Source organism: Haliotis cracherodii, unplaced genomic scaffold (genome assembly GCF_022045235.1).
Source record: "Haliotis cracherodii isolate W230 unplaced genomic scaffold, xgHalCrac1.p SCAF_16, whole genome shotgun sequence".
Classification (NCBI taxonomy): Eukaryota; Metazoa; Mollusca; class Gastropoda; order Lepetellida; family Haliotidae; genus Haliotis; species Haliotis cracherodii.
Window position 1 is genome coordinate 17,849,590 of NW_027266271.1, and position 60,364 is coordinate 17,909,953.

General features: G+C 40.5%; 3 protein-coding genes across 3 annotated transcripts; all 3 read left to right on the forward strand.

The window, feature by feature from the left end:
- The first annotated feature begins 5,020 nt into the window (after window positions 1-5,020).
- On the forward strand, window positions 5,021-19,964 carry LOC139463445 (sperm-associated antigen 16 protein-like). Its single transcript, XM_071244712.1, has 17 exons — window positions 5,021-5,101; window positions 5,984-6,061; window positions 6,693-6,760; window positions 6,995-7,119; window positions 7,856-7,993; window positions 8,547-8,654; window positions 9,510-9,697; window positions 10,714-10,856; window positions 11,435-11,568; window positions 12,154-12,297; window positions 13,460-13,560; window positions 14,036-14,120; window positions 14,866-14,992; window positions 15,343-15,408; window positions 16,702-16,828; window positions 17,859-17,923; window positions 19,229-19,964. The coding sequence occupies exons 1-17, from the start codon at window positions 5,065-5,067 to the stop codon at window positions 19,337-19,339; spliced, it is 1,845 nt and encodes a 614-aa protein (XP_071100813.1). The 5' UTR covers window positions 5,021-5,064; the 3' UTR covers window positions 19,340-19,964.
- A 1,299-nt stretch (window positions 19,965-21,263) lies between these two features.
- On the forward strand, window positions 21,264-35,900 carry LOC139463446 (CDK5 regulatory subunit-associated protein 3-like). Its single transcript, XM_071244713.1, has 15 exons — window positions 21,264-21,343; window positions 22,626-22,740; window positions 23,411-23,542; window positions 24,241-24,341; window positions 24,651-24,699; window positions 25,852-25,940; window positions 26,938-27,027; window positions 27,709-27,845; window positions 29,236-29,401; window positions 29,869-29,973; window positions 30,362-30,437; window positions 31,142-31,227; window positions 31,995-32,197; window positions 33,186-33,357; window positions 35,172-35,900. Exons 2-15 carry the CDS (start codon window positions 22,683-22,685, stop codon window positions 35,241-35,243), a joined length of 1,536 nt encoding a protein of 511 aa, XP_071100814.1. The 5' UTR covers window positions 21,264-21,343; window positions 22,626-22,682; the 3' UTR covers window positions 35,244-35,900.
- A 1,160-nt stretch (window positions 35,901-37,060) lies between these two features.
- LOC139463447 (beta-mannosidase-like) lies at window positions 37,061-58,195 on the forward strand. Its single transcript, XM_071244714.1, has 17 exons — window positions 37,061-37,166; window positions 38,445-38,591; window positions 39,159-39,307; window positions 39,563-39,762; window positions 40,906-40,973; window positions 45,066-45,235; window positions 45,758-45,917; window positions 48,179-48,345; window positions 49,390-49,527; window positions 50,087-50,166; window positions 50,700-50,890; window positions 52,147-52,326; window positions 53,186-53,286; window positions 54,340-54,487; window positions 55,570-55,889; window positions 56,166-56,351; window positions 57,833-58,195. The coding sequence occupies exons 1-17, from the start codon at window positions 37,061-37,063 to the stop codon at window positions 58,064-58,066; spliced, it is 2,745 nt and encodes a 914-aa protein (XP_071100815.1). The 3' UTR covers window positions 58,067-58,195.
- Window positions 58,196-60,364: the final 2,169 nt, after the last annotated feature.

Consider the following 60,364-nt stretch of genomic DNA (forward strand, 5'->3'; position numbering starts at 1 on the left):
CTGAGATACCATGCCGCAGTTTAACACGAATACCCCACTCAGACACAGTATACTGACTCCGAGCCGACCAGTCCTTGTTTTAGCCCCTTAATGCCGAACGCCAGACAGGGTAACAAAAAATTTTAAGTACCATCTTTTAACGTCTTTTGGTATGACGCAGCCGGGGACCGAACCCCGGACCTATCGCTGCCAGGGCTGACGCTCTACCACTAGACAACGGGGGCGGTCAGATATTTATCGAAGCAAATACTCCCTTATAGCAGTAGCCGCTATGGTGTTCCACATACAAAGCTTCATGTCCAAGGCTGGCTTTGTAAAACACGTTGACAATATGTCTCTGAAGCTGTTTCTTTATTGCTTAACGCCGCACTCAGCAATATTCCAGCTATATAGCAGCGGTCTGTAAATAATCGAGTCTGGGCCAGGCAATCTAATGATTGAGATCATGAGCGGCGATCTGTAAATAATCGAGTCTGGACAAGACAATACAGTGATTGAGATCATGAGCATCGATCAATTGTAACACGGTAACATACATACAAAATGTTATATAAGTGTTAGCCTAATGTGGCAGGTCTCAGACGTTTACCAAATGGTGAAAACCACAAGCACGGGTATGGTGCTGTCAAACTTAGAAACATAATCGGGGCTAACCAATCATAGGTTTCTTGCGTGCCTAAGGGACGCAACTCTGTACAGCAAATTGTAGTCTGTCATACAGACCCTGATACAAATATATCCAATACAGCCAATGCAAGTCTATAATGTTCGGCAAGTCTAGATTACTTCAGTATCAGGGAAAGAGTCTCTGGGCTCATTTTTATTATATATTTATTAAGATAATTTAGCAACATTTCTATATTTCAAGTTTTATCAAGCCCAACAAACAATAGTATTGATAGTCTGTCATACAGACCCTGATACAAATAAATCAGATACAGCCCATGCAAGTCTTTAATGTTTTGCAAGTCTAGATTACTGCAGTATCAGCATGATCATGTATCTAAAAATGAAGAGGGTCCCTGGGCTCCTTTTTATTAAAATTATTTTAAGATAATTTAACAACCGTTTTTTTCTGTAAGATAGGTTCATTTCAGAGACTAGATGTTAGTCAAAGCAAATTGCGGCGCCTTAGACGACTAGACCATCCGTGTTTACTTAAACAACGATATGATTTGGAGTGACAACGGAATTCTGATAGATGCTCTAAACCTACACAAATCAAATACATGTACATATTAAATAAATTAGTTTCTCGAAAACGTAAAACGTACATTGTTAAAAAAGATATGTGACGTGTATTAAGGTTTTTTAAATCCTTTGATACTGATGATGAAATAGCGTCATACCTTCATTAATTAGACTTGGGCGGTGGGTTAGCCTAGTGGTTAAAGCGTTTTCTCGTCACGCCGAAAACCCGGGTTCGATTCCCCACATGGGTACAGACTGTTATAACAACCCCCCCCCCCCCCCCCCCTCTCTCTCTCTCTCTCTCTCTTTTCTCTCTCTCTTTTCTCTCTCTCTCTCTCTCTCTCTCTCTCTCTCTCAAACACACTTATTAATTACATTCAGATTATAGAATACATAAAAATCATTACTGAGACACTATAACGTTTAAGACAAAAGAAATAATGCTGTTTTCGAAGAATGAAAACAACACGCGAGAGGATTGCAATTTCTAACGACGCATTTGCTAGAATACCGACTGGAACGGAGAATGTATTTACGCTTGAATATGATATCTGATCCCTATAAATCAGTTTTGATTGCAACGAGAAATATTTTGGAGCGTGGCGACGTCCGAGCCTGTGCGTGAATGGTGGAGGTGGGTCGTGTACACGAGGCGATAACAACACCATGGTATGCTGAGCATCTCAATGTCGATCGGCGGTTACACACTTAATCAGCCGAAGAATGCAACATGTGTTAGTGGTTAGCTGGACGAAGGACATACTACGTACGGGCTCCCACATCCAGCAATATATCCAGCGCGTCTCATGCCCTAGTCTGTCATACAGACACTGAAACAAATATATCCAATACAGCCAATGCAAGTCTATAATGTTTGGCAAGTCTGGATTACTGCAGTATCTGAATATGAAGAGAGTCTCTGGGCTCCTTTTATTATGTGTTATAACTATAATTTAACTACTTTTTTTTTCTGTGAAATATGTTCATTTCAGAGACTAGATGTTAGTCTGCTCATGCCCCTGAGGGGATGGTTTCGTGAGGATGTGTCACTGCACACTGCACATTGCACGAACCACCCACCCCCACCCCCTCACCCCACCCCACCCCAACCCACTCTCCCACCCCCTTTGCGCAATTATCAATACTACTTAAACGACTGTTTTAATATAAAATGGTTAAATAGGAACATAAGTGTGCAATCTCTGTCAGTCCTATTAAAATCAGGGCCCACGTTCACAAAGCGATCTGAGTGCTAAGAGAATCTTAACTCCAGTGTTTTAACATTGAAAAGGTATAGGGTTAGATGAAGTGTCTAATCGGCCAATAAGCGTCGAGGCTTCTAATTATGAGTGAGTGAAGCATTCGGACCAGCATATCTGACTTCTGTATCTCGGAAAAACGTCGCGTCAAAGATTATTCCACTAATATGCCACGTGGCAGACAGGGAAACAAGTAGCTTCTTTTAACGTCTTTTGGTATAACGCGTCCGGGGATCGAACACTGGACCTTTCGCTCTACCACTAGGCCACGGAGGCGGTCGGTTTGCCAAGGATATTCTTACGTTCATGATGTCTTGATATATGTGATCTTGGATGACACGAGGGTGAGATTCTATGTATCATCCAAAACAATTCGTCCGCCTTTTTCTGTTTGATAACAGTGATAACCAGTGTTTTTGAACATAGAAAGTACAGCTAACCTTCACTCTACCATGAATTTGGAATTTACTCGATTCTGATTGGTCAATCAGGGCCTATTAAATCACAATAAACCCCCTCTGATTGAAACAGCTGGTTTGACGGCCGCATCACCGCGGAGGCTAATATTCATATATAGAATAGTACTATTTTCAGTCATTGTCGGTAGGCATATTTACAAAATTATATCTACAATTACAGGTTACAAATTGTACAGATGCGGTTACTACAATATTCAAAGGATGTGTGGCAATACATTACGTTCAGAAAAACACGACAGAAATCAACAAAGGGAATGTATGTTCGTTTTGGGACAACAGAGAGCTTGGAATTTTGGCGCTTTTCTATATACGACTGTGATGTCATATTTTTTGCGTCACAATGAGCGATATGACGTCATAATGGTGACGCGCGATGTAGAGCTTGCTTTGTTTTCTTTAGGGATGCCCACCTCATGCAAGTTTACCAAGTTGCCGTGCTTATATACTTTCAATGCCTGTCATATGTTCGAGTGAAGTATTACGGTGTAAAAAAACTGCTCGAGTATATACAGCACCATATTTTGTTCGGTGATTCCGTAATTCAGATCGATAACCCACTCAGAACACTGGACTCAACCCACGCCGCTTCACTCAGTTTATTTGCTAACACCAAAGATTTCGCGTTTTATTTAGTCATGGTAGAATGGAGATAAAAATACTGTGTTTTCAATGCAGAGCTAGGTTACCTGTAGAAATAACCGCGCTAAATGTAACATTTGAAACCTCACGCTGCGCGTTCGATTCCAAATTCAATTTAGCGGGGTTAAATCTACAGGTAACCTAGCTCTACATTGAAAACACAGTATGTTTATCTCCTAAATGACAGAGATAGTAGTGATGTCATTTAATTGTGACCTCATGGTAACTGATGACGTCACAATGGTCTGCAAAGCATTGTGATGCTATTTCATTATTGTTATATCTCCAAGGAGATGTCGCTTGAGCTCAACCAGTTTTGTTTTTATGTTTTGTAGATAAATTAGGCCCCTTTTTTATAATTATTGTCGTGGATATTTATACAACTGTCGCTTCTGAGCGCCATGTCATCTATCTACACATACATATATGTGTATAATAATAATATCAGTTATGGTCTGATGAGACTCATACGTGGTACATCGAAAGCGCTAGCCAATTAAAACTTACTCCACTTATTTAATTATAGTAGAAGTGGTAAAGAAATGAGCCCGAATTGTTTTAATAGAGCTGACATCTGATTGGCTCAAAAATCACACTCATCCTGAAGCGGTCAAAGGTCGCTCAGGGTTCATCTGTAGGACGCGACAGATAGTGTCCTCAAATCTTCACGCAAAGAGGTGTCGTATCGGAGTAAAAAATCTTATTTTAATAAGATTGCAACATTGTTGATCACAAGATTTTTGGAAAAAAAATCCATTATTAAAGCACCATTTTATTTTGGATGATCCTATTCATTCATTCATTTGTTATCAAGATGATCAAAAAAATATGAATGACATAAAGAGGAAAGTCGACCGATCAAGGAAAGACAATTATTGTTATACGTACAGCTGATGTAAAGAATTCAAATTTGTAATATATCAAAATGTAATTTTTAACATAATTAACTTTCAAGTATTTATTGATATAATTAATTTAATTTGTAGATATCTTAAAATAATTGATTGAATTCTTATTTTATTACTCTGCCGAGGGGGAGATTATTGTATAATTGCTTATTAGTCTAAAATTAATTGTAAATTTGTTTCATAAAAAAGGTAATTCCGGATAGCCTAAGTACTTTTTGATCATGTCAATTATTGTATTTGCGACAGTATTTCCACGAATGTTTTCGTGTGTATTATTCAAATCCATTAATGGTTAATTTCTACATAATATATTTCAGGAACATAAAGTATAACTATAAACAAACGAAGAAACCATTAGCAATTTTATGATTTTTTTAAATTTCAGGAACATAAAAAACTATAAGTGCTACAAACAGTTAGCAAGTTTATGGGTGAATTCTTTTTGTTGAAAACTTACAATGCACAAAATACTAAATCGCGTATCAAATGTGCATTTAAGGCATATGCTTATCTCCCCTTACAGACTCTCCTATGCGGGTGTAACATATATACTGCTGTCGTCAGTAGCAACGCTCATTGTAAACGAAGATGGCGGCGAATGAAACAGACAAGTACTACTTGGAGAGTATCCTTGATTGTTTTTATGCATTATATTTTTTTTTCAGAGTGACACTTCTCGGTATGTGAGCGTCTGATATTCAAAAACATGTTGTGGTAATTTGCAACAGAAATACATGTATATGTATTGTTATATTTGTTAAAGTCTCTGTGTTTATTGACAGACGATGTAACAAAATCGCCTCAAGTTTCGAGTAGAGACAACTTGACTAACAGGGCTGTTATTTAGATTTTAGAAAAGAATCGCAATATTGTTGGGCTTTATATTAATTAATATGGATATGGGGATGCCTATTACCCAAACTATCTCTCGAATTAGTAAATACGGTATCTCCAGATATATAGAATCCTATGCACAAACTAGGGCATGTGTAGTCCTAATTCCACAAACGTATATGGGATATATTAGGATAATTACTATTGCTTTGGATACCTTAAGATAGGTAATATGTAGTGATTATCTTTGTATTATCCATTCAAGTAGTTGGGGTGCTATATTTTGTTTACATGAAGGTATGCTTCAAAGTGATACTGAAACTACAGTATTCATAATGTATTTCTGTTTTGAGAGATTATACAAATGTTTATTACTAATCTAGGCCTATCTCATAGCATTTGATTTGCATGATCGAGTTGTGTGATATGTAAATATTATGACAAAACTAAACTTCTATAACTCCTACCATTATGAAAGTATGAAGAAGTCTAGGCTTTATATCATCAAAATGTCTTGAATGTTGTTTTAAAAACTGCAGTAGAGAGATCCAGCTTTTTAATGTTTGGAGGCTATTCTTACAGACTGCAATAACTTTTCAGTGGATTACATGAGACCTGACAACTTTTATTAACATGATATTATGATAAATATTTCCTTAACCCTTGACCTTAGAGGTGCAGCTGTTGGTGGACTCTGACGATGAGTTCCAGTATGAGGAAGTGCCCATTGATGAAGATTTCATCACCTCAGGTAAGACAAGTGATGTCATTGTACTATATCATGATGTTGATGTGTTGGTAAATTTTAATGTTGATGATGTATCAATACAAATTTATGAATATTGATACCATATTTATTAATTCACCTACACATTTATATTTATTAAGATGGGCAATGAGAATGCAGATAATTCAGTTTTTAACATCTAGTGGGTCAGTCTAGTTCATATGTAGCAATAAATTCATTAATTGAAGGGTTATGGTTTGAGATATGGTGTCCATCAATAAATTATTGAAGGAACAAAGTAGGATAATGGCCCTTTTTGGCCACAGGGTCTACATTATTTAAGAATTGAGCCAAACTTGCAGAAATTGTTATGAAATTTGTCAGATGTATTCATATGAATGACAACTAGATGCTGTTCATTTCAAAATTGCATTTTGGGGACTTATGACAACACAAAATGCAAAGACTGAGGCTGATTTTAGAGGTTTTCAGGAAGTGCTTTTTAATAGTTGAACATGAGGAAGTCTTTGAGCCAAGCTGATTTTCATAGGAGATGTAGATAAGACAATACCAACAGATGATAAAAAAACACCATTTTGAGTCATAGTAATGAAATAGACATGAATGCTCATATTTATTAAAATTGTGTTTCCAGAGATTGAAGAGGATCTGGATCGTGCTGTGAGAACCATTAAAGAGGCATCGGAAGATAATGAAACCCTGGTACAGTGACATAAAAAGACATTTACTGTAAAAAATGAAGACCCTTCCATTACAAACCTAGCTATCTATTTGTATATACATGTATCATATGATGTTACTATAATCCAGAATTCTATATGTATTTGTATCATTTCTATTAATCACACCAGCCTCTTAACATTTGATGCTTTGGAAAGTCAATACATAAGACAACGTTAATATTGTTCATTCTTGTTGATATAACCATGTTTCCAGACCCGGAGAGACAGCACTGTGAAGGCCTCCGTGATACAGAGGCCAGAGGTTGTGGATGACTTTGTCAGGAATTTCCTTGTGAGGATGGGAATGAACAGATCATTGGATTGCTTTCAAACAGAATGGTAAGCTTTGCACAGATGGACTGGGATGTGATATGTATCCTAGATTCTGTGTTAATTGCTCTGCTCCTATAAATGTTTCCACATGTTTTAAAATATATGTTCTTTTTTAAAATAATATATTGATGTCCTTTCTGACTGCAGTAATGTTTTTTTCTATTTATAACAGTCTACATTAAAAAACTTATAAAAAAACTCTTATAATAGTTTTCAGTCGTTTATTGTTTAGTGTTAATTTTAGTGTTATTGTATGGACTATTATTAGCTGAGCTTACTGGACTGAACAAAACTTGGGGGGGGGCACGGGTGGCCCAGTCGTCTAAGGCGCTGCAGAGTTGCATCCCTTGGACAGGCCAGAAACCTATGATTGTGGGTTTGAATCCCGGTTCGCCCCGATTATGTTTCTAGGTTTGTCAGCACCATAGCCGTGCTCGTGGGTTTCACAAAAATGGTAAACATCTTAGACCTGCATCACTTCGGGCTTTCCTCCCACTTTAAGCTGACACGCGGTGATATAACTGGAATACTGTTAAAAGCGGTGTGAAATCCAACTCACTCACTCACTTATAAGACTTGGTCTTCAGATTAGTGACACAGTCTGATATAACTGTGTTGCAAAATACATATTGGTAGTCCAGGGTTCCCACTTTCCAAAGGATGAAATTTTGACCTAATCGTGTGTAAGTTTGTTCCGATGCCAAGGTTTGTTTAATTACGTATTTTCTGTGTGATGTGGCAGGTACGAACTCCAACAGCGTGGACTGCTGCATGTGGAGGATGTGGGTGTTGTTCCTGACATCTTCTCCCGGAATCAGGACCTCGATAATGAGGTCAAATTTCTCAAAAAGGAGGTTGAAAAATTCAAGAATGCTGCCATGTGAGTTTTAACATTGTCTGATTGCTATTATTCCCATAAAATAAGATCTGTTCTATTTTATTCAATCATTTGTGTTAGAGATTTGATCCTGCTGAACAGACAGAATGAACTTATTGTATATCATTTTGTTCAGATTAGGATTGTGGTGCACTTCTGCATCATATATAATCTTTATCCAAATTTCAGGGGGCAAGGGTGGCCCAGTCGTCTAAGGCGCCGTGATTCTCTGTGCAGAGTTGCGTCCCTTGCGCACGCCAGAAACCTATGATTGTGGGTTCGAATCCCGGTTCACCCCGATTATGTTTCTAGATTTGTCAGCACCTTACCCGTGCTCGTGGGTTTCACTGAAGTTGTAAACGTCTGAGACCTGCATCACTTCGGGCTTTCCTCCCACATTAAGCTGACTCGCGGTGATATGACTGGAATACTGATAAAAGCAGCATTAAGCCCAACTCACTCACTCCAAATTTCAGCTTATTGAATTCTGTCATTATTCTTATCAAGTAGTGGAATATCATTAATTTATTATCATTGTCATTGAAATTGTTACCAGGAAAGCCAAAGAGACGTATGTAAAGCTGAGGAAGGAGCGGGACTACCACCGCATGCATCACAAGAGAGTTGTTCAGGAGAAAAACAAACTTATTGATGATATCAAGAGGTGAATAATTTAATTTTGTATGTTAAGACTAATTTAAATGTAAAAATTAAAATTGAAGTGTAAATTAACAGTTTCCTTCACATATTCATAGTTCTTATTGCCATTGTAGCCCAGTAAAGGGGAGTGTCAAATTATTCGGATATGTTTGTGGGAATATAACAAAATACAATCATCTTCAGGAGATTCCCCAAAATATGAAAACTGATCTGTGTGTGAGCTTATAACTAGTAAAGAAGCAGAAAAAACAGTCTGAAAGTATGGTTCAATGATCTATGCTCCTGGGGTATGATGACATGCAATCCAATTTAATTCAAATCAGATCTTAGATCTGGCTACTGCTAAACAAAGATCTGAAGACATCGTGCATCATGTAGAACCCTGGTACAGGTACACATTACAAGTGTGCACTACTGGTGTGCATTACTAATACACATAATAACATTAAGGTGCATAATCCAAAATGTCATCAAGCAAGTCACAGTCGTACAGTTATACTTTTTTAAATAAAAGAATTATAGATTTGAATATTTTTTTTAGGGGCAGGTCAACTACTAAAGGGGGTGGGTGGGGTGTGTCTTAAAAAAATGTTACATGTATTTGAGGGGAGGGAGTGTGTGTGAAAAAATGTGACATAAAACTGGGTGGGGGTTCAAAATATGATACAGTCCAAAGACCATTCCCACCGGCTCCCCACCCCTATAATGAATAACCATTCCCTAATGCATGCATGCAAAATTGTTCACATCTTATTTCAGATGTTTCAAATATTCGTATCTAGCCATCTTCATTGGTTTGACCCTGGTACTGAATGTTTCCTATTGACTTCTACATGTTGGTTTGTCGTGTCTTCCTCAGACTGAAGCGTCACTATGTCCAGTACGAGCCAACTCTACAGCAGCTCAAGTCCAAGTATGAGGTGGCGATGAAGGAAAAGATGCTGGCCAAGCTGGAGCGCGACCGGGCAGTGGGTCAGGTCACGGGGCTTCAGAGCACTCTCAAGAGCATGGAGTCCTTCAAGGGAACATCCAACAGTAACCTCCAAGGTACATCATCGCAACTTAAAAAAGATTGGGTTCTTGTCATGTTGGAATCACTGAAATGTGCACTAAATCTTGGATATATCAGTGTTGAGAAAAGATGAAAGTAGGTTGTACCATAACAGTCTGTGCCAACAACTTTCACATCTGCATGCCTGAATATGTATTTGGGTTTTGTCTTAGAACTGTATCCTGTTCAACTTTTTTCAACCCGTGAAGAGATGGGGTAGAATAGGTCTTCAGCAACCCATTCTTGGCGTAAAAGGCGACTATGCGTGTTGTACGAGGCGACTAACGGGATCGGGTGTCAGGTTCGCTGACTTGGTTGATGCATGTTATGGTGTTCCAAGTGTCTGGATCAATGCAAATGATGTCAATCACTGGATTGTCTGTTCCAGACTCGATTAATTACAGGCTGCCATCATATAGCTGGAATATTGCTGAGTGCAGCGTTAAACAACAAAGAAACAAACAAACAAACATATCTTTGTAAATGACATCCCCATGCCCCTCCCTACCATAAATGTCCAGTCCTGCATAATGTACAAATATATAAAGAACAATAATATATAATATATGTAACTGTCATTATTTCATGGCCCCCTACCATTTAATTATGATGTCTTTTGGCGAACAACACACTCCCCATCCCCGTACCAACCTCCCCCCACCCTTCTTTCACTGTGTGATGACAATACTCCCAAACACCCCCACCCCCCTCGCCACACCCACACCCACACCACAAACCAACCCACCCACCCCTATTATAAATGACCTGAGCAGGTGCTTTTAGATTTTACATAAATCTTAAACGATACTTTTTTTATCCATCTTACATTGACGATGGTGTCTTTCAGTTGTTTTACACTAAACAGTATACCCCGACCAGAACCCTCTTATGGGAGCATGGCTAACTGATTGTTAGTAACCCTATGGTTTCTTGTTCTGATCAACTGATCTATATTGTAAATTTTGGAAGCAGGTTCAATCGTTTTGAGGAATGTATGCTTATAATTCCTTAGACTCTTCTGCTTCCCTGCGCCGAAGTGTTCCTGAGGACAAGTACGGACGTGGACCGACCCAACAACGACTCTCAAAGGAAAGAGAGATCTACAGCGGCAAGGACGTCCGTGATCTGGGAGCAGACTACAAGAGACATGCAAACGTAAAGAGAATTCTCGTACAAGTCACCTTGGGCCATTTGCACAAAGCAAGGAGTTAAACATTGTCCTGGGGTTGACGTGCTGTGCAATTTCAACGATCATGATCAGGCTGATGCAAAGTCTTCCTGCGTCTGTCTCAGATTTTTTAATACATTACTTCTTTTTTTTTCTGTCTGCTCATCTATTTGATTACCGTGTCCAAAACTTATGTAACCTTGGTAACAACTTCTGTTGTTTACTCAGGGAATTAATCCCTGACAGGCGTTTATTGTGTGGCATAGCTGGTGTTTTATTACCCAAACAGGATGTTAGTAATAAAACACTAGTTACCGATTGTTAATTGCTATTTTAATTATTCACAATGTCAAGATCACGTGTTGTTTCACACATTTTACAATGTATGCAATGTTGCTATTTTTGTAGGATTAACAGGTTTGCTGAAACAGTACGTGTACAAGGATGAGACTCACTCACTCACTCACTCACTCGAACACCCACCCACCCAATCACTCACTCACTCAAATACCCACCCACTCAATCACCCACTCACTCACTCACTCACTCTATGGCCTGTTTTCAGGATACTGAATTCCCCGTGGACACGGGCGTCAACCCATACCTGTCCCAGGTAAAAGCCCCTCCTGGTCACCTGACACGCACAGGAGGATTCCGACTGTCAAACACTTTCCAAGCTCACTCCCACCCTGTCAGTGGGTAAGTATCAGTAGAGTTCTGGGTAAAAAACAAAAAATATTGCCTGAATAGTAACTGTTCAGAATACAGTACATATGATGTGAGATATTACCAGTATTTGTTTCTTTAACATATAATGCAGAGCTGTAGATAGGTTGCGTATTTGCGTAAAATATGCACCAAATAAACTGAAATATGCAGAAAAATCACATTCCTAGCGTATCAAATATGCAATTGAAATAACACTTATGCGTGAAGTACATCTGTTAGATAAAAAGATTGGGTATCAGCAAATCACGAAATTCATTTACCGACAGTTACATTAGGTAAAACATGTGTATGCTACTATTCATTTTGTTTTAAATGATTCACAGGGATTGTTACGAAAGTTTAAATACCAAATGTAAAGAAACATGTGGGTAAAAACATTCTCCCTAAAAATTGTGGATACCAAATAACAATGAAACCTATGGGTAAAATACTCAATTAACCAAAATCTTATCAAGAGCTCTTTTAGTATGTATATATTATTATTTTGTTTTCTCTTTTTACAACATTTTATTTTTCATGATTTATAAGCTTTAAGGAAAATTGTTACATTTTCAGTTTATCACTGCATCCGCGTAAACAGATTCTGGCAACAAGCAGTGATGACCATACATGGAAGATGTGGTCAGTGCCAAGTGGCGATATCATCATGACAGGTGAAGGTCACACAGATTGGGTCTCAAGCTGCGATTTCCATCCATCGTACGTATAATATTATTCTTTGATATCTGTATAACTGGTAAGATGTTATTATTTGATATCTGTATTACTTGTAAGATTTTATTTTTTGATATCTGGTAAGATGTTATTATTTGATATCTGTATTACTGGTAAGATGTTACTATTTGATATCTGTATTACTGGTAAGGTGTTACGATTTGATATCTATATTACTGGTAAGATGTTATTATTTGATATCTGTATTACTGGTAAGATGTTACTATTTGATATCTGTATTACTGGTAAGATGTTACTATTTGATATCTGTATTACTGGTAAGATGCTATTATTTGATATCTGTATTACTGGTAAGATGTTATTATTTGATATCTGTATTACTGGTAAGATGTTTCCATTTGATATCTGTATTACTGGTGAGATGTTATTATTTGATATCTGTATTACTGGTAAGATGTTATTATTTGATATCTGTATTACTGGTAAGATGTTATCATTTGATATCTGTATTACTGGTAAGATGCTATTATTTGATAGCTGTATTACTGGTAAGATGCTATTATTTGATATCTGTATTACTGGTAAGATGTTATTATTTGATATCTGTATTACTGGTGAGATGTTGTTGAATTGATATCTGTATTACTGGTAAGATGTTACTATTTGATATCTGTAGTACTGGTAAGATGTTGGTAATTGATACCCCGTATTACTGGTAAGATGTTATTATTTGATATCTGTATTACTGGTAAGATGTTACCATTTGATATCTGTATTACTGGTGAGATGTTATTATTTGATATCTGTATTACTGGTAAGATGTTATTATTTGATATCTGTATTACTGGTAAGATGCTATTATTTGATAGCTGTATTACTGGTAAGATGCTATTATTTGATATCTGTATTACTGGTAAGATGTTATTATTTAATAACAGTATAACTGGTAAGGTGCTATTATTTGATAGCTGTATAACTGGAAAGATGTTATTATTAGTTTGCAAACATTGGCTTGAAACTTAAAGGTTATGAGAAAGTTAGTAATCATAGAAATGAAGACAGGTGCTTATTGATTAAAATATGTAAAGTAGGAAACTTAGGAACAACATTGTAAATTATCTTAAAACTTCAATGTAATTTTGGTTTTCCAGATTTAATAGTGTCCACTGTTGTTTTGTTATTGCAGTGGCGCCAAGCTGGCGACAACAAGTGGTGACAGTACAGTGAAGATCTGGGACTTCAGTAAGGCGGAGTGTGTGCACACATTCACAGACCACACCATGGCAGGTCAGTCGAGGAGACATAGCATCAATCATGGTTTTTGCCAATATATGTATGGGAAGACAAAAATAATTTTTCATTGTTAGGAATGCTGTCTTTAGATTTCTATCCTTCCTGGAAGGCCAAACATTTGTTTGTGTTCAATTATATATATATTGTTTATTTAATTTTGTTTTGAAGTTATTAAAACTAAATCGTTTCGGTGTCTAACATAGATACCCCGTTTACAGCTGTATTTACTGTAAAACAATAAGTGCGTTATACTCAAATTAAGTAACAGTAAAAGTTGAAAGTAATACATATGGGAAGGGAGGTAACCCTTTCATGTATCATTTTCCTAGTTTCACCTTTACTTTTTCGATAATCATTTTTTCGATAATTTTTTTTTCATTTCAATTTAGACAAATGACATTAAAATTTCATAAAATAGATCCTACAAGTAATATTGAGGGGTTGAGCTAGAGTGTGATTATTTGTCCAGTATGGAGCTGTTCGTGGCACTCTTGTGGAGATTTCCTGGCCTCCTGCTCCATGGACAACACCTCCAAGATCTGGGACCTCAACAGGTAGGTGATGGGGGAGGAGTCATTAGGCTTCAAAAAATAAAAGAATTGGTACTCAGGCAATGACTTTTGAAAATATAGTGTGGGCAGACAGTGTTGTTCAAACTAGTATGTAAACAAATAAACAGTTGTTTAACATCAACTTTGGAAAAGGCATCCCTACATATACAAGCATACAAACTCCTATTTCCGCCATGACCATTACGTAAGATGCACAGTAAAGCGGTATGCATGTAAAGGGAAGTAACTGCGTGCTATACTGGATCACATTGTTTTTAAGTATTATGTTTTTTGTTGTTTTTTTATTATAGAAACGAAAAGTGTGGCAGATTGTATTATGTTGCGGCCAGTGCCTGAGTACCAAGACTTATTTTTTTAGCCTTATAAACAATAGAGAAGTTGTTATCCATATGTTTCATGTCTTCATCAAACATCTCATAATAAATTATTTATATCATGTATTCAGTATATTTGTGACCCACTGAATTATGTTTTATTGCCATTCTAAAAGTTGATTAGTAAATATGAAGACGTACAACTTCTGGTTTATTGCATATTGCAAAGTTCAGACAGAGATTCTTACACTGTTATCAAGCTGTCGCCATAAAGCTGTGAATTTTCTTGTCAACTTTATTTTATTCTAGTGGAGTTGTCTTGCATCATTCATGCTTGTAAATATTTTTGTAGTTTTGTAATATTTTGAAACCTTTGATACCTTTTAAACCAATAGCTCTTCCATACATTCCAGCTTACGATGTCGCTTCACGTTACGAGGTCACGCTGACTCTGTCAACAGCATTGAGTTCCTCCCCTTCTCCAACACAGTGCTCACAGCATCTGCTGATAAAACACTGTCTCTCTGGGATGCCAGGACGGTGAGTTTCAGAGGTGCCGCCGTACATCTCTGTCTATAAAGCGACCCTGCCTACAAGGCGACCCCCTTGTACAAGTCTAAAAAATCTATGCTAATTAAAAAACCCGTCTATAAAGCAAATTGGAATGACGCACATCACCAGTGCAATAAAAACGTGTTTGTCTTTCACTTGTGTTCACTTGTCATGCCGAAGACCTGGGTTCGATTCCCAACATGGGTACAATGTGTGAAGCCCATTCTTGTATCCCCTTTGATATTGCTGAAATACTGCTAAAATAACCATACTCACTCACTCACTGTATGAGAGACTTCATCTTGGGCTAAACTAACTCCTTTTGCTTTATCTTCCAGGGTCTCTGTGCACAGACATTCTATGGACACATGCATTCAGTCAATAGTGCCACCTTCAACATGAGAGTAAGTATATGACACTGTATTCCATCCTACATAGGGAAAGGGACAATTCAGATGCTTCATTGTATAAGACTACACACATGATCTGCGAGTAGAAAAGCAGCTGACAATGCAGCTCGCGCTCGATCATTCATATGGAAAATGCTCTCTTCTGTTATTATCTGGGCCCTGAACCACAAAACAATTTTAGTGCGATGACTATCATAAGCCTGTGTTAAAGTATGGGTGTTAAGGCAGTTGAGATCAGTTTGTGGGACAGGACCCTGACGCTTGAAATCAATAGTAACTTAATCGGCTGTGGCCTCCTGGACTATAAGTTCTCCCTGGGTTTGTCTCCTGGTTGTCCTTGCCTACTTAGCTCATCTCACCAGTTTGTGTTTGGGTTGATGGCTGCTCTTCTCTTGGTAGGCATCGTGGAAAGTTGAGTTGACGAGGACGGTAATCCTTAAGTGGTTAATGTCCCTGGTGTGAACTTTGGGATTGGAGCAAAATGAGCCGATACAATGAGCAATGAAACTGATGGTATTTAAAGTGTAAAATCGCAAATACGAAAGCAATTGTGAACAAAGCAAAACAAGCAAAGCGAAAGCAATTCCATAGCAACACGTGTGTACTTGAAGAGAACTGGTGTGTGAATGACCGACTAGAGAAGTGGGAACTAGAGGGATGATGCTTTTGGATGATGCTTTTGGCCCCTCAGTGTGGGAACTAGTGCCCCGGGCATGGTGCAGGGTGCTGACCCGGGGATGATTTAGTTACAGGGGTGATGGTACAGCAGTTATCCGATAAAGGTTGTAGGTTTGTTGTTTGAAACTAATGGTATAGTTAAACCAAGGTTCCGTCTGTCCGTCTGAAAACTTTGTCCGCACGATTTCTCTTAAACTATTAAGTGGATTCATCTCAAACTTAGTACATATAATCTGTGTCATATGGAGGGGTGCATCAAAAGAAAAAAATAATGTTTTTATGAATTTTCCATTTTTTATGAATTTTTCAAACCCTAACCCAATCCATTATTTAATTTGAAACTGCTGACACACTTGGCGGGTCAGGGGTATTAGTGAGCCACGCTCACTTTTGCCCTTGTTATTATGAAAAAAGAAGCCTCCTACTACACTGTTTAAAATTAGGTGTGATTGGAACATTTACATTCAGTGTGTTCTCCTGCTGGGAAATTGTGTTATATACCAGCTATGCTTTTGAGGAATTACTGCTTTTGTTTCCCTCTGTTAGTAGTGTACTAGGGAAGTAGGTGTTTCACGTGTTTCACTAACTTGAATCATTTGCACCATGAAGGGCGACACAGTGGCATCGTGTGACTCTTATGGTGTCGTCAAGCTGTGGGACATCAGGAATGTGGCGCCAATGACCAGCCTCGATATCGGCCCTCACCCTGCAAACAACGTTGCCTTTGACCCATCAGGTAAACCACATGTATAATTATAGATATATACACCAAAATATTACATTAACCTTGTCTTATGTAAGTTGCTTTGTTTCAAATATTTGCAGGATCATGACATTTGTTTATTACAAAGCTAGTGAACTTTGTATCTGTTTGTTGATTATTAAGACTTAATGACATCACAGTGGTCTGGCCCAAGTGATATCTCGTGTTGAAGTGAGGTGAAATGGGATTTAATGTCGTGTCCAAGATTATAGCACTTATGTAGTGATGTGCATGTACGTATGTGTGTTTGTGTGGCTGCTTGTACTAGTCCGGCGTGATGCCGATTTATAGTGCTAGCTCACTGAGATACCATGCCGCAGTTTAACATGATTACCCCGCTCAGACACATTATACTGACTCCGAGCCAACCAGTACTTGTTTTAGCCCCTTAATGCCAAGCACCAGACAGGGTAACAACAAGTACCATCTTTTAACATCTTTTGGTATGACGCGGCCGGGGATCGAACCCCGTACCTTCCGCTCTCTGGTCGGACCCTCTACTACTAGACCATGGAGACAGTCGTCTCGTATTGAAGCCAGTTTGGGATGATAAATAGCTTTTCATGCAAAGTGACTTGTAAATATTAGACCCCTGTGAAGGTCCGCTTTAGAATTGATCTTCAGAAATCCATGCTTGTCGTAAGAGGCGACTAACGGGATCGGGTGATCAGACTGGCCGACTTGGTTGATGCATGTCATTGTATACCGATGAAGTAGATTGATGCTCATGATGTCTGGTCCAGTGTTGATTATTTACTGACCACGACCACAATCATATCGCTGGTAAATTGGTGAGCGCGGTAGCAAACGACAAACACACAAGAGTGTAAATAATCTAATAAATAGTCTTGACCAGACAAACCATTAGCATCAATCCACCTTGTTGATTGTAAAGGATATCGGGATGGAGAGAATGCGTGTTAAGTAGAGAAGATTTTAATGGTTCTTTGACATATTTAAAAAATATTGACTGTTTTCATCGAGTTTGATGTTATTTCCACAGGTGTTGTAGTGGCTGTGGCAAGTAATGACAGCGCTGTCAAAATGTATGAGGTGGGCTCTGGCCAGGTGAGTATTTTTCAATGCCAAAAAATAGTAATATTATAAGGATTTTACGAGCTGAATGGTCTTGTGAACCGCAAGATTGTTCAGCTTTTAAAATTCAATTCATCCCACTAGAGACACGTTTAACAAATTTATCATTACTCGTTACAAAGACTTACTGTATTTGACGTAATAAGCGCCAAATAAGCACGCTAATATATTGGCTAGTGAACAATCCCAATTAGCACCCCTTCCGATTGATCAATGAACACAAGACTTATTTATTCTTGTATAATACGTGTGTTATATGCATCCTTAATTATGGGAAATTAAATTCTGGAAAAATGTATCTGTCATATATAAACATTTCAACCTGTCAGCATAAACCAAAATATTTACGATCTTTCAATTCTGTTCTTTTTCACCAAAGTAGTGTTCTGATAAGAGCCCCCTATTTCTAATTTTGAGAGCGCCCTGATCGCTTATTATGTCAAATACAGTATGTGCAAACAGGTTCAGTTGTGAAGTGACAAGCAAGTGATGTCACATCAAACAGTAGATTGAATTAATGATTCATTAATGATTTGGTAAGAAAGATTTCATACTCAGATTTCCTATATATTTTGTATAATTTCCTGTAACAAATGTGCGGAGTCTGTAGAAACAAAAGAGAGGGATGTTTTGAGAGGAAAATAATCCCAGTATTTTCATAATTTCTTCTTTGCATTTAATATAGCAGTTTGCTTCCATTAGAGACACTGATTATGATGTCATAAATAAATTGCAAGCGCTTCATGGTATTTGATTGGCTAACCAAGCAATATTTTTGGCGTTTCTGTTTCCATAAACCAAATTTTTTTTAGGCCCCTCCTACTTAGAAACTACTGTATCCTGATTGGCTGATAACAGAATGGGCGGGTCTTGTGTTGCATTAATATGCTGAACTATGACTTTGTTCTGTGTGTTAATCATTTAATAAGCAGTCTGTGAAGTAATTATTGTTGACCATATTTATTTATAAGAATTGAAATCAATTGCGTTTATGGAGATATATATGTAAAAACCACTGCGCACACTTTGCGAAAATCCTTACAGTTTGCACACCTTTTTTTCACGTTTGTATCACCATAATCGCAAAAAATATTGAAGTCAATTCTTAAAAATATGCTGTGGATGTTTCAAACTCAGAACTTACCTTTTAAATCAGTCTGTTGCTGAATATCCAGCAAACAATGTCATAAATCAAAATTGCTGTGATGACAACTGAGAAAGATATAATGGATTTACTTTAGAAGCTTGTAACATAGTCATGTTTGTACATTTTTTCAGACGACAGCCCTAATTGGTCATGAAGACGCTGTCCAGTGTGTCTTGTTTGACCGCAGTGGGGACTTCATGGTGTCCGGCGGCAGCGACAACACCGTCAGGATCTGGTCATAGAAACTGGACACCTCATGGCCATACTAGGTCATGGTGAATCTTTATCACATATGCTGTAAATGGAACTGAAACATGGGCAAACACTTGTAGTCTTTCATACCATGGTAATATGTGTACTGTCATGGTCACAGTAAAGCTTTTTCACATGTTGTAAATGGAACTGAAACATGGGCAAACACTTGTAGTCGTTCATACCATGGTGATATGTGAACTGTCATGGTCACAGTAAAGCTTTTTCACATGTTGTAAATGGAACTGAAGCATGGGCAAACATGTGTAGTCATTTATGAACCATGGCCATAGTTAAGTGATATATTTATGTATTTTTCCTCAAGAAAACTTTAATATATTTGTTTATTTTTGTCAAGGAATGCACTCTCTCGGCAGCAAGTTTCTCAAACAGTACAAAGTTGTTTTATGAGAGTTAAAAGAATACCTTGGTCGGAAGTATATTTTGGTATTTTATTGGTATGACTGAAGCAATAAAATCCTTAGACACTGATCTATATTTCAATTTAGTTTTGTCTTCTATGTATATCATAAGTCTGTTTTTGTAAATAATTGACATGTTTCACCGTGTTTGGAAAAGTATATACATGTATACTGAATCAATAAAGGTATGAAATAATAAGAGTATGAATAAAACTTCACCTTAACACTGTGGTATGTTTTCTTTTCAAACAAACAAAAGCCATCAAACTTCTTTGATAGGCATTTAGATGACGGTGACTGCAAGTATGTTTTGGAAGAACACCAGGCAGCATGTGACTTTGAAAGCCTCCAATCCATGATTAGGACCAAATGAATATGTTTTCTTAATCACCAAACGTTTCAACAGGCTCATCTACACCAACATTTAACACTTGGCAGTTGAGCTATGAGTGAGTGAATTTGAGTGAATGATGTTAAACACACAATCAACCAAGACACAAAGCCTGACCACCCAAGCACTGTGTGTAGGTGCGCGTGCACACGCACACACACGCACACACACACACAAAGAGTCCTATCCCTCTGATATACCATGTGTCAGTTTAGCATGAATACCCTACTCAGAGGCAGCAGTGCAGTCACACTAAAGCAACAGAAATCTTAGTCATGGCATTGCGGCCAGGACTGAGTGAGTGAGTGGGTTGTGTTTAACGCTGCTTTGGACAGTATTTCAGTTACATTTGGGCGTGTCAGAGGAAATCCCGAAGTGATGAAACAAGCGAATTACGGTGCTGACAAACCTAGAAACTTTAACCGGGATTCGATTTTAGGTGTGCCCAAGGGACGCAGCGAATTGCCGACTTCGACGATTGGATCACCCGCGTTGCCGTGTCCAGAAAAAGCTACAGATGTTTTGTTTTTTTATTTCTAAGTTTGTTCTGCAAATTCACAATGAAACCAAGTAGCCTTTTACTGAATTCGCCTCTGCGCGTAATAAATGTGACAAAACGCATTCAACAAGGGGCAAATCTAAATGAACGCCGTATTACAACGAGTGTTTGTTTGTTGTATAACCCCGCACTCCAGCTATATGACGGCGGTCTGTAAATAATCGAGTCTGGACCAGACAGTCAAGTGATTGACATCATGAGAATCGATCCACGATCCCGTTAGTCGCCTCTTACGACAAGCACGGCCCTACAAAATAACGAATGTCTATTGTTGGCTTGTCTTGATTCATATGGGTAACATAATAATATTAATATATTACCCCTCACCCTGGCATGCTTTGCACTTTCTCACGAGTATTCGGCTAAGAGGAAAAATGTCATATCGATTTGACATTCCCAATCAACCCATTGCACGACAATAAATAAACATTTTACAGCAGCTTCGTTCAGTTAAAAGCTCTTAACATCCCTAACAGTGTTCGGAGCTAGGGTGTCAACAAGATTTGAACCAATCAGAGTAGGCGTTATTAATGGGATACGGTTAAACACGTGTGCGGAAGTAGAGACAACTTGCACAACATACGGTGCAGAAAGTGAGAACCACGCTGTTGACGATTCACCTGTAAGTGAACATTTCTTGAATTAAATATTTGGGCAGATGTGTTCAGACTTATTATCCATGACATGTGATTTCATTGATTGCATTCTTATAACACCGATACGCTTGTCAAAGAGAAAACACCGGTTATCAATGTGTCACAAGTCAAATGTTAAAACTAATAACACCACTTCCAGTCGGATGCCTTGCCGGTGGTTGTGCTAATGCTTTCAGGATTTCCTGAATCACAGTAATATTTTACCATGTATATTTTTTTAATGTTAATACGGTGATCATACAACGTGATCATATCTTGTTTGAGCGGAAAAAATCCACTTACCCGTTTTTGACACCATATGCCATGGGCTGTGACATATGTTAGCAGTAGCCCCAGTAGCAGAGATTCCGTTTACAAGTATATCATGATATCCGCATTTAATGTTATAAAACATATTTTGAGAAAGAGCAGGATATTTGTGCAACTTTGAAAAAGATGCAGGGAATTTATGACAACCAACATTTATGTTTGCTTGCTGTTATCACTTGACATGATCATCCGAGCTGGTGACAGAATTAGTTGCATTTATCATATCCACTGTTAGTAATTATTATCAGGTGATGTATTTTTGACATGTCGTTTGTGAGCCCCTAGGTTGAATCCCCTGTTGCTTCATAGCAAAAAGAGGTTAATCCATGGCACCCCCGTACTTGCTACTCTGCCTGGCGATCGGCATTTGGTTTGTTGGTTTGTTGTTTAACGCAGCACTCAGCAATATTCCAGCTATATGACGGCGGCCTGTAAATAATCGAGTCTGGAGCAGACAATCCAGTGATTAATATCATGAGCATTGATCTACACAATTTTGGGATTGATGACATGCATCAACCAAGTCCGCGAGCCTGACCACCCGATCCTGTTAGTCGCCTTTTACGGCAAGCATAGTCACCTTTTACAGCAAGCATGGGTTGCTGAAGACCTATTCTACCCTGAAATCTTCACAGGTCCGGCATTAGGGACTGGTCTTATATTATAGGGGAGGGTTGGTGAGATTGGACTTAGGACTATATCATATTTTGCCCTACCCCTCCCCCAATTTTGTGCAGCATCTTTTCATGACACCCCCCATAATCATGATAATACAGGAGCAGTCTCTATGTAATGTTCACATTTAGTTACTTTTTCATGGTCGTGTATGTATGTTGCTGTAAAAATGCGAAAATCATGACAGCAACTTTTTAAGGCCCATTTCACCTCACCTCACCATCACATATGTTTATGTTATGAATTAAATTCATTTTTCAACAGATGTCACAAGTTGAGGAAACATATAACAAGTGTTGGTGAATTATTAGTTTGACAAACATGGCGCAGCAGATGGCTGAAAGTCTTCCTATAGATATTCACTATAACAAGTTGCTTGGTAAGTATTATGTGAATTTGTGTCGTGCTCTCACAGGTTAAGAATTTGGGTCAATTGAGTCAGTTGTTCTACTAGACATGTTCTAGTCAGATCCATATGTTACAGAAATACTACAGTTACCGACACAGTATACAGGAACACTTGTACAATGTTTGATTGTGTTCTTTATCCAGTTCCTCAAATAAGTACTGGTAGCTTCAAATAAGTCTTTAATTGTCCTTTTAGAATGTTTAGAATTGATGTTGTTGGTATGCATGGTAACATGCAGAACATTCATGGCAATTTCTTTTTTTCCATCACTGCATCACCACAGGGCAGATAACAGAAGTTTTATCAAGCTATAGTATTGATAGACCCTGATACAAATATGTCCCATACATACCATGCAAGTCTATAATGTTTGGCAAGTCTAGATTACTGCAGTATCAGGTATCAGAAAATGAAGAGAATCTCTGGGCTCCTTTTTCACACATTGTACTCATGTGGGGAGTTGAACCTGGGTCTTCGGCTTAATGAGTGAACGCTTTAACCACTAGGCTACCCCGTCATCCCTATTCCAGGTGCAAAGAGAATAAGCATAATTGGGTATGTGCAGATTAAGCTCTTCATTGTTTCCTATCAGTGGTTACTAAGACGTTATTATGTTGTCTTTGATATTTTGTGTGTTTAGACTGGCTGGTGAGCCGGCGCCACTGCAGTAAGGACTGGCAGAAGGCGACTATCACCATCCGGGAGAAGATCAACACTGCTATACAAGACATGCCGGAAGTAGAGGAGATATCGGCACTGCTGGAAGGAACTTGTACGTTTTGGTTTTATTGGTGCTGCAATTTAGTAATTGAAATTTGAGGAATATTATTTATGAACTGGAAACATGGAAATCACGTACCCAAAGGATATTTCTTCTTTTGGCTTCACTATAAATAATTTGAAATATTAAGATTCATTCAGAATATATATGATATATAGCTCGGGGAAACTCTGAAATTGTGTACATTATTCATTACAAGATAGACTCGGATGGTTGTGCCAAATATCTAGTGCAGCGATTTGACATGGGAAATTTAGAGGACTTTAGATAATTTGAATACCTTCTATATACTAGATGTGATCTACTAAACGTGTAGGAAGTGTGGGTTGCAGTGTGAAATCAAAATTGTGAAGTGAAAGGAAGTTGTTGCTTGGGGTTTCTTGTGAGAGTTACTTCCCTTTTCCATATCAATTTATGATGGGGACTACAGAAACATGAGATAAGAAATTCTCTTGAAGTTGTTGTTTTTAATACATATTTAAGATAATTGTATTCATAAGCCATTTAACTCAAATCTACCTGAAATGAGATGAAACTGCGTTTTTGAAAGAAGTAAACGTGTTGTCTCACCCCTGGTACCCACCTCGACTCAAACTGTCGCCTTCAGTATTATTGTTCCAGTGTTTAACAGTGAGTGCCCACTGCCATGTTTATACACGGAGTCTGTGACATTGAATTTTCTCCTTTAGATATCAACTATTTCCATTGTTTGACAATCCTGAGGCTTTTGAAGGAAACGGAATCAGGAAAGAAGAATATTTTTGGTCAATATTCTTCTCAACGAATGAAGGTAGGTTTATAATTTGGTTTGTATGTGTATTGACATTGTACTAGGGTAGTGTGACTGACCAATAGCCAAGTCTTGGGCGATGTAAGCTTTACACTGATTGGTCTAAGCACTCATTTTTTTCATTTTCGCAGAAACCAGGCAGTGTCTTGACTAGTTGGTTAAAAATAGTGATGCAAACAGACCTTATGAACTAACAGGTGATAGAGAAACATGGTGTATTCAAACCGGTAACATCACCAATCTGTAGTTGACATAAATTCATTTTTTTGCTTCATTACAAATTACATATACAGTACCTTCTATTTTCAGGATTGGGCTGAAATTGTGAAGCTTTTTGAAAAAGATGGGGTATATCTTGGTAAGTGAATATGTCCAATGTGACATAGATGTCATATTCTCATTACAAGTGATATGAGAGACAGAGATAGGTGTTTGTAGGATATTATTTACTATTACTATACAGCTGATTCATGAGAACCGAGCGTATTGTTTAGACCTTCATGTTTGAAAATACACTGTTCTATTTTGTTCAGCCTGTTATAGCACTATTCTATTTTGTTCAGCCTGTTACAGCACTGTTCTATTTTGTTCAGCCTGATAAAGCACTGTTCTATTTTGTTCAGCCTGTTACAGCACTGTTCTATTTTGTTCAGCCTGTTATAGCACTGTTCTATTTTGTTCAGCCTGGTACAGCACTGTCCTATTTTGTTCAGCCTGTCACAGCACTGTTCTATTTTGTTCAGCCTGTTACAGCACTGTTCTATTTTGTTCAGCCTGTTAGTGCTGTTCTATATTGTTCAGCCTGTTAGTGCTGTTCTATATTGTTCAGCCTGTTAGTGCTGTTCTATATTGTTCAGCCTGTTACAGCACTGTTCTATTTTGTTCAGCCTGTTAGTGCTGTTCTATATTGTTCAGCCTGTTAGTGCTGTTCTATATTGTTCAGCCTGTTAGTGCTGTTCTGTATTGTTCAGCCTGTTAGTGCTGTTCTATATTGTTCAGCCTGTTAGTGCTGTTCTATATTGTTCAGCCTGTTAGTGCTGTTCTATATTGTTCAGTGTATTGTAGCACTGTTCTATATTGTTCAGTGTATTGTAGCACTGTTCTATATTGTTCAGTGTATTGTAGCACTGTTCTATATTGTTCAGTGTATTGTAGCACTGTTCTATATTGTTCAGTGTATTGTAGCACTGTTCTATATTGTTCAGTGTATTGTAGCACTGTTCTATATTGTTCAGTGTATTGTTGCACTGTTCTATATTGTTCAGTGTATTGTAGCACTGTTCTATATTGTTCAGTGTATTGTAGCACTGTTCTATATTGTTCAGTGTATTGTAGCACTGTTCTATATTGTTCAGTGTATTGTAGCACTGTTCTATATTGTTCAGTGTATTGTAGCACTGTTCTATATTGTTCAGTGTATTGTAGCACTGTTCTATATTGTTCAGTGTATTGTAGCACTGTTCTATATTGTTCAGTGTATTGTAGCACATGTTCTGTTTTCCTGTTTCAGGGGAGGTGGCACAGATGGTGTCACGCAATGTTAATTATGAGATTCCTGCACTGAAGAAACAAATAGGCAAATGTCAACAAATTCAAAAGGTGTGTTTTGAGTGTTTATGAATGGACAGCTGAGATACCTGGTAACACGTCATATCTGGGATAACACTTTCTTAGTAAAGTATAGATTCTCGTACGTTTTGGGTTGAGTCCCATCCAGGATTCGAATCCACACTGCCAGAGTGAGGCACCTAATCGCCACCACACAAAGTCAGTGATCTAAACCACTCGGCCACCGAGGCTTCCACAAAATGAAAGTTCGACAACTGGTAGTCTAGATCACGTACTTTGTGTACCCCTCTGACAAGTGTAAATTGGCACAGCTCCCATGGCCAAAAGCTATGAACACACAATGTCATTTATAAAGTGGTCAAATGTAACAAATGTTATATCTGGGATAACACTGTATTAGTAAAGTACAGATACTTGTACTTATTTGGGTTGAGCCCAGCCAGGATTCAAACCCACACTGCCAGAGTCAGGCACCTAATCGCCAGCACACAAAGTCAGCGATCTCGCCCACTCAGCCACCAAGGCTTCAGATATAACATTTGTTACATTTGACCACTTTCTAAAAGGCATTGTCTGTTGACAGCTGAGATACTTCAAACATGTTTAGGTTCATTCTGAAACTACACTTTAATCATGTTAATATGAAACATGTTGAGAAATAAGGTTCCTTGTAATATATTCCCATTTTCATTGCTCCCTGTACTTCACACTGGTAATATTGTAGACATCCCATTGAGAACTTTGTTCAGATGGGGAACATTGGTGACCCAGTGTCCTAGATGTTCGTATGGTTTTTATTTATTTGCTCAGTAGTATTCAAGCTGTATGGCGTCGGTCTGTTAATAATCGGGCCATGACTAGACAATCCGGTGATGGACATATGTTCCCGGGGGCTGAGAATGACATTTGAGGGCACCCTGATCCATTGGCCAGGGTAATAATTATGTCGGGGTACGAGCAGCTGTGGAAGTTGGCACTATGGATACAGTGGTTCTATGTTTAATTCCTGCGGTATGTTTTCTTGCAGGATTGTACCAGGAAGGAGGCCGACTACAGTACCAACCAATCAGAGTTGAGGCGGAAGTATGACGCCTCCTGTAAGCAGATGGGTATAGAGGTATTACGTGTTATCAAGCAATTTCAAGATTATACAGAGGCCAAAATTTGTCACCAAGTCTGCAGCAAATGAAAATTTTCGAAAAAGGAATAAAAAAAATTCCAATTCATGTTAGGGAGGGGGAGAGGATTGTTCGAAGAACTGTATGTCATGTTTTGCTGACCCCATCAATTTTGTGTAGCATTTTTTCATGCCCACCCCAAACACATGTAACATTTTTTTGATGTCCCCCCTCCCTTTAATAAATGACCAGTTCCTAAATAATGTTCACATTTTAATTTTTTTTATTTGAAAAGAATAGAACTGTATGATTTTTTCTTGGACCTCACCACATATTAGTGATATATTTTTCGGATTTTTTCATGACACATGTTATATAGACTATGTGTCATTAAACTTTGTATCAACTATGTCTCATTAAACTTTTACTCAGTTATGTTTATAATATTTGTAAATTGTTTCAATCAAGCTCTAATGAGACTACACAGGGCTGAGTAGAAATACATTTTGAAAATGTTTATCGGGAATATCATCAAGTCCAATGTGCATTTACTCTTTACCGTTTCTATGAAAATGAAAGATGTTGTGATATAGTTCCCAGCTGTGCTGTCTTTAACAGCCTGTTTTAAGGCGCTATAGATGACATTTGGTGTGTATGGTTATTATCTGTTCATGTTTCAGGGAAAGAAGATAAAGTCAGAGTTAGCTGCCCTTGTTAGAGATCTTCCCACTGAATATCAGAAAATGGCGAAGACAACAAAGTCGCTTCAACCAGCAGTTGATTATTATCAAAACTTTGTGTCATTTGTTATGAAAAGGTAATGAATGTGTAACACTTGCTTGGTGTTCATTGTATGTAGTTGCATTATCCAATCAGCTTGTGTTGTTTTATTTAGTCGTTAGGAAGATAGTGTCATGGGAAATTGTTTAAAAATTGACTAAAACCCTCATCTGAAAATGTATGCTTTAGGCTCGGTCCCTTTACTTTCTACTCAACACAAACAGGCCACGAATAATTTACCAAGCTAGCGAACCTGATCATCCGATCCATTTGCACCTCTTTGGACAAACATAGGTTGTAAGGGATCTATTTTCGGGAATCCCCATGGGTATTTTGTATATATATATTACACAATGTTGTGACAAATATTGTATATTTCACAATTAAATTGAAGGATGATGTAATCTGATTGGCTGATTACGCTAATTTTGAAGTGGTTAATGAGTGATAACCACTTCTGACCATATCATTGCACTGAATATGGATACATGAAAAAGATTCTTTTAAAAAAAATGCATTTTGGTGATGGTAGAATGGAGATAAACCTATTCTGTTTTTTAGTTATGTTATGGTTCATTGTTAATTATACACCAGTGTTACATTCAGTCACATTTGTGTTACTCTAGTCTGTGTTTAATCAACAATGAAGCACCTCAAAATTTAACACAGAATAGGTTTATCCCCTAAACTAGTCTTGCATCATTAACATCATCAGTAGAACATACTTATGTTTGCATCAAAGCCTTAAACCTAACTAATCTCATTAAAATCAGATCTTAGTTCTCGCTATCACTAAACAAAGATCTGAGGACATCCCATTACGGGTTACGTCAGAATGACCTTTCATCTGACAAATCAGAGCGTCGCTTACCAGATCATGAAAGTCAGAATGTGTTTTCTCATCATGCAACCTCGAAAACGATAACAGGGGGTATTCCAAACGACAGTTACGTCCCGTACGACTGATTCCGTCAAAATTATCGTCTATCTCTTGCTTCCGTGGGTCAAACATTTGAACAGAGGAGGCGTTGCACAGTACATGGGAAGAACTGTCATACAATTTCAACCATATATTAGACATTCCTGAATGTTCGTTTGTTCAGTTTGCAAAATTTTAATCGAGAACTGTGCTAGCATAAATTTCAAGCGTATTCTGAAATGGAAATCGCCAGGCTAAAATGAGTACCGTAAAGCTCGAGAAAGCTGCTTTCTAATTGGCTGATGTTTGTCATTTCAGTGGTTGGTCAAAGTTCGCGAAAGGTCGTTCTGATGTGACCCGTAATGGGATGTCCTCAGATCTTTGTTGAGCGATAGCGAGAACTAAGATCTGATTTTAATGAGAATGAAACCTAACAAGCATCTGTGAAAAATTATATGCTCAACATTTCAACATATTACATGATGATATTTCTTTTTTATTATTTCAGTGACAAGTTTGAATCCGAATCCCTCCAGTTTCTAAAGTTTATCATATCTAATGGCGATGTTACGACGTACCAGTGGCGTACAGGAAGTGCTCCTGTTAAGGTGGAAGACACGAATATACAGATTGACACTACTGATGAGCAGGAGGTCGTGGAGGAGACAGGCGATGTAAGGATTGGTTTCATGATTTGGTGGAGTGAGTGTGTGAGTTTGATTTAACACCACTTTGAACAGTATTCTAGTTTTATCACAGCGTGTCAGCTTAATGTAGGAGGAAAGCCTGAAGTGATGCAGGTCTGAGACGTTTACCACTTTGGTCAAACCCACAGGCACAGGAAAGTGCTGACAAACCTAGAAACATAATGGTGGCGAACTGGACATGGAAACCAGGCTCATAGGCTTCTGGCATGCCCAAGGGATGTAACTCTGCACAGCAAAATCATGGTGCATTAGATGACTGGGCCATCTGTCCCCCTGGTCGAGGGTTGGGTATGTTCCCAATGAGCTCAACAAACATTCTCTGTTAAACTGCATACACATCAATGCTCATATACCCTTCATTTTAATCAGACGTGGTGTGAATTTGTGTTCTTGTGTTTTGACTGTAGATACATCCATATATTTTTTTGTGTCAGATTGACTGGGGAGGTGAAGAAGACCAGATAGACTTTGGTGCGGACATAAACCTGGACATCACAGACATCACTGTCGAGAGCGGCGGAGCAGAAACGGAGCTGAAAGTAATTATCACATGTTTTTGTTGTTTAACGCCGCACTCAGCAATATTCCCGCTATATGACGGCCTCTGTAAATAATCAAGTCTGGACCAGACAATCTAGTTATTGGCATCCTGAACATTGATAGGATACCATGACATGCATCAACCAAGTCATCAAGCCTGACCACCCTATCCCGTGAGTCGCCTCTTACAACAAGCATAGTCGCCTCTTACGACCAGCACAGGTTGCTAAAGACCTATTCTTAACCCAGGTCTTCATGAGTCTATCACATATTGAGCAGTGTAGTAGATGCTTGTATCTGTTGACCGAGTGATGATATTCAGTGTTGGAATTAGCATGAAATGGCACTGCCTTGACATGTGTTATTAATCTTCCTCTGTCCATCTAGGGGGAAGATGAAAATGGTATCGACTACGGTGACTTGATTGAAGAAGAAACTAAGGATATCTCAGTGGCTACTACAGGTACACTCTTTGATGTATATGGTTTGTAATGGTATTGTTTTCATATTCACATCATTTCCGCCCCTCCTTGTGGCAGAGGGATAGCCTAGTGGGGAAATTGTTTGCTCGTCCATCCAAATGCCTGAGTTCAATTTCACATATGGGTACAATGAGGCATATTTCTTGTGTTCTTTGCAGCTTAAGATCATTCTCACTCACTCTCACTCACTCTCACTCACTCACTCACTCACTCACTCACTCACTCACTCACTCACTCACTCACTCACTCACTCACTCACTCACTCCATCTCCTGAGATGTCTTGTTTCAGGCTTCTGGAACATAGCAAAGGGGGGTAACTCTAAACAGTTATTCTAACAACTGCATTCTCTTTTCTAACCGTAAACATTTACCTTTTCAACTTTCCTCCAGAACTCCTTGGTTGATTGACCTAAGATTTTGTCAGTAGCCTTGACCATCAGAGCCCCAAGGGTCTATTTTCTAAATTGAATACAGTTTCAAATATAATCACATTGATTCCAATGAAATTTTATCATGTCGATTTATCTTTAGTTTTGAGATAAAAAATTACTGGGCACAATTAGTTCCTGTTGTGGAATACGCTTTTGTTTTTTTACAATGTCTGAAAATGGACTGGCAGATCTGTGACACCAGTAGTTCAGTGAGGATAATTCTCGAGCCTACAGTGAAGTGTTCTAATTGCAGGTGATGGTGTGGCCAGGGGGAAGGATGCCCTGTCTGTTCTTGACAACCCAGACACAAGGAACGAATTCATCAATGACCTGTTGGAGGTAACAAAATTCAGAACCAAATACCACAATGTTTGCATGTTTGTTTGGAGCATGATACGTATATATGTGGGTTTTTTTAAATCTGGACAGCACACAGTAAATGTTTAGCTATCAGGTGCTCCTGAAGACTATTTTGTTGAAGTGTAAATACCGCTTACACAATGTCTACACTGAAAATCAGCACAACATTCCTGCACTGCCCTGGCCGGTTATTTCTCCAAACCTCTCCGATAGAACATGTCTGGGATGAGATGGAACGAGGCCAACAACAGGACCAGAATTAGGCAGCAATGCTCGAGTCGGGACACCTGGTGCCTTGTCAGTATCGATGCAAATGGTGGTCACACCAAATATTGACATTGTCAATTTAGTTGTTACACCACAATTGCACATTGTAATGAGTTACTGATGCTATTTATATTTTCTTTGTGTCATTTCATACCCAGATTTTGTATTACTCACACAAATGTTTTTTTAAAACTGAGCTTAATACATAAATATATAATTTCATGATGGTCATGATGTCAGTTGCTGGATTGGCTGGTCCAGACTCAATTATTTACAGACCGCCGTCATACAGCTTGAATATTGTCGAGTGCGGCGTTAAACACAAAACAACAACAAGAAACAAGAAAACAAAATGAAAAAATAGTTCGACCATATTTTCGAAGTTAAAGGGTTACATGACCAACAAATCTTAGATACATAACTGTGTGTGCAGTGTAGCTTGCTGTCAGATTCTAAAAAATGTGAAACGTTTTCTTCAGCTGGAAGCTTTCCTGACTCAGAGGTTGTCGGAGATGTCCTCAGAGGATGATGTGTTAGCTGGGAGTCAGTTCCAGTCAGCGCCATCTGCCATACAGATTGATGCTTCCAAGGTCAAGGACATGCTGAATAAGGTCAAGGGCATATTGGAGCAGTTGACCTCAGTACAGATGCAGCACCTGTTGCTGATCAGGAATTCTCCCAGGTAAGGTGATGACGTGTTCGGCCAAAGCAAAAAAATATTATGTTTCTGGTCCTTGCCCACATAATTTTAAACCCCAACATAGTGCTTCAATGTTTCTGGTCCATGCCCCCATCATTTCAACCCCCACGTAGGGCTTTAATGTTTCTGGTCCATGCTCCCATCATTGTCAACCCCAACGTAGGGCTTTAATGTTTCTGGTCCATGCTCCCATCATTGTCAACCCCCACGTAGGGCTTTAATGTTTCTGGTCCATGCACCCATCATTGTCAACCCCCACGTAGCGCTTTAATGTTTCTGGTCCATGCTCCCATCATTGTCAACCCCCACGTAGGGCTTTAATGTTTCTGGTCCATGCTCCCATCATTGTCAACCCCCATGTAGTGCTTTAATGTTTCTGGTCCATGCCCCCATCATTGTCAACCCCCACGTAGGGCTTTAATGTTTCTGGTCCGTGCCCCCATCATTGTCAACCCTCATGTAGGGCTTTAATGTTTCTGGTCCATGCACCCATCATTGTCAACCCCCACGTAGCGCTTTAATGTTTCTGGTCCATGCTCCCATCATTGTCAACCCCCACGTAGGGCTTTAATGTTTCTGGTCCATGCTCCCATCATTGTCAACCCTCATGTCAGGCTTTAATGTTTCTGGTCCATGCTCCCATCATTGTCAACCCCCATGTAGGGCTTTAATGTTTCCGGTCCATGCTCCCATCATTGTCAACCCTCATGTCAGGCTTTAATGTTTCTGGTCCATGCTCCCATCATTGTCAACCCCCATGTCAGTCTTTTTTATTTGTTATATTTTTAACCAGAGACAGGTAACTGTAACCTGCTTATCCAAAAACGAATGAAGCAAGATGCCTCTGGTGTCAATGCAGGTTGTGTAGGGGGAATAGTGTGAGGCATTTTCGAGTGTAGATTAGACATCGCTCTACTGAACTTTAATGGATGCCTTCCACACAAACGCACACATTCCTTCCCTTCATCAGGTATGTTGAGAGACTGAGGGACTCCTTGAAGCAGACGCTGACCCTGGCTGACAAGATGGTGTTCTACGAGAAGGAGATGGTTGTGAAGAGGAAGGAGGCCCTGGAGGAACAAGGTCAGCTGGAGCCCAAGCTGGACACTCTGGTCAGCAAGACAAAGGTCATGCAGAAGCAGGTCAGTGGACGCATTGTGTCTCATCTCAGCTCACCATGTAGGAGCCCACGAAGTTTCATCATCGCTCATCAAGTGAATCATATCTCCATTCTATTCTCATAAATACCCAGAACCCAATTGCCACTGAAGCTTCATTTTCGATGAGCTCAGTCAGTGCTCTTTCTTACTGACCGCCTCCGTGGTCTAGTGGTAGAGCGTCAGCCCGGAGAGCGGAAGGTCCGGGGTTCGATCCCCAGCCGCGTCTTACCAAAAGACGTTAAAAGATGGTACTTGTTGTTACCCTGTCTGGCGCTCGGCATTAAGGGGCTAAAACAAGGACTGGTCGGCTCGGAGTCAATATACTGTGTCTGAGTGGGGTATACATGTTAAACTGCGGCATGGTATCTCAGTGAGCTAGCACTATAAATCTGGACTAGTACAAAGCAGCCACACAAACACACACACGTACATGCACGTCGCTATATAAGTGCAAAAATCTTGGATGCGACGTTAAACCAAATTTCACCTCACCTCTTTCTTACTGAGCAGTGAATTTCAGTCACAAAGTCACCATATGGGCATAAGACTTTGTTCAAATGTGCCTCTGTTCACCTAGCAGGGTACCCAGTATGTGAGGTTAGTCACGATATGGCTGACATATTGCCGATGTGACTTAAAACTTAACTCACTCACTCAGTATGTGAGGTGGATGTAAAAAACCCTCTTGCATCCGTAGGCAGCTTGGGTTGTATACTCCCCGGGGAGTTGAGAATGATAACTGAAATGCAAACGGATCCACTGGACGGGGAACAAATAAAACCACACTTGAGAAGATACTAGTACCTGGATACCTGCGGTATATAAATGTATAATATAACAGTAATATAATAATATGAACCAGTCTCAAAATGAAGCCATGCTAACGAATAATGACAGAGCATTGTTCAACTGATGCAAGTTGCAATATTTCAGTAATGTTACTGTAATGTAAACTGTTGGATATTTTTAAGAGTTGTTAGATATATATATAAGAACTTTTATGATAACTCCATGTCAGAATGATGAGACAAATGAAGATCCAGGGTGGAATAGGTCTTCAGCAATCGATGCTTGCTGTAAAAGGCGACTTTGCTTGTTGTAAGAGGCAACTAACGAGATTGGGTGGTCAGGCTCGCTGACATGGTTGATGCATCTCATTGTATCCCAGTTGCGTGGTTTTAGGCGTCTGATGTTAGCTCCGGCTCCAGCTCGTGGTATATAACCTAGCGCGAGACACATTAAAACCCATGTACCCAGAGTGATCCTGCTGTGTAACCGGGGTAAGAGTGTCCGTCTTATCTGCCTGTGTTTGTTGTAAGAGGTAACTAAATGGATTGGATGGCCAGGCTCACTGATTTCATTGGTTGTCATCGTATCCCCTGTCAATCACTGGATTGTCTGGTCTAGATTCAATAACTTACGACCCGTGAAGATGCCAGCGTAGAATAGGTCTTCAGCAACCCATGCTTGCCGTAAAAGGTGACTATGCTTGTCGTAAAAGGCGACTAACGGGATTGGGTGGTCAGACTCGCTGACTTGGTTGATACATGTCATCGTATCCCAATTGCGTGGATCGATGCACATGATATCAATCACTGGATTGTCTGGTCCAGAATCGATTATTTACAGACCACCATCAAATAGCTGGAATATTGCTGAGTGCGGCGTTAAACAACAAACGAAGCAACCAATCAATAACTTACAGACCAGATCATATTGCTGGAATATTGCTAAGTGTGATGGTAAATGGAAAACAAAAGAAAATTTATGTTTAAGGTCATTTCTTTGTTTTGCAGATGGAAGGTGAAATATCCAAGAAGTATAAGGATCGACCAGTCAACATAATGGGAGAGATCAACACAATATAGTGGACCATGTTACCATGTACAGTTACGGATAACCACATTTCTCTGACATTGGTCAGCAGTTTTGAATGAGGACGGTGACAAGACAATACAGCTAGTCATGGAATCTCTGGACCAGTGTGTCACCATTAATACTGATGCTTTCATTTCCGCTTTAAAACATCAAATAAACATGAGTGAGTGAGTGAGTTGGTAAAAAAGCCATTTTAACAATATTCCAGTTATGTCATGGTGATGAGCTTGATGTGGGAGGCAAGACCAAAATAAAGATGCTGTCATGGAACTGTTTTAAATGACTGGTCCCTCAAATGAAATAAGGGTCTATGTAACCAGTTTCCAGTACATATGCATGGGTACACTACTGTGAAAGATTTCTACACAGAGGGATGCCTGTATTTGTAACCTTGGTAAAAACATTTTCATTATTACCCTGTATGGTTTAGGTATCTAAACTGAACAGAAAAGTTAGGGATCACTACAAAAAAATATTCCGATAAATAGTCAGGATCCCTACTTTATTGTTCAGTATGTTTATGAGAACTGATGAAAATTCATGACTTGTGACTGCATGCATTCGTTAAGATACAAACTGTTATTTATTGTTACTGTTGTATTCACTGTAACCTGTAAATAAATGAAATAAGACAGTAAAACATTGATTGAAAGAGAAAGTTACTTTTGTGATATGTTGGTCATCCAGTGTACTGGATAGAGCATCTGCTAGTAGAGATGAAGGTCGCTTCCGGTTTGTAATTACCAAACGACGTTTAAAGATGGTACTTGTTGTTACCCTGTCTGGCGCTCGGCATTAAGGGGCTAAAACAAGGACTGGTCGGCTCGGAGTCAGTATACTGTGTCTGAGTGGGATAACAATGTTAAACTGCAGCATGGTGTCTCAGTGGGCTAGCACTATGGAATCGGCATTAGTCCGGACTAGTACAAGACAAACGGACGCGATTTTAAACCCATTTCACCTTAATGGTTTCTTTCAAGATTTTCCATATGTGTTAATTTTGCTGCGTTTATCATCTAAAATTTCGGATTACACGTTTATCATTAATATATAAAGGAAACAAGGTTCTTTCGTGTTGTGTGATGCAAGATGGCACCATACATTCCAGTTAAGTGGAAAATAGATTCGTGTATATCCAGGTCAGAATAGGTCTTCAGTCACTCATGCTCGCCGGAAGAAGCGACTGTGCTTGTCGTAAGAGGCGACTAACTGGGTCGGTTGGTGAGGCTGGCTGACTTGGTTGATGCATGTCATTGTATCCCAATTGCGTGGATCGATGCTCATGATGATCACTGGACTGTCTTGTCCAGACTCGATTACTTACAGACCGCCTTCATATAGCTGGAATATTGCTGAGTGCGGCGTTAAACAACAAACAAACAAAACAAAATCAATGAACAATTAACATGAACAGTCTGAGATGTATGTTTGTACATACATGGCAGCGTTTGTCTGGAAGCCTTTTGAAAAGTTCATTTTTGTTACGCGATGTGACCTTAATTTGATAATAAAAACCGACAGTGTCTCAGGTCGTAGACGCTTTGGTGAAATCACAGATCTAGATTTCGAATCCACAATCGTCGGATCCTGGTACTTCAACCCACAAAATTGAAATTGAAAAATTTCAAGGAAATATGTCTGTATCCCACTTGATGTTTAATATCTGACTATTGGATAGTTCTTTTGCAATCTGTTACACAAACAGGCGTCATTTTCTGTTTATATATAGAATGTGTATGTCGCCATATGGAAGTCATGTGACGTTATGATAAGACTGCCAGTCGGTTTGCCGTCACATGTCAACAACATGGCGGGTATTTTCAGCTGTTGGTTAATAGCTGCTCTGTGTTCTGTTTCGATGTCATCTACACTGGATTTGACTGGAAACTGGACTCTTGTTAACAATGACAGAGGTGAGGAACAATGGCTTATTGACGTAATTTTCTGGAGGTTTGTTTGTCGTTAGAGGCCACTTAATGGCCCTGTGACTTGGTTGATTGCGTGTCATCGTACTCCGATGGTGTTGGGCGTGGATAGTAATGCGAATCACGAGTTTGTCTTGTTCAGAGTCAATTATTCACAGCCTAAACAAATGTGTTGGCTTCCATTTTTCCATTGCTAATCACCTATCAGCGCTCATTATCTGTTGGGTTTGTCAGCACCATACCCATGGTTTGTTGTTTAACGCCGCACTCAGCAATATTCCAGCTATTTGATGGTGGTCTGTAAATAATCGAGTCTGGACCAGACAGTCCAGTGATTGTCATCATGGACCTCGATCCACGCAATTGGGATACGATGACATGCTCCAACCCGGTCAGCGAGCATTACCACCCGATCCCGTTAGTCGCCTTTTACGACAAGCAAGGGTTGCTGAAGACCTATTCCATCCCGGATCTTTACGGGCCTAATGGGAGATGCAGTTAGTGTATCCTTGATCGGGTGAAATTTAGCCTAAAGCTTCATGATTCATAAGCGCACGCGTATGCTATCCTAGTTGTGGGAATAGTACATCAGGGACTTTGTATGATTAATGAAAGGATTTTGTCACTGTTTTATATATATATTGTAAAGAGGTCAAAGGCAGGTGCTGGCAACCAGAAGGCCATGCTCTAACAAGAATATTGATGTCCGTCTGTTGGATGTTTGTTAAGATCAAATCACGTTATCATACCTCTATGTCAGAATGATGAGATCTGATGATTCACCTTATCGTAATAAAATACTTTTTCTCCCGCCTTGGAGGGACATACATTTCTCAGCGGGAAAATAAATCCATTATACCCCGCCACGGAGGAAACTGGCTGCACGCGGATTTCTCAGCGGGCATAATAATCGCTTATATCCCGTTTCGAAGGAAAAAGCCGCACGCTTTTTGCGAGTAAGTGATAGTCACGTGACATAGCACATGTTAACCTCAGCTCATTTAAGCAGCTGTTTTCTATCAATTTTGAAGAATTTGTTTTAACTCTTTCACAATGTCATATTGAAACATGTCTGTAAGATAAATTCGTTGCCACAAGATCCCTCGGGGTACATTGTTTTTTATGGGTCCTTCGTTAGCCTCCGTCTCGTGGTATGAAACCTAATGCAGACGCATAAAACCCCATGTACCTCCCCCCAGATCCTGCTACTTATATCATAGAGAGAATGGTGCTTTGCCTGTGTTGCAACAATGGTGGTTGTTCCAGGTGAGAGGATTCCTGCCAGTGTGCCAGGCAGTATGTACACAACCCTGTACACCAACAAGCTGATTCCAGATCCGCTGTACCGGGACAACGATGTCAAACTACGATGGATTGGACGAGAAGACTGGACGTACACACGTTCCTTTCAGTGTAAGAACCGAACTAAATGGACCACATCACCATTCTAAGTCGCAGAGTTTGTTCATGGACTAGTATTTATCAATTATGCTGAGTCAACTACAAAACAGTTCTTTCGGCTGAGACTTTAAAACTGCCTCCGAGTGTTTACAAAACGAAAGCATTTCCGAAAGGTTTCTCTTAATCATCCGTCTTGTTTTGAGGTCACTTGTCCGCAGCAGAAGTAATTCAACGTTAACATATCGCGTTTATTGATCTATTTATATCATTTTCATCAGTATTTTGCCGTTCATGCCCTATAGAATCTGCTTCAGCAGATAATCGGGACTAATTATTCTGTGGTGTTGTCGTTTCTTTTTATTATTATATATTAACAAAAAGTTCTAGTCATAGGACGGTGGTGAACTATGACCGATGATTTCCAGAATGGTTCGACTGATTGCAGATTGTACATTGCAATAATCGAACGTTAAGATTACTGTTTTAGTGAGGTCATTACTACATCTGATGTATTGTATGAGATCATTACTACATCTGATGTTTTGTATGAGGTCATTCTTACATCTGATGTTTTTGTAGTGAGTTCAGCAGACCTGGCTGCCTCTGCCCTCCATCTTATCTGTGACGGTCTGGACACCTTTTCAACCGTCTTCATCAACGACCAGAAGGTCGGGACATCAGAGAACATGTTTGTCCAATATGTCTACGACATCAAAAATGCTGCCAAGGTAGGAATGTTTTTCAAATATCCAATGGCTAAGTGTTGTTATTATTGGATCAACGAACAAAGGCCTTTTGGTAACTGAGTTTCAGCTGACACATGACCTGACCTGACCATGTGTTAGGTCGACAGACTGGAGTGTTGTTCACAGTATCAACCATGTTTGTTAGGCTGGATTGCCTATATGGAATATATCTGTAATGTATCTGACTATGGTTTTCAACATGAGTTCACTAACTCAGACATTGTCTTATTTCTCCAGGTAGGGGACAACGCAATCCGCATTGACTTTGAGTCTGCTGTAACAGTTGCTGCTCAAAAGGCCAATGCTTCTGCCTATGACATTCCCGGCGATTGTCCAAACAAGGTACAGAACGGAGAATGTCATGTCAACTTGATCAGAAAGGAGCAGTGTTCTTTCAGTTGGAACTGGGGACCTTCTTTCCCAACACAGGGAATATGGTAAGCACTAGGAGCTGGGGGCCTTCCTTCCCAACACAGGGAATATGGTAAGCACAAGGAACTTGGGACCGTCCTTACCAACACAGGGAATATGGTAAGCACACGGAACTGGGGACCGTCCTTCCCAACGCAAAGAATATGGTAAGCACAAGGAACTTGGGGCCTTCCTTCCCAACACAGGGAATATGGTAAACACACGGACCTGGGGACCGTCCTTCCCAACGCAAAGAATATGGTAAGCACAAGGAACTGGGGGCCTTCCTTCCCAACACAGGGAATATGGTAAGCACTAGGAGCTTGGGGCCTTCCTTCCCAACACAGGGAATATGGTAAGCACAAGGAACTGGGGGCCTTCCTTCCCAACACAGGGAATATGGTAACCACAAGGAACTGGGGGCCTTCCTTCCCAACACAGGGAATATGGTCAGCACAAGGAACTGGGGACCGTCCACCCCAACACAGGGAATATGGTAAGCATAAGGAACTGGGGTACGTCCTTCACAACACAGGGAATATGGTCAGCACAAGGAACTGGGGACCGTCCTTCCCAACACAGGGAATATGGTAAGCACAAAGAACTGGTTCCTGTGCTCCCACCACGGAACATGGTAAGCGTAAGGCTAAGGTTAGCCAAAGGGGCGACCGATGGTAAAATTCAAAATGTATTTGTATTTTGCCCTGTGTTCGGATAGATTATAAATAAAACTATATCCATACAAAAGGCAAGGAAACACATTTGGCAACATTCAAAATTATATAACACATCTCAGTTTCTGAACATTCGAGCAATCAAATAACGAGAACGAGATGTTCTTTGACAAATGTATGTTACTGTGCTTCTTGCTTTTACCCAAACTATCGCCTCAGCAGATGATGTGACCAAACGTGGCCTCAGTGACATGGATATCCAATTTATGAAGAGACGATATGATGATAAATTAAAACGTATATCGTTCTTCAAATGAACGCAACAAAACCATTTTCACAAACATAAGCAATCTCTCCTAATAGTAAACATCAACACCAGAATATAACCAATCTGTTATCCGCCCAAACAGACTCCAAAGGGAGTAAAAGACAAACAAACGGTAAAACTTGGTAATGGTTTGGTATTACGAGAATATTTCTTCTTTCTCTTTTTAGGAAAAATATTTCCATCCAAGCATTTAACACTGCAGTTATTCGCGAACTCTCAACAGCAACAACAAGAGGTATTGTAAAACAATACATTATACTGAAATTAGTATTTTTAATTTTTGTGTGTTCGCTTGTCACACCGAACAATTGTGTTCATCCATCAGGAAGTAAGGATAAGAATTTGTGGATGAACAACTTCTTTATTACATTTATTTGATAGGCATTTAGAAGTTGGAGTACTAAGTTAGGAAAATAATGTATGGATGAACAACTTCTTTATTACATTTAAGAGCGACGTTTCGGTGTAGATTCTAACACCGTTATCAAGCAAGCTAGAGTGAGTGAGTGAGTGAGTGAGTTGGGTTTAACGCCGCTTTTAACAGTATTCCAGTTATATCACGGCGTGTCAGCTTAATTATGGGAGGAAAGCCCGAAGTGATGCAGGTCTCGGACGTTTACCACTTCGGTGAAACCCACGAGCACGGGTATGGTGCTGACAAACCTAGAAACATAATCGGGGCGAACCGGGATTCGAACCCATAATCATAGGTTTCTGGCGTGCCCAAGGGACGCAACTCTGAACAGCGAATCGCGGCGCCTTAGACGACTGGGCCACCCGTGCCCCCCAAACAAGCTAGAACCTACACCGAAACGACGCTCTTAATTTAGAAGTTGTTCATCCATAAATTCTTATCCTTACTTATTACTCCAACTTCTAAATGACTATCAAAGAAGTTCATACATCAGTTGGCAGGGAACAGGTGACCCTACGTTTCTCGTGATGCTTGTTCCTACAATCCTAGAGGGTACCTTTCAGTTGTTGGGTGTCTTTATGTCGCTTTATGGCGAGAAATATTCCAGCATCTCTAGCCTATGGTGTCTACTGTTCACAAATGTTGCGGTACAAACGAGTAAGCTCTTTCTACGAAGATTCCAAAGAGCGGAATACGACTCTTGCTCAAAAGTTGCTTGATCAGGGTTAAAACATTAAAGGCCTTGGCAAAGGTTTCAGAATGTTTTATGGCAGACATGTGGAGGACATTTCCAAATTTTAGGCATCAGTGACAAAAAGTATGTCAGATGAATTCTCTGTTTTGACTTCTACTATATGTTCTCATGTTTTACAAAAGGTGAACAGTTGACTTACCTTTGCATGTTTGTCAAGGGTGTCACTGGTGGGGCAGGATATCACTATGAGATAAAGGCATGCTCTAATTAAGTCGGAATCGTACAATAGACTTTGCTTTTAGCAGATATTTTATAATTATGGAAAGGGTTTTGTCGCTTTAATTTAAAAACTGACGTTGACCCACGACTGGATAAATATTTTCACATCAGATCGTGATGAAAAGGTGACCTGACAAGTTTATCCAAAAGTATTATGTCCTCCTTTGTGTCACTCTTCAGTTTGTTGCCATTGCTGCTCCATGGAGACCCTGTCAGTTGAGATACAAGTAGATCACATCTATACACAGTAAAAAAAGTGTTGCACCCCCTATACTTTTTCATGGAGGGGTGTTTTGAAAGGGTGTAAAGATAACCGAATTAATATTATAACCAGGATTTCGTGTATACCAACAAACCAGTGTATTGTCTATACAATGAACTTAAATGGGGTATTCCATGACCTTATGCCATGTAATAATCTCATGCTGAACTTTTACGAAAAATGAACGAACAACGAAGACGCATTAAGTATGGTGACATCTCAATAATTTTTAGTGACCAAATTCATCCAATAGGGTAAGAATGTCATATGGAGATCTGACGAACACAGTAAGTCAATATCGAGAACTTCCACCAAGCACTTGGATCACAGCTTGAAGTCTTCGTCTCATACCCCTCACCAGACGTTGGAATCGCTCCATGGGCAGCTGCTGCCACTCCTCGTGTAATGCTGCTTCCAATTCACGCAAGTTCTGTGGAGGAGGGTCCCGATGATAAATCAGGCGTCCCAAAATGACCCATACATGTTCCAGAGGATTCAGATCTGGACTCATTGCTGGCCATGGAATCTGCGTCAGAGCATTGTTGTGGATAACCTGGGTCACAGCTCGTGAACGATGTGGTCTGGCATTGTCATCCATGAATATCGGTCTGGTGGCCAGTGGATGATTGTCAAAATTGGGCACCACAACTGGATTCAGCACCTCTTGGATGTAGCGCTCCCCTGTCAAGTTGCCTCGTATGGTCACTAAATCAAGCTTACAATCAAATGAGAAGCATCCCCAGATCCACCTCCATATGGTACAGTTGGCATGATGTTTCTTGCAGTATAAGCTGTTCCAGGACGCCTCCATACTCTCACTCTGCCATCCACAACATGCAGAAGGAACCTGCTTTCGTCCAACCAGTGGACTCTTCTCCAGGACCTCAAGTTCCAGTTCTGTCTCAGTCTACACCAGGCTAGACGTAGTCGTTTGTGGTTGTCTGTGAGTTTAGGTCGCTTGATAACCCTTCTGGACTTCAACCCTGCAGCTTTAAGACGATTTCTCACGGTCTGGGTACTGAACTGTTGACGAGGAAGCCAAAGACGTTTCAAGGTTGTGCTTGTAGCAAATGGATGACGCCTTACCACCCTCAACAACGCTCTGTGGTCTTACGTGGTCTGCCAGAGGGTCTGCGATTCCTTACATCATTAGTTTGTGCGTGTTTTCTGACCAAACGGCTTATTGTTGAATAGTGATGTCCGGTTCTTCTGCCAATCTCCTTGAACGAAAGACCTGCTCCATGAAGGCTAATAATCTGCCACTTGACTGCTTCTGACAATCGTCTACCCGGCATTGTGGGTTACAATAAACTGGGCTGTCAGAGAACATCTTTTATAGGCGATGTTGAGGTTAAGAAGATACTGCAATCTGCAAATGTCATGCACCATGCAATTCACGTGCTGATTGCTACGTTTTGGTGATCATCTTCCCTCCGAAAACATTACACATTTCACATCAGATCCCCAAGGAATACCTACCATTAAAACCAGAGTCGGGCGTTTTAAATGTTGTGATGTATCAAACGTATTAATGTGGGGGTGCAACACTTTTTTTACTGTGTATATGTTGGTTACTATTGAAACAAAGCCTTTAATTTGTATAGGATCAAGCCAAAACGTTTGTATCTCTGCCTCCATCCAATTCTGTATCTGCTACATATCGACACCCGTGAAGATCCGGGTTAGAATAGGTCTTCAGCAACCCATGCTTGCCCTAAAATGCGACCATGTTTCGGTAAGAGGCGACTAACGGGGTCGTTTGTTGTTTCATGCTGCACTCAGCAGTATTCAAGCTATGACGGAGGTCTGTAATAATAGAGTCTGGACCACACAATCCAGTGATTGATATGATGAGCATCCATATAAACAATTGAGACATTGCAGGCATCAACCGAGTCAGTGAGCCTGGAGATCTGATCCCGTTGGTCGCCTCTTACAAGAATGAGTAGCAAAAGACCAATTACGGGATCGAGTGGTAAGGCTCGCTGACTTGGTTGAAGCGTGTCATCGTATCCCAATGACGTGGATTAATGCTCATGATGTCAATCACTGGACTGTCTGGTCCAGACTCGATTATTTACAGACCGCCGTCATATAGCTGGAATATTGATGAGTGCGGTATTAAACAACAAACAAGCAAGCAAGCTACATCTTGAACCCCTCGATTCCCCAGTTCTGGATGTGCTGTGCACATCAGAGCTGCCCTTCCACGTCAGCAGACAACGCTGCAAATATATAACGTCAACGCCAGAGACGCCAACGCCAGTCTCGATAAACGGCGAAACATACCCCATTGTGCGTGAAAGGGAAAATAGCGGTGCAACTTACATGAATGGATCACTGGAAATCAGTGATGACACCAGGTGTTCGCGATAAGGGTAAGCATGGTCGGCTGGTGCTGACAGACATCGAAACATCAGGGCGAATCTGGCATTCGAACAGCGGATCTAGGGGTTTTGGCACCCCAAGGTAGACAACTCTGAACAGCGTTTTGTCTAGACGACTTGGACCCCGATAGCAAGTTACTCCATGGGCAACAGCTGAACATTATACTTTGTGAGAACCAAAGGAATTCCACCACTGTCGTATCATCTGGGTAATGTTAGAGCGCATTCACTAAACGCACTAGGCGTTCTTCATTGACGTGACACAAAGTAAGTGTCTTGTATATTTCTAGGATCGGGAGGAGAGTGGTTGCTGGATGCGGGCGTGTACTTCGATGTGAGCGGGGGTTCTGTGTCGGGCGTCCTCACCACCAACGTTGTCGGGACATCGGTGATGAAGTCAATGCCACTGACACTCACACCAACAAACAGTTCATCCAACTTCACAATCACCATTCCTAGCGTAAGTTCCAGAGTTGGCGGGGAGCTTCTAGTACTGGATAATGACCCTATTACTATGAGTGTCCTTGAGGTAAATAACACTGAATGTTATCCAGGACTGTGAGCGAGTGAGTATGGTTTTACGCCGCTTTCGGTAATATCACGGCGGGGGACACCAGAAATGGGTTTCACACAGTTTACCTATTTGGGGAATAAAACTCGGACTTTCGGCGTGATGAGCGAACGATTAGACCACTGGGCTATCCCACCGCCCCTAGGACAGTAATTGTTCATGTTTTCAAGATATTACGGAAACAATAAAAATGCCCCCAACCCCCGCCCCCGAATATCAAATAGTCGGTCTCTAAGTAATAGTATAGGCACTTTTGAATGATGTTTTTCAACCGTCGTTACGAGTTTTCACAGAACATCGGGAGTCTTAGCTATTCATACTAGTACCAGTGTATGTTCTGTGGAGGCTAAATGACACTGCTTGTTGTGTTGTAAAGCGGTGGGTTTATGTGCGTGTTTGTACCCTTTGCAGAATGTAAATATAAGCAAATGGTGGCCGAATGGTTATGGGAACCAGCCTCTCTACACCGTCAACGTCACTTTCACCAGCAACAACGAGGTGTCGAGCAAACAACGTCGGGTGGGATTCCGTACTGTAGAGCTGGTGCAGGATCCTGTTGGCAACAATCAAGGTGGGTGGGGAATGTGTTGGCAAGAAACCAAGGTTGGTGGGGAATGTGTTGGCAACAATCAAGCTGGGTGGGGAATGTGTTGGCAACAACCAAGGTGGGTGGGGAATGTATTGGCAACAACCAAGGTGGCTGGGGAATGTATTGGCAACAATCAAGGTGGGTGGGGAGTGTGTTGGCAAGTGTTGGCAACAACCAAGGTGGGTGGGGAATGTGTTGGCAACAATCAAGGTGGGTGGGGAGTGTGTTGGCAACATCCAAGGTGGGTGGGGAATGTGTTGGCAACAATCAAGGTGGGTGGGGATGTGTCGGCAACAACCAAGGTGGGTAGGGAATGTGTTGGCAACATCCAAGGTGGGTGGGGAATGTGTTGGCAACATCCAAGGTGGGTGGGGATGTGTCGGCAACAATCAAGGTGGGTAGGGAATGTGTTGACAACAATCAAGGTGGGTGGGGAGTGTGTTGGCAAGTGTTGGCAACAACCAAGGTGGGTGGGGAATGTGTTGGCAACAATCAAGGTGGGTGGGGAGTGTGTTGGCAAGTGTTGGCAACAACCAAGGTGGGTGGGGAATGTGTTGGCAACAATCAAGGTGGGTGGGGAGTGTGTTGGCAAGTGTTGGCAACAACCAAGGTGGGTGGGGAATGTGTTGGCAACAATCAAGGTGGGTGGGGAGTGTGTTGGCAAGTGTTGGCAACAACCAAGGTGGGTGGGGAATGTGTTGGCAACAATCAAGGTGGGTGGGGAGTGTGTTGGCAAGTGTTGGCAACAACCAAGGTGGGTGGGGAATGTGTTGGCAACAATCAAGGTGGGTGGGGAGTGTGTTGGCAAGTGTTGGCAACAACCAAGGTGGGTGGGGAATGTGTTGGCAACAATCAAGGTGGGTGGGGAGTGTGTTGGCAAGTGTTGGCAACAACCAAGGTGGGTGGGGAATGTGTTGGCAACAACCAAGGGGGATGGGGATGTGTCGGCAACAACCAAGGTGGGTGGGGATGTGTTGGCAACAACCAAGGTGGGTGGGGAATGTGTTGGCAACATCCAAGGTGGGTGGGGAATGTGTTGGCAACAATCAAGGTGGGTGGGGATGTGTCGGCAACAACCAAGGTGGGTAGGGAATGTGTTGGCAACATCCAAGGTGGGTGGAGAATGTGTTGGCAACATCCAAGGTGGGTGGGGATGTGTCGGCAACAACCAAGGTGGGTAGGGAATGTGTTGACAACAACCAAGGTGGATGGGGATGTGTTGACAACAACCGAGGTGGATGGGGATGTGTTGACAACAACCAAGGTGGATGGGGATGTGTTGACAACATCCAAGGTGGATGGGATGTGTTGACAACATCCAAGGTGGATGGGAATGTGTTGACAACATCCAAGGTGGATGAGGATGTGTTGACAACAACCAAGGTGGATGGGGATGTGTTGACAACAACCAAGGTGGGTAGGGAATGTGTTGACAACATCCAAGGTGGATGGGGATGTGTTGACAACAACCAAGGTGGATGGGGATGTGTTGACAACATCCAAGGTGGATGGGGATGTGTTGACAACATCCAAGGTGGATGGGGATGTGTTGACAACAACCAAGGTGGATGGGGATGTGTTGACAACATCCAAGGTGGATGGGGATGTGTTGACAACAACCAAGGTGGATGGGGATGTGTTGACAACATCCAAGGTGGATGGGGATGTGTTGACAACAACCAAGGTGGATGGGGATGTGTTGACAACAACCAAGGTGGATGGGGATGTGTTGACAACAACCAAGGTGGATGGGGATGTGTTGACAACATCCAAGGTGGATGGGGATGTGTTGACAACAACCAAGGTGGATGGGGATGTGTTGACAACAACCAAGGTGGATGGGGATGTGTTGACAACAACCAAGGTTGATGGGGATGTGTTGACAACATCCAAGGTGGATGGGGATGTGTTGACAACAACCAAGGTGGATGGGGATGTGTTGACAACAACCAAGGTGGATGGGGATGTGTTGACAACATCCAAGGTGGATGGGGATGTGTTGGCGGAGGATGTAAATGTGGTATGAGGATTATGGGAGAACATGAAAACTTGCCTCATCATTCGAACGGATGGGAAAGGTGTTTGCACTCTCATTGCTTTGCGTAATAATTACTGCTGTGTAAATCCATGAATCCAAGTGGACGTATTTTCCAACACTAGTAGTTGGTCCCAGTACAGATGTTGTAATGGAGGCCTAACTCAGGTCCACTGTCCTCTGTTGAGTTATTATCCTTTTTTCACAGGTTTAACGTTCTATTTCAAGATAAACGATTTACCAGTTTTCTTCAAGGGATCAAATTGGATCCCCGCGGACAGTTTTCAAGAAAATATTACCAGAGAACATCTGCGCCGTCTGCTCCAATCAGCCGCAGAAGTTCACATCAACTCAATGAGAGTTTGGGGAGGAGGGGTGAGAATAACACTCTTAGTTAATACATTGATACTATTGTTGTTGTCAGAAATATTCTGATGCATGTATATTATACATACATGCGGTCGGTTAGCTTTGTGGTTAAAGCGTTCGCTCGTCGCGCCAAAGACCCGGGTTCGATTCCCGAATGGGTACAATGTGTGAAGCCCATTTCTGGTGTTACCCGCCGTGATATTGCTGGAATATTGCTAAAAGCGGCGTAAAACCATACTCACTCACTCACAAGCATTTTGAACTTGCTTGCCTTGGGGTATATGGATGGTCAAGTGGTCAACGGCGCCAAAATCACGGTCTTTCACACGGTACCCTATTTGCTGGTTTCACCAACATGTGCACCATACTTTACTTTGAGCGTTCTACACATTTCAAACTTACATGCAATAAAAAAGATGTACATTAAATACCTTTCAAAGTGCCGTCACACTTCATCTCACTGATCCGATCATACATAGCCTAGCTAACTGACAATCATATATTGAATAGCCGGATGTCACTCAGAACATTGGCCGGGAATTGTCTGGGCCCCTGTCTACCAGAGCGATGTCTCGTAGGCCGCGAGTGGACGACGCTAAACGCATCATCCATAGGTCGAATTACCGAGAAGCGGATGTGAAGTAAATTTGCTCTCGCCAAAAGTAACTCTAAGGGGCAATTTGTTATACGTTTCATCAAGCAAAGTGTCGAGGCGTAAACACGCCTCCATGTGTATTATCATTGGTCATTAAGGTCGCTGAGCATGCGCCTATAACTGAACAAGTTTTGTTTGTCGCCTGTTAGCTAAAAGCGCTGAGCTTGTTAGGCGAACAGCAATCGAAAGAGTTGTCATATTTGCCCTTGTTATCGACGTAATCTGGGTATCATCCTTTCTTCGTCAAGTGGTGTATCTGGTCCAGAAACTTCAGCATCACACAAGATGCGGTATCGACGACGGTTCTGCCTGGTACCTATTTTTGGCCAGGTTTTGTAGTTGATATTAGAGGCAAGATGTACAGTGTATTCCAATATTTGACATAACTTTGGCAGGTTTATGAGTCAGAGGATTTTTATGAGCTCGCGGACGAATTTGGCATCATGATCTGGCAGGACCTGATGTATAGCGATGCCCTCTACCCCAGCACTCCAGACTTCCTTGAAACGGTGTCCCAAGAGATCACATATCAGGTATCACATTATTTTTCTTGTCAAGGACGTTAAATGACTGTGAAAGTCCAGTAACCACCCTTGTCGAACAAGGTTGGAATTTCTGGGCTCGATCGCAGCTCCAGCAGTGGCATCTTATCGAGGCAATGGAGTAAAGTGACTTTAAAAGTACTGTTTCCAGCCTTGCCGAAAAAGGCTGGAATTTCCGGGGTCGAGTGGCTATTACGAGTTCATTCGTCACCACTTGCCCCTTTCCGTAACCTGCAAGAAGACTCGTCCCCCTATCGATGAATGTTATGTGCGAAAATACGACAAACCAATGAGGATGTCGATTTCGTTACGCGATTTTGATTGGACTATGCATAGACTTTTTAGTCACGACAAAATTTAACTCCATAATTCCAGCCGAGTTCGCATTTTGGAAACTGGACTTTAATAGTCAGTTAACCCCCTTGCCTTGGGAGGAAGGTACAACACTAGCAAAACATTCTACCACATGTAACTCACTAGGATGACATATATACACATATCACACTTTCGAATACCATGTTTTACTTGACTGCTACCGTACTATCCACAGATTCGACGAACGAGGCATCATCCATCTATAGTTCTGTGGGCAGGAAGTAACGAGAATGAGGAAGGGTTGCGAGCGAACTGGTGGGTATGACAGTAAATTAAAATTAACCTTCCCACCCCTTCCACATTCTACTTGTAGATTACCCACATCTGTAGGATTTGTCATTCGGAAATTATTTTATTCTCCCCTGTTAACAAACTACAAATGCAGACAATTGAAGTCATGACTCAATCTCATTAAAATCAGATCTTAGTTTTCGCTACCGCTAAAGAAAGCGAGAATTAAGATCTGATGTTAATGTGACTGAGTGAGTTGGGTTTAACGCCGCTTTTAACAGTATTCCAGTCATATCACGGCGTGTCAGCTTAATGAGGGAGGAAAGCCCGAAGTGATGCAGGTCTCAGACGTTTACCACTTCGGTGAAACCCACGAGCACGGGTATAGTGCTGACAAACCTAGAAAAATAATCGGGGCGAACCGGGATTCGAACCCACAATCATGTTTCTGGCATGCCCAAGGGACGCAACTCTGCACAGTGAATCGCGGCGCCTTAGACGACTGGGCCACCCGTGCCCCCTCTGATGTTAATGAGACCGAGTCAAGATACTTTCAGGTATGGGAGCCAGGATAACTACACGCTCTACTACAATGACTACATCAAGTTGTACGTGACAACGATCAAGACTATTGTAGACAAGGAGGACCCGACTCGTGTTTATCTGTCATCCAGTCCCAGTAATGGCGAGGATACAGAGAAGGAAGGCTGGGTAGCTAAAAACCCTCAGTCCGAATCGTATGGCGACAGTAAGTCAATGCTTAAAGATACGATGAATCAACATTCTCTGGCTTTGGGTTTGCATTAAGAAGTTTGTTCTGGATACGTGTTTTGTTCACTTGTATATAATTCAGTATTATGAATTTGTTTTAATTAAAGCATATATCTGTATATAATGGCATAGCTTGTCGAATGTTGAGTTGCGTCCCTTAGGCGTAACAGAATCCGCTGATCGAATACCAAAATCGTCTCGTTGTGATCCTTGGTTGTGCTGTTTGTTTTTTCCCAGGTGATACACGCCTGTAAGAGCTGCATTACTTTGAGCTTTCCTCCCACTGATATTACTGCAATACTGTTCAAAGCCTTGTGAAACGTTCTCTTTTATTACCGGGTTAAGAGAACAAAACGAATACATTGCATACGCCCCTTTGACCGCCTCCGTGGTCAAGTGGTAGAGCGTCCGCCAGGCGAGCGGAAGGTCCGGGGTTCGATCCCCGGCCGCGTCATACCAAAATACGTTAAAAGGTGGTACTTGTTGTTACCCTGTCTAGCGCTCGGCATTAAGGGGCTAAAACAAGGACTGATCGGCTCGGAGTCAGTATACTGTGTCTGAGTGGGGTATTCATGTTAAACGGCAGCATGGTATCTCAGTGAGCTAGCACTATAAATCGGCATTAGTCCGGACTAGTACAAGCAGTCACACACACACACACACACACACACATACACACGTCACTATATAAGTACAATAATCTTGGACGCGATGTTAAACCCCATTTCACCTCACCTCACCTCACATACGCCATTTTGAAGATTCTCTGGTATTGATCAGGATTGAATGTGATGCGCAGAATTGACTTAATCATACACTGTGATCATACAGGTTTTTTAACATCTGGATAATCTAGACAACTGATTGGTCCATCTCTCTGTTTCTTTGTTTGTTGTTTAACGCCGCACTCAGCAATAGTCCAGCTATATGACGGCAGTCTGTAAATTATCGAGTCTGGACCAGACAATCCAGTGATTGACATCATGAGCATTGATCCACACAATTGAGATCGATGACGTGTATCAACCAAGTCAGCGATCCTTACCACCGATCCTGTTAGTTACCCCTTACAACAAGCATAGTCGCCTTTTACGGCAAACATGGGTGGCTGAAGATCTATTCTACCCCGGATCTTCACGGGTCTCATCTCTCTGGGGACCCTATAATCAATTATCAGTTATATTTATTATTCTCACAGATGTCTTAATGTCCTAATTCTTTTTCCTGGAACAGTTCACTTCTATGATTTCGTTTCTGACCTGTGGAATGAATCATCATTTCCAATCCCTCGTTTCGCCTCTGAGTACGGGATTCAGGCCTGGTGTGACATCGAGACCCTGGAAGATGTGTTCGACTCGGGGGACTTTGACTACTGGGGACCAATGTCCAGTCACAGGAATCATGAGGACCAAGGTCAGTGCCAATGTTCTAAAGCTATCACCTCTATCATGAAACATCTAACTTGACACTGATCATGATACATATAAACACCCGCGTCGTTTTGAACATTCTTGCCCTTTTCGCAAACACCTTATGACCCACTGATTTTCAGAGATCCATTCAAATATTTTTCACCTTTTACGCCCAATGGAATCTGTTTCGGGTGACAAATCGAGACTTGTTATTCTCTGGCGTTGACGTTTTATATTTAGGTCAAATGAACTGCTGTTTGAATCTAAACCTAGCCCGGGCATTCGTATACACAAATCAAAAGTATCAAATTAGTGATTATATACGCCCTTGTACGCCCTTAATATGGATAACAACTCCCTTATCCTATCCAGCCCAATCAGTCTGTATTCACATCGGCTATATTGGTTCTCGTAAATCGAATGGGCTTCCTCGTTAAGTTGTTTATCTTTGTATAGTAATCATACGTTCTTCAAATATCAGCATGTATGTAAAGTGACTCTCATACGCATATTTAGCAGTTTTCTGATTCAGAGGGATCACAAGTAGCACTCAAACGTCGTTGTAAACAATACAAATGCTATCCATCCATTTTATGTCCTCATTTAGACTAACCCTTAGCCTCTGAAAAAATAGAACTTTGATAGAAACAAACAACTACATTTAAATTGAAAGGGGGCCCCAATGAGATCCGAGATTTTCTACAGATGATATTAGACCTTGAACATGTGGAAAATCTAAACTTGCTTCATTTAGGACCATAACATTAAAAAACCGTGAGGGCTGGGCGGAAGTAATAATGTACAGGCACTTGTGAGACAGACTTGTCTTTAATCCCAGTGCATCTGTCCATTGCTTGTAGGTAATACTCAGATGATGCAAGAGGTTCTCCAGCACTTCAATGAACCTACGACTAATTCAGATGCCAAACAAAGATTTAGTGACCTCATCTACTTAACACAGGTGAGTGATGTAAACTAAGCTGGTATATAGACATTGTTAGCTAACATGTGTAACATTCTGATTGTACGAAACAAGATTCTGATTTCTTGTATTTCCCTAGCGAGAGCGAGGGTAATACACGAATTCTTACACGAGTTTCCTTAAATCAGTATGACACACATGTGAGTGTAATAATTTCTGAATAGTGCACATACGATTTTTATGAAGTTGGTTATTTTTTACCCTATGGTATTAAATATAGGGTATTTCAGGAGTCGAGTGATGAGAGAAACGTGATATTCCACGAGACAGATGGAATATCCTATTCATTTTGAGTAGTTAATATATTTCATTAGAAATGTAAAACCTTCAAACGTAAATTCTCAGAACCTAACACACCGGGACGGTTTACCACCCATTGTATTTGCGACTAAAAAGTAGTTTCGTGTTTGCAAAATCTTAAGAAATATAAAAAAAAGTAACCAAAAATATTTAGGGTCACTAAAATCCTGTATCATGCATAATAGATATGATTATAAACTATGAGGGAAGGTAACTCTTGTATGACTCGGTCTTTCACACTAAAGTATATAATAAAACCTATGTAAGAACACTTTGAAGGAACTATTGACATACATTTATTGTAAGTGTCAAGACCGTACACAAACTGTTGACTTTCTTTTTTCGTTTGTTCCACATTGACAAGACAAAATAATGAAAGATGGTCATTTATGAAGCTAATATCGCTTCATGCCGTTTGCCGTTCTCTTGAAAATGTTTCTTTATAAACTCTGTATTTCTCATTTAACTCGTCAATCGAGACTGTTCGTTTGGCAAAGCACCATTATTGTTACTTGACCAGGATGTATTCCTTCACTTCCAGCAGCCGGCTTATTATGAGGAGCTTTCTAAAGGTGGGGTAGCCTAGTGGTTAAAGCGTTAGACCCGGGTTCGACTTCAATGTGTGAAGCCAATTTCTGGTGTCCCAAGCCGTGATATTGCTGGAATATTCCTAAAGGCGGTGTAAAACAATACTCACTCACTCGCTACAAGGATATTTCCTGTCTCTCCCAGATCAACCAGGCCGTGTCAGTACAGGCTGAGACTGAGCACTACCGACGTTGGCAGAATAACCTGACGTCAGATGGGCGGGGCCAGACTATGGGCGCCCTCTACTGGCAGCTAAATGACATCTGGCAGGCACCAACGTGGGCTAGTATCGGTCAGTCACATCACAGCCAAATATTTCTGTGCTGTCAAAAACATGTCCACTGTTTTGGGCAAACAATTTTGGCAGAAACAATCAAAGTACGTTTTTGGGGAATATAAAAAAGGGAAAACCATGACAGCCAGAACATCCACATTTCAGGTACAAAACAATACCCAAGGCTTCAAATTCAAAATAGTTTCTACACGCCATCTTGACAAGGAATTAAAATGAAACTTTAAATTTGTATTGCCAACACAGTGATTGCTACAAAGTGAACGTTTACACGGTTGAAAATACTATTGCCCTCGCCACTTGAAGTAGAATCACGAAATACAGCTATGACTAATTAACGGAGATAGCGCTGCATGTGTGCTAATACTTGTAAAGAGAGGAGCGGCCGGGTAGCCTAGAGGTTAAAGCGTTCGCTCGTCACGCCGAAGACCAGAGTTCGATTCTCGGCATGGGTACTATGCGTGAAGCCCGTGATATTGCCGGAATATTGCTAAAAGCGGCGTAAAAGCATACTCACTCACTTATAAAAGGAAAACAGGCCATTCCACCGATAATGAATATTAAAAAAATTGCAAAGTGCGCTTTTCAAGAAATGTCCAATTTCTTAGCGAACACCATCATTGAGTTTTGATCACATGGTTACAATCCGATTGAAGACCGGCCGTCAGGCGATTGCGAGCGACTATATTTAGCAGCGAGTGCGGCGGACGTACATTGCCAGCACGAACTGAAGGAAAAGTACGTGCAGATGAAGTATTTAAAGCGCTATCGACCAACGTCACCTGACCGTCGATTCTTAGCCGGATTGTATCCACGTGATCAAAATTTCTTGAAAAGCGCACTTCGAAATTTTGGATAATTATATTCCTTATATCAAGTGACTGGCTTGTTTTCACCGTAATAGTATTAGCACACATGCAGTTATCTTCGTTAATTAATCATTTCGTGATTCTATATTTCAAGTGGCGAGGGTTATAAGGATGTGTGTTGCTTCTTCGTGAAAGCGGACCACGAACAAAATATAGTTTGTAATTAAAAGCCATGTGCGTTTTGAATATAACAGACTGTATGTTCCAAACCAGACTACACAGGCAAATGGAAGATGCTGCACTACTATGCTCGGAAGTTCTTCGCTCCCGTTCTCATCTCCCCCTTCATTGACGGTAACTTCCTCAACATCTACATGGTGGTGGACGAGATCCCCCTGTCCGAGGTCAAGGACACCAAGACCGGCATGAACGTCTTCACCCCTGCCACCAGCCTCCTCCAGTCCAGCTTCCCCAACCACGAGGCCGTGCATCTGATGAAGAAGACTACTGAAGCCACCGTAGGGACGCTCTTCATCGAGATCTACCGATGGGACAACTTTACCCCTCTCATGACATACACCTATGCATACAATGTAATTAAGTGTATTTAATAACACTAATTAACAGACAATTATATCGATAACTAACCAAAAGGTGTAGAAATTTATTCTATATAGTGCACCTCTTTAGAATGAATGAATATTGTTTTAAGCCGCATCAGCAAATCAGCAATTTTCCCTCTATTCGAGGCTGTATCTTCAACTTCCGGGAAAAGACACATAATAGATGCAAGCTTGAAAATCGGCTCTTTTTGTGTGAAGCTATTTGAATTAACTGAGCTTTTGACAGACTGAGTATTTGGTTTCAAGGTGACGAGATCGTCCCAGTCAGTTTGGAGGTATGATATTGACGATCTGTTGATGACGTGCGCCTGTCCAGGCAGGTCCAGCTGTTTTTTCTACGTGTACCTGAATGACCCATCTGGCGGTATCAACACATACCTCCCCCTCACCCACTACAACAACGTCACTGGACTCGCCAAAGCTCAAATTATGGTATGTTTTACCTTAAAAAACTCATGAGAGGGCACGAATTTTAAGTTGCCAAGTTGAGTGATGCATTTGTTTCTGGTTCGAAGTTACGATTTATCCAGATTATCATACTTCCTTTGTCAGCCAAGTTCCAAAAGAAAACAATAATAATAACAATAATGTAAGTTCCAGAAAATGACCCTTGAAGAAATGACCCTTGGATAGACTACAGAAAAGCTTATGATTCCGTACCTTACGAACGGATTTTGAAGTCACTGGAATGTATTGAACTCCCCGAGCGACTACTTGTTTTACTTAAGTCTGCATTGAATTGCTGGTCAACTCAACTTGAGATGTATTCGCAGGGGCAGGTGGTGACTTCGGAACCCATTTCTTTTGGAAGAGGACTATTTCAGGGCGATTCTATTAGTCCTTTGCTTTTTTGTTTGTCACTTAATCCTTTAAGCTTTTTAGCAAAGAGGGAGGTTATCATCTTGGACCTCCTTCGCACAGTTCCCAACACCCCTTACACGCCTCCTTTGCATGGTTGACCTTAAAAAACAGATTCTGTTTGTCGAGTCCTTTTCTGAGGTTATCGACATGTCCATTGGGCTCGACAGATGAAACATTCTTCACGCTGCCCCCCTGGATTTTTTTAATATAGAAAACAGTTTATTTGAATCATGAAAATACAAGTTGGGGACAAGTGATACTAGTACAAATATTTGCCACTAATGTGACTGACAAGATTCAGGAAAAACATGGCAAATATATAGACCTCGCTTTAGAAATGTCACGCTTGCATCCCAAGTACCAAGATGTCCGACCACCCGTTGTTCTCGCATCTTCCCGAGGCAAGAGAGTTAACTGACTTTGAAAGTCCAGTTTCCACCCTTGCCGAACTAGGCTGGAATTCCTGGGCTCGATCGTAGCGCCACCAGTGGCTATTACGAGTTATGTCCTTTCTAAGCCTCTCCTATTGACCAATCAGATTCAACCTCTCGTACCACTTGCCTTTGTTTCAAACAAAACGGTGGCGCCCAGTCAAGACGATCTGATAGATCATCAAGATCTATATTGTGATAAAACGAGTCTTACATCGCGAAGTTCATCAAATCACGTGAGCACCTTGATTGAAAACATGAAAAGATTTAGAAAAAATCTGTTACAAACGAGTTAGCCGTGCACATGCTTTGCAAATCCTGCAGTCGACCGAAATCTGCATGACATTCTAGAACCGGATTTCGATTTCGGTGCACGATTTTGATTGGACTATGCATAGACTCGTTAGCCCAGCCAAAATCTAACTCCATGATATCAGCCTAGTTCGGCAAGGGTGGAAACTGGACTTTTATAGTCAGTTAACTCTCTTGCCTCGGGAAGATGGATTCAGACGGAATCAATTGATAAATCCATTTTCAGCTCATATTTCTTATCATGATTATGGAAAGGGTTTATTTGACACACGTGTTTGTATCAACGACCCTTTCTCAATATATTTATAGATAACTGGTGTCACAATGATGTCGGACACTGAGTTTAAAGTCGCCATTGAGTCCGATCACATCGCTCCATTCGTTTGGTTGGATGCAGTCGGAATTTCCGGCAGATTCTCTGACAATGGATTCCTCATGATTGAGCCGTTTCGTACAGTGACCTTCACCTCTTGGGACCCTGTTGATCTGGAGACTCTTTCACGATCCTTGATTTCAAAATCATTGATGGATCTTTATATATGATAGAAACTGTTGAAATAATATAATCTATAAATAAAATTGAATTAAGGCTTTTCAAATTTGAAACTACAGGAAAAGATAAAATATATTCTGTCAGACAAAAAATGAAACCACTTGTCAACTGTTCATATACCGGTCAAAACATATATACATTAGCTTCCTTTGCATTGATTATCATCTACTAGTATTTAAACTGTCGTTTATGTGTCAATATTTGACTTTAATAACTTTAAGGGTTTTTTTTACATTATGTGCATCTGTTTGTCAAATACAGTTTTGCATGATACATTTTGAACATTCAAATACAAAGAGTTAGTGAGTGAGTTGAGTTTTACGCTGCTATTAGAAAATACTACAGTTAGATCAAGACGGGGGATACCAGAAATGGGCTTCACACATTGTACCCATGGAGGGAATCGAACCGGGGCCTTTGGCGTGACGAGCGAACGCTTTAACCACTAGTCTACCCCACCCACCCCTAAATACAAAGTTGACATTATGAACTCCGTTGTTGGATGATTGTTAACGTTTCCCCAAGGTCATTGATACTCATGAATCAAATACACAAGGTCACTGATATTCATCCATCAAATACAACCTTTTGAAATATATAACAATACATTTACATTGCTTCGTTGAACACAATCCTGGTATCTTGTCCCAGTAAACCTTACTGATGGAACTCACAACAAAAGGTGAAATGGGGTTTAAGGCCGCGTTCGAGATTATTGCATTTATCAAGATAGCTGTGTGCCTGTATGTGCGTGTGTTGCTGCTTGTACTAAAGTACTCAAGGAAATGAAAAAAACCCTGTTTTTTCGACCTCAGATCTTAAATAAATGCAGTTAATATACAAAGTATGTAAATATTCAAACAACTAAATTAGTACTAATTGGGCCGTGGCACAAATACAGCGTATCAAATGTTTTTTTATGCCTCTTTACACGTAAAAGTGTGTAAAAATGTGAATAAAACAGACTATTGTGAAACAGGGCATAACTAGGTGTTAGTGAATCAAGGTGACCTATGACACCTTGACGACAGGTGAGAACAGGTGCATAATGCCTATAGTCTTTTTCTGCTATGTCAATTTGGACTTTTTTTTATTTTTGAATGTTGAAAGTGCCGACAAATTACCTCCTGTAAAGTATTGTATTTTGTATTGTTCACTGAGATCAAACTAGCAAATCCAGACTAGTACCTTTTGAGTTGTTTTGTTATTTCGTATTTACAGCTACGTAACACTTTGTGTCGATTTTTTAATTGAGCAAAACATTTTATTTTCATTTCCGTGAGTACTTTAGTCATGTCAGTTTAATGGAGCCCAGTGGTATACCACGCCGCCGTGGATACCCAACTCAGAACCAGTCTACAGACTCGAGCCGACCAGTCCATGTTTTATCCCATTAATCCCGATCTCCATGCAGGGTAATAAAAATGATCTTTTAACGTATTTGGTATGACGCGGATGGGTTGGTTGGTTTGTTGTTTAAAGCCGCACTCAGCGACGCGGTTGGGTGTCGAATCACCGACCTTCCACGCTCCGGGTAGACACTCTATCCATTTGGGTAAGATGGGGGCGAGAATGAAATCATTGTGTAAGTTGTTACACGTGTATTTTACGGGACACATATCACAACCGTGGCAATAAAACATGTAAGTCAACAATCGATGATATCACTACCCATGTCAGCCCATTTCCTCGATATGAGTAAGTGAGTTAAAATGTAATGTCACGCTATGACAGTCACAATACCACTGAGGACACAAACCAGATGTCGTATCATTCTCCTGATATAACTTTACCAATCATGTATAGACTTTTTATAAAAAGAGCAAAAAATTTTTTCATAAAAATCAGGCTGTTGTAGTAACTGAAAAATATCTAATCTCAAAACAACAAAAGTTATCAAATGGTCCACATGCTCTCTATTTGCTAGTTCTTTACTTTTTCCATTGTAATTCTACAAAGACAAGCAATTGTTGTATTGAAGATTGTGCTCATTTGTCTAGGAGTGACTTTGTACTTTGTGATTAACATACCTAGTCATGCCGATCCGTTTATTGTTATTTATTGTATTGATTGTGGTTTCAATAAAATGTGTGGTCTTTTTAAATGATGGGAATAGTTCAGAACTTCTCTTTATCGCTTAGTTCACGTCATTATTAAATAACAGGGGCAACAAATATGTAAAATTTGGATTGCGGACAGACAGCCTTTATTCTGTACTGTAGGCCCTAGGCCAATAATACAAAGAAGATGGTGTACATAACTGAATGTACTTGCTGAGAAAACGATGG

Bases quoted from the DNA above. Each gene is read 5' to 3' on its own strand.
- LOC139463445 (XM_071244712.1), top strand. From the start codon at position 5,065: ATGGCGGCGAATGAAACAGACAAGTACTACTTGGAGA. The intron at 9,698-10,713 runs GTACATCATCGC...ATAATTCCTTAG, and splicing joins ATCCAACAGTAACCTCCAAG to ACTCTTCTGCTTCCCTGCGC. The intron at 15,409-16,701 runs GTAAGTATATGA...TGCACCATGAAG, and splicing joins GTGCCACCTTCAACATGAGA to GGCGACACAGTGGCATCGTG.
- LOC139463447 (XM_071244714.1), top strand. From the start codon at position 37,061: ATGGCGGGTATTTTCAGCTGTTGGTTAATAGCTGCTCTGTGTTCTGTT. The intron at 45,918-48,178 runs GTGGGTGGGGAA...CTTTTTTCACAG, and splicing joins TCCTGTTGGCAACAATCAAG to GTTTAACGTTCTATTTCAAG. The intron at 53,287-54,339 runs GTGAGTGATGTA...TGTCTCTCCCAG, and splicing joins ACCTCATCTACTTAACACAG to ATCAACCAGGCCGTGTCAGT.
- LOC139463446 (XM_071244713.1), top strand. From the start codon at position 22,683: ATGGCGCAGCAGATGGCTGAAAGTCTTCCTATAGATATTCACTATAAC. The intron at 23,543-24,240 runs GTACGTTTTGGT...TTTCTCCTTTAG, and splicing joins GGCACTGCTGGAAGGAACTT to ATATCAACTATTTCCATTGT. The intron at 24,700-25,851 runs GTAAGTGAATAT...TTCCTGTTTCAG, and splicing joins AAAAGATGGGGTATATCTTG to GGGAGGTGGCACAGATGGTG.